The following is a 72,089-nucleotide window of genomic DNA, read 5'->3' on the forward strand; positions in this document are numbered from 1 at the left end:
TTAGTATTGTTTTATCTTTCGTTATTGTTTAATTTATCGTTATGAATAACTAATTCTCTATTTCTAGGATTAGGAGAGCTATGATTGTGAAACAATGATGCTTTAATTAGTTGGGAGGTTTTGTTGTGAGAATTGTTTGATAGCAATATAACTGTAATTATTAGGTTGAATGCATGCAACTGAAGGAATTAAATTGGTTAAATTCAGACCTAGATCGGAAGATTGGAATGAACAGACCTGTTATGAACAATAGACTACCCTAATCAGAGCGGAAGTTATTTAGGAAGAATCTAGGGCGGATAGCGGACCGGAAGGACCTTTCCACTACCCTTCTCGCATCAGACCGACTGACCTTACCTTTAGTTGATATTCGTAATATCATGTTGAACCGACATCCTGGCATCTCTCTCTCTATTTGATCTCAATCTTTTTCACTCTTACCATTTTAATTGTTTTTACTTTTATTGTTTTTTTCAGTTCTTTAGTTTAGTCAAAACAACTCAAACACTCCCACTCTGTGACCATAGACAGACTGAATAACGAGTAGATAATGACCGCCTCCCTGTGGAGTACGATACCCGTCTTGCCTCTGCTGCCTTAGTTAGATCCGGTTGGTTTTATTTTTGATAGGTTTGCGACAGCCGTGTCAACCCTTCTTCATGATCATCTCATAGATAAAAATCATCTACATCGTCAGTAGTGGTAGAAGACGGCAATCCAGAAAAAAAGGAGGCAATTCGTCATCCACTTCATCCACGACTTCCTTACCCACAAACTTCTTCTTACCATGAAGAACAATCAAACCAATTTTCATCCGCTGGATCTTTAATATAAAATATTTGTTTAGCCTGATTAGCCATAATGAATGGCTCCGATTTGTATCCTTCACGTGCTAAATCTACCAATGTGAATCTCATCTCATCTACTCGAACACCCTTATTATGATCAACCCACATACAACGGAAAACAGGTATCCTAAACTGAATATAGTCTAACTCCCAAATTTCATTAATGACCCCAAAATATGCCTGAGCATCATAAGCAGGTGTATTATCTTTAGTACTAGAAACACTCATTGACATGGCCATCAAAGCTATTCCACTATTTTGCATAGTACTTCTATCATCTTGAGCCTTAGTGTAAAATGAATACTCATTGATGTCATAACCTTGATAAGATAAGACGTGCAAACCAGGTCCATGGGCTAACCACCTTACTTCCGCGGATACTTTCCCACGGTCGTTTTCCAGCTCAATATCTGCTTCATTAGTAAACCATTTAAGAAATGATCGATTATGTTCCATTGCTAACCACCTTTCTCCCTTAGAAGGATTTTGTGCACTTAGAATAGTTTGATGCTTCTCTAAATACGGATGTACATCGACCATGTGTTGGAGAATATAGAAGTGTGCCTGATCAAGGGTATCTCGATTAATAGTGACTATGGCTTTTCCCAGCGTACCTTTTCCCTCTATTCTTCCTTCGTGTCGAGATGTCGGCATGCCAATAGATTCAACATCTGACAGGTAGTCAGTTACAAACTCTAGCGCCTCTTCCGCCACATACACCTGAATCATGCACCCTTATGGCCTATTTTGGTTTCTTAAGTAGTCGCCTAAGTGTTTCATATATCGCTCAAATGGATACATATTTCTTAAAAATACCGGTTCACAAATTTTAATTTCTCTCGCCAAATGTACTACTAGATGCTGCATCATATCGAAAAAGGAAGGAGGAAAAAACATCTCAAGTTCACACATAGTTATAATAAGATCTCGTTGTAATGTATTCAAGGTATCTGAGTCAACCACTTTTCTAAATATTGCATTGAAAAAATAGCAGAGTCTAGTAATAGCTCCTCAAACATGATTAGGCAGAACTCCACGAAGCGCTACTGGAAGTAATTGTTGCATTAAAGTGTGACAATCATGTGATTTCAATCCCACCAGTTTTAACTCTTTCAAAGACACAAATTTTTTTATGTTCGATGAATGGCCTTGCGGAACCTTCACCCCATGTAAACATTCACACACATCTTTTTTCTCATTTCGTGACAAAGTAAAAGAAGCTGGGGGTAAATAGGTTCTTGAACCTCTAATTTGTGGTGCTAATTCTGGTCGTGTCTTTTGTGCGACCATATCTTGTCTAGCTTTGACATCATTCTTACTTTTACCAGGGATGTTGAGAAGTGTTCCAATGAGGCTATCACACACATTTTTCTCCACGGGCATGACATCAATACAATGTCTCACGGACAAATGTTTCCAATATGGTAAATCCCAGAATATGGAATTCTTTTTGTGTAAGGTCCCATTACTTGGCTTCTTAAATGGTTTTCCAAAATTATTTTCTATGTTTTTCACTTTTTCATAAACCTCTCTCCCACTTAAAATCTTTGGAGGGTTTCTAAGTTCTTGTTTCCCATTAAAAGGCTTCATTTTGTCTCTATAAGGGTGTGACCAGCGGAGCAATCTTCGATTACAAAGGTACACATTCTTTCCATCATGAACTAAATGATCAGAAATTGTATCCTCCTCACAAATTGGACACGCTTTAGCTCCTTTCACAGTATAACTAGAGAGGTTGCCGTAAGCCGGGAAATCATTAATGGCGCAAAATATCATGGCACGTAAGTTAAAAGTCTCACCATGATAAGCATCATATACCTCTACCCCTTCATCCCATAATAACTTCAAATCATCGATCAATGGTTCTAGGTAAACATCTGTATCATTTCCAGGTTGCTTAGGCCCCGAAATCAGTAGTGACAACATAAGATATTTACGCTTCATGCATAACCAAGGAGGGAGATTATAAATTGTTAGCAAAACCGGCCATGTGCTCCACTGACTACTTAGACTACTAAACGGAGTCATACCATCAGTACAAAGTCCAAGCCTTAAATTTCTAGCCTCGGATCCAAATTCAGGAAACAAATGATCTATTGTTTTCCACTGTGTTGAATCAGCTGGATGACGAATTTTGTCATCTGAAATTCTACCTTCAACGTGCCAAATTATGTTTTTTGCATCTTTTACATTTGCAAAAATTCGTTTAAATCTTGGGATAATGGGAAGATACCACAAGACATTAGCTGGGAGCCCTATATTTTTTTTGGAATTTTTTTCGGCAACTTGTAACGTGAAGCCCCACACTTTGGACATTTGTTTAAATCATTGTAATCTTTTCGATACAAAATGGAATCCTTAGGATATGCATGTATCTATACATAATCAACTCCCATTGGACACAAAATTTTCTTACCATCATAGGTACGCTTAGGGAGTTTATTGCCATCTGGTAAAATATCACTCAACAACTAAAGCAAACTTGTGAAACCATTATCACTCCATCCATTTTTCGCCTTTAAACTATATAATTTTAAAGTTGCAGATAGGCGTGTGAAACTTGAACTTGGTTATAGGGGTTTAATTGAAGGAAAAGTAGATCTATATACTAACATATTCATATATGTTTTAATTTAATTTGTCATAAAATTAATAAGTGATCTTATGCATGAAAACTAATAAACAATATAAAGAAGAAACCATCATCTTACATTGTGATTTTCGGATTTACTGGCACAAGTGAGTTCACCTACTCACTTGTTCTTGAGCTTCCAAATATTGGATGAACAAGGTTCAAATTAGAACCTCTCCCAAAAGCATATACCCAAGGAAACTCATAATAACCAATATTATTTAGATCTAGTAATAATATTGGTTTTACTATAAAATTGACACAAAATAAATTGTATTTTTACTCTTGAAAATCTTGGTCAAGAGGGAGTATTTGTGAGATTTTATTTCTCTAGAAAAATCACATATTGTAGAGATTATACATTTTCTTACACTAGAAAATTCTAAGGTGAAAAGAATGAATAATGTTATGTAAGAGAAAAGCACTTCTCTCTTTTCTTGTGGGATGGCCGAAAAAATGCATTGGGTAGTATGCCCAATGCATTTCATTTTTGCTCTTCACAAGAGGTTAGGCATACAACTCTATGGTTATCATTGTGTTTTGAATAAAATAAATTTAAACAATACAAACCCTTAATGCCCTTCTAATTTTCGGTTACCATATAAAATGGTAGTCCATATTAACTTTGTCATTTGTCAATTTTGTTATGTGTTACATGTTACATGACATGTAACAATGCAATGTATTTTTATCATATTAAAAATCAACATACTCATAAAATATGTCATACAAAATCGACTAGTAATTCATAATTACTTGTGCCAAAAGTGTTCCCGAATTATAAACTACAACATTCTGTATTTATTATAATTTATTCATTTCGTTTCAATTGTTTCTGTAAACAATAATTTCATCTAAGTAATAAAATAATTCGATTACTTAGACCGTGTCTCATTTAATCATATTTACAATAAGATACGTAAATTATACTCACAAAATCATCCGTCAATTTTAAGCAATTTAATTAACTCGTATCGGTATACGATTAATTAAATAATCAATTAAGATTATTTCCCTATAGGTATGACCTAAGGGGATCAACTGATCACCACCGTCGCACGACAGTAATGTCAAACTCTAGTCAGCCAATCATTACCGATATGTGTGGACTAGTTGACTGTAAAATATTACATCCCACATGTATTCTTAAAATGAGATTTAATAATGATATTTAAATCATGTGATCGCACTATTGTTGAGGACACATTTCCCAACAATCTCCCACTTGTCCTCGACAAGTGTGCGTCACCAATTCTCTTGTCCTATTACTATCTCCCACTCAATGCAAGTTGTCTTTCGGGTCGTACTTGCAAGTGATCATATCGAGAGTGGTTTCCTCGATCTGGAGAATAACTGATTGACCGGATTTATCTATCATAGATACCTTCCGAGCGTGGCCACGCATTTCCAATTCATTACTCCTCGAGTGGCCCTGAGATATTGTTTTAACCCTGACAAGGGGGTGGACAATTCCTATCGCACTTATTCCCTTCGACTAGCCACGGCCATCATAACCCAAAATATGCCCATTTGACCCCATTTACGAAGGTCGTAGTAACACAAATCAAAGTTAATCTGAAACTGTGCCATCTTAGGCGAACAGTCTTTAGTCAAAAGAATCGACTCATTAGAATACTATAGCAGCTCTCGCCACGACCAGGCTATATAAATTGCCAGAACTCTATAAGCGATCATAAGGCCCGACAAAGTGTTCCTAAACTCGCCTATGTGATCGACTAGTCATCTCACATGACTCTATGGCACTTGAACTTGCCATCAATCGCATCACACTCTAGTCACTTCGAGACGTCACCTCATACAAGCGACTATAGGCTAATACTATGTTAATCCGGGTTCACTTTAACGGGGTTCAACGTTGTCTCTACAACCTGTTTGGATGTAACAAAGTATAATAAAAGAGTTTTAAAGTAAAACTCGAACGACAAATGCGATTATCACATATAAATAGTCAATGCCTGATTACTATTTCATGTTCTATAATCTAATTTGATCTTGTACGTAGTTGTTCATTTCAATTTAATTGAAATGACATGACTCATCATGTTTACCCTTTTAGAAGGCTTTGGTTAGTAGGTTTTATCAATTTCTTGTACCTTACTCATCCTTACTACATACTCGTTTTCCTTTGTAATGTATACATTTGCATTACAAAACTTTCTGAGTACGTGTCGAGATCCAATCAAGACATAGGCCCTCTAGCCTAAGAATAGCTCCCACTGTTTTCACAGTGTGCGGGACTCATCCTTCTTGCACATCTCATGATTGCAAGTGTACTCAATTTCCGTTATAAATATCTCTCATTGTTCTTTATTGCCTAAAACGATTCTAGAAAATCTACTTCTTAATTAACATTGCCACAATGGTATCTTAACCATCCTAATGTGTTTTGATTATGGTTTTGTCGGAAACCATGCGCAATCTCAATTGTCAATTGTCACTTGTGTAACACCCTTACACAAAATTGCATCATAAACACTCTGCATCATAGCCTTAATGCTTCTGCAAGCACTTAAGGGTAATCTGTATGGCTTACTTGGTAAAGATTACTTAAATTCGATTTTAAAAACAATTCATCATACTCAAAGCATATGAAGTGTTATACATCATTTCTTTTTAATTGATTCGACAGCGGAAGCAAATGAAATCAATCAAATATGTTCAATTTAATTGAACTAGTCATGAATCTTATCAACATAAGACTTCTTACTGACGCTAATATCATGTGGATTTATCTTCATAAATCCGGATATTCAAGATGTATTATAATACTCCAAAAGTCTTAAATCATTCTCAATGATCAATATGTCATCCACATATCGGACTAATTAAAAAATTCCGTAACTCCCACTGAACTCCATGTATAAACACAACTTCTCGACTTATCGAGAAATGTTTTATCACATGATCAAAATGTTGATTCCAACTCATTGATGTCCTACTTAAGATCCTTTTTTAAGTTTCACATTATCTTAGGATTGCAAGAATCTATAAAACTCATGACATGTATTGAATACATTCCTTCTATTGAAGAAGTGGGTTTTAGATTCACTTGCTGTATGCATATCCTCATAATGAAACACAATCCCTAAGAAGATCCAAATAGACTTAATCATTTCAATTAGTGCAAAACCCTTTGCAACCAATCTTGCTTTGAAATATCTCTTTATTAGTGCAAAACCCTTTGTCACTAATCAAGCCCTTTTGTTACGGATTTTCATGGCTCTAAGCCTTGTATTGAGTTGTGACTTAAACACTCTTATGTAAGTCATATGTTCATTACTTTCTAGAAGTAATCAACTTGAATCAAACAATTTATTTTGTAAGTTATAAGCTCTTTACTTTCTTAAAAGTAGCATGAATTCATCATTTTTAACACATGACGAATTTAACCTCCTAGGTTTTGAAGAAACAATGTCTTACACAAAACGTCTCATGTAGCCAAGAAAGACCAGTTTCTTACGACATAACATTCTCTGTGGCTCTTGAATAATTTCTCCCACTCTGTCTTCTAGAAATAAACTTGTATTTTAGAAAGACAGCTTCATGAGCCGCAAACCCGTTGTGCTCGTGATAATTGAAAAGGGAAAAATGAGCATTTGTTTCTTGTGAAAACTTACAACCATGGTACCCTTACCATTTCATATCTCATATGATTCGATTTAGTGGAAAAATAATTTAGATAAAAATGATAAAATCCCCAAAAGGATCAAGTAACTCAAAGTAACTTGATTGAAGTCCAAACCATATCGAATAGCGTTTGATTTCTTATCCATCCACACATTATTTCATAATGCGTGCTAAGAGAGATTAACTTGTGATACTATATCACATTTCCTTTGGCTTATATCAAAGTCTTCACTTTGATAATCCCATCACGACTAAATCGTGATTCCTTGAACTCTTGAACTTCTTCAAAGATTTCTCTATTTACCTTATTAAGTTAACACACTAGTGTCAACTTAAATCGTTGGTAAAAGATGATGATCAACCTATTTTGGATCGATGATTTATAACCTCGATCTCCTTTTCAACCAAAAGGTACGAGATATCTTGCTTTGAATACAAGATACGCATATACCATTAACAATCTAATGGTTTCAAGAGTACTCGATAACTCTTTGCGTTCATCATTCCAAAATTTAAGGTTTAATCTTGGGTTACCAATTTGAGTCTTGCATCATCTTCATGATATATCATTCTAGTTTGGTTTAGAATATAATTACCTTGATGATGGGCTAGCCATACATCAAATCATGGTGTATAGGGTCACAAAAGTGAAACCTCTTTTGTATCTTTAACAAATTGTATTCTTATTTAGAGTTTATGTACTTAATAGTCACAATTAAGTACAACTCCAAACCTGAAAACTAGATTTAGTACACAATGACTCTATCTCTTGACTTCATTGTTGCTAGTCGTCATATTCTAATCATCCTATGTATCAAACATAATGATGAAAACCACCACCGGTTTCTAATATTGACGAAGTAATACTAGCAAAATTTGTGTTTAATCAAATAAACATTTAACGAAGAAGGTCCCATTAGATGTCCCACAACTAATCTTGTTGATTCTTCAATAATTTGGGGTAGTTTCCTTTCTCGTGTCTAACATTTAAGACAATGGAAACTTTATCGGTCGGGATTGATAGGTTTAGTATCGTCATTCTCAACAACTTTACCTTTAACATAACCTTGTATCAATTCCATTCTAATTTTACTTCTTTAACCTCGTCCTCATCTTAACGGTTTAAGAGAATGCTCCCACTCATTTCAATGAGTCTTTACTTAGAGAAGCAAAGGTGAATCTTATAAAGATTACTCTTCAATTTAATCGTATTAGTCTTAAAACTTTCATTGAAGTGGTTGCGTTATTTTGGTCAATTACGAATTCTGACAAAACTAATTACCAAAACAATTTATCTTTCAAGGTACTTAATTCAATTAAGTATATGAAACATAATCCATTGTAAGTAGAAGTGTTAGTCAAGAATCAAAAACCTGTTTGATAATAAATAACTTTAATCTATACTCTTTACAAGAGATCCTTAGCAATGGTTCATTCGAGGTCTTTAGAAGAAAATTCAAATTTTGTCTTTAGATACGATGTTTTAATGGAGTTTTGAATCGAAATGATATCGTATATGAATTGTGGTAAAGAAATAGAACAATATAACAACGGAATAGTGGAAAACTTAACATTTATCGTTTTATTAGTACTTGAAAAACAAGTATAGCATTTACATAGTGACCTCTACCCAACTATGATAAATGATTCCAAGATCCAAATTCATATTAACTTGGGCACGGTAGGGCCGATTCATCCCTTATCAATATAACTCGGTGGATTAACTCTTTAATCGATTCTACTTTTAGAACTCTTGGTCGATAAAATTACATTAACATTTATCTTTAGCCCGGAACACATGCGACTACGGTCACGAATACTTCCGTTGAGCTCAATCCAAATTTCGAATAAATGTGTCCATGAATCCAAATCCACATCAACTTGGGCACGGTAGGGCCGATTCATCCCTTATCAACATGAATTCGGTGGATAGACATTTATCACCCACTTCCCCTACGTAACAAGGTTTGTACCCCGGTAGGGCCGAGTGCACTCCCTCGCGAAATAGGTTTTCATGGTTTATACTATTTGGTAAGGCTAAGTCTCAATTGTTTATTTTAGCGAGAGGTCATGTCAATTTATTATCTATCACGTTTTAAGTGAACTAAAGCGGTGAACTACGATAATTATAATTGACACGGTCGATATACTCGATTAAAAGATGATGCATGTTTTAGTTATGGCGATTTAGCGATGCATGCAACATATAAATAAAATGCAAAGCATAAAAATAAATCCTAGTATGATCTTCCTAAAATAGAAAATCTAATTAACTATTACATATTCGGAAACCAACTCCATTGGTCCCTTGAACTTCGGTTGTGGCACGCATCTCTAGGTAACACCGTCTTCTATGTATCGCCATCTTGAAGAAATCCGTCTTTGGGAACTCCGAAATGAATAAAATTACATAATAAATTACATAATTTCCTATTATACATTTGTAACTATAATAAAATAAATCTATTAAATTAGAAGACGGTGATACGAGATCACAATAAAATTACAACCGAATCGATATTACCATACATTTCGGGTAATACCAATTAAAAACTAAGGCCATACTAAGTAAAAATTACATAATTCAAAATTACATAAATAAAATTATGACAATCATAAAGAAAATGCAGCATTATAATATGTATGAACATGCCCAATTTTATGCTAAATCGCCTTTAATTAGCCAATATCTTATATTACTCGGTTTTTACGGATTTGCGTGATTTCAACATTTTATAATCACAAAAATTACATAAATTCATATTTATGCATAAGTTAATTACCCTAACCTCTTAGGACTCAAAATTTAGTCTTCACTAATTATTTGACCATAATTAACTCATATTTCTAAAATTGTTCATTAATGGACCAAAAATTACAATTAAAATGCTATGAACTTCAAATAAATCACAAAAATTCAAATAAATTTGAAATTTGAAATTTAAACTCATGAACATTCTGGAAAAAAAATACCATGACACTCATAATGTTCAAAAAACTTAGGTTAAAAATTTCGAAATTTTTCCGGAAAAACAATGTTGCGGTTTATCGGTTTTTTAACAAAATAATCATAAAAACATGAGAAAAATTATATTCATCGACTTTTCAATTTTAGATCTGAAAAAGACAATAAAATGCAACATGTGACGTTTTTCCTTAGTCATAGATTATGTTTTATTAATTTTTCCTAATAATGTCACTATTTATGCTATTTTTCATCAAAAATCCATAAATCATGCACAAAGACTTCAATATAACCTATTATTTTACACACATCTTTTAAAATTGCATGTGATAACATACTAAATTTCTATGACCAGATTCGAAATTTATCTCATATTAACCTATTTTTCACTTAAATCCGATTTTTATCATGAAAAATCCATTTTTCGAGCATAAGAACTCATAAAATTATGAAAATTTCCAGATCATCTAAAAATAATATATGTGAAAATATATCCAAAAACCACTGGAAAATTCGAAGTTTAGCTAATTTTCGTCCAAAAATGACATTTTTATCATAAAAATCTAATTTTAATGCCAATATTAAATAAAATGAACAATAAAATCTATAAATTAACCAAAATATCCTAAATACATTTTAGGATCAGAAACTTTAATATGCAAAAAATAATTTTGTGATATATCATAATAACACAAATTATACAAGTTTTATATGTTAATCTTTATAACTCGGAAAAACTTTTAACCGATTTGCATGCAAACAACCAAGGCTCTGATACCAATTGAAGGAAAAGTAGATCTATATACTAACATATTCATATATGTTTTAATTTAATTTGTCATAAAATTAATAAGTGATCTTATGCATGCAAACTAATAAACAATATAATGAAGAAACCATCATCTTACATTGTGATTTTCGGATTTATGGGCACAAGTGAGTTCACCTACTCACTTGTTCTTGAGCTTCCAAATATTGGATGAACAAGGTTCAAATTAGAACCTCTCCCAAAAGCATATACCCAAGGAAACTCATAATGACCAATATTATTTAAATTTAGTAATAATATTGGTTTTACTATAAAATTGACACAAAATAAATTGTATTTTTACTCTTGAAAATCTCGGTCAAGAGGGAGTATTTGTGATATTTTATTCCTCTAGAAAAATCACATATTGTAGAGATTATACATTTTCTTACACTAAAAAATTCTATGGTGAAAAGAATGAATAATGTTATGTAAGAGAAAAGCACTTCTCTCTTTTCTTGTGGGATGGCCGAAAAAATGCATTGGGTAGTATGCCCAGTGCATTTCATTTTTGCTCTTCACAAGAGGCTAGGCATGAAACTCTAGGGTTATCATTGTGTTTTGAATAAAATAAATTTAAACAATACAAACCTTTAATGCCCTTCTAATTTTTTTGATTTTACCATATAAAATGGTAGTCCATATTAACTTTGTCATTTGTCAATTTTGTTATGTGTTACATGTTACATGACATGTAACAATGCAATGTATTTTTATCATATTAAAAATCAACATACTCATAAAATATGTCATTTACAAAATCGACTAGTAATTCATAATTACTTGTGCCAAAAGTGTTCCCTAATTATAAACTAAAACATTCTGTATTTATTATAATTTATTCATTCCATTTCAATTGTTTCTGTAAACAATAATTTCATCTAAGTAATAAAATAATTCGATTACTTAGACCGTGTCTCATTTAATCATATTTACAATAAGATTCCCGTAAATTATACTCACAAAATCATCCGTCAATTTTAAGCAATTTAATTAACTCGTATCGGTATACGATTAATTAAATAATCAATTAAGAGTATTTCCCTATAGGTATGACCTAAGGGGATCAACTGATCACCACCGTCGCACGACAGTAATGTCAAACTCTAGTCAGCCAATCATTACCGATATGTGTGGACCAGTTGACTGTAAAATATTACATCCCACATGTATTCTTAAAATGAGATTTAATAATGATATTTAAATCATGTGATCACACTATTGTTGAGGACACATTTCCCAACAATAATTGCATCACCAACTAGCCTATCAAACATCTCTACTTGTGTTGGGTCTTCAGTGGATTGTTTCAAATCATTAATCAGATCGTCTACTCGATTGAAATTTTCATCAAAATCATCTCCCTCAAAGTCGCTATCATCCTCTAAATTACTACACAAGGTAGGCAACACATCCTCCCCATGCCAAATCCACCTTGCATAACTTTTGTCAATACCATTAGATAAGAGATGACTTTTCAATTCTTCAGAATCAAGATACACATTATACCCACAATTAACACATGGACAATAAATTTCTTCAACATTCTCCGCATTATTAATAGCATGTCTAACAAATTGTTTAACCCCTTTCCTATATCTAGGGTCCAAACGATCAACAAACATCCATTCACGATCCATATTCCCAATCTCCATATATATTCAAGATCCACTGCAATAGTTTATAAGGTTAAAAGGTTATTATTGTAAAGTTCGGAAAGAATAATTCGAAACTCAGGCATTAATCAGCTACATACTTAACATCTACTCCATAATTAACAATCCACTGAAGACCCAACTACATACTGCATACGGTAACAGCTCACCCAAAGCTTGTTCCAATCAAGAATATAACTCAGATTCAAAGCTGAACCTGTAGAAGCGATTTACTGATAATTCCGCTATAGTTTAGCCAACTTATGTGGACTGTCAAAAAGTGCAAATGAAGCGATGTTAGTGATTCCTTCAACCCGGATCTTATTATAAACCACCATCCTCATCTTCATTTCAAATAATTATAGGTATTAGTATAAACCCCCAATTTGATTATCAAAACCCCGATTTTATTAAGCATAAACCCCAATTTTATTATAAACCCATAATTTATTCTTCAATCACAATTAAAAACATATCAAATAAAATGACAAAATCCATAAATGCATGCCGTAAATTAATCAAATTAACCAAAAATTAAGCCTTTAGTAAAAAGATTGAAAAATACCTAATGACGGTGAGGGGTAACAGCGCGAGATGACGTTGCCGACAAGTACCTGGTGGTTGACGAGCACCTGGGGGAGACGATCGCATGGTGGTTTGGTTTTTTGATGTTTGATCGCATGATGATGAAGTAAGAGTGAGGGAGGGTTATTAGCTAGGGTTATAAGATATAATAAGTGATGGTGATGTACATCGGTTATATTATAAGTGATCTTTTTTTTTTGGTACTCGAAATTATAAGTGATCTCGCGGTGAGGCAAATATTTTTCGCGCCTATAATTTTCACTGTAGATGTACATCGGTTACATGTTATATATGATATACTTGACTATTATATAGACATGGATTTTATTAATGTTCCATGTCTATTAAAATCAGAAATAATGGACATATATTTTCTAACACAAATGATGCACATTTAATTATAAATACATCAGTTTTTTGCAAACAACTGATGTGTATAATTTCTACATCAATTTTCTAAATAATCAGATGTCCATAACGAGTTTTGTAGTAGTGTAAGGGCTGCATTGCGTTAATCAGTCTATCAGCGTGCATCCATGTAGAGTCTATGTTGCGTCAAATAATGTGTTTAGAGCCTGTTAAATATGCATACCATACTACAAATGATAAATTTCGACTTTCAAAAGTGCATGTTTTCCCTCACTTGACGTTACGTGCTATTTGGTTACGTGTATGTGTGCTTATATCCTATTTTTCCATAAGACTGCGAATTTGCGTAGCCACTAATCATTCAAATAATTATAAGAATAAAAAATCGCTCCAACTGGAGGTTTCGCTCAAGTGTTCATTTTCCCCAGCAGCAATCTAGTTTCTATCGTCAGATATTCCCCGGCGGTATTGGCATTAATACCCGAAGTCTCCTCCGACGATCAAGATCTTCTGAGTCGTTGATATCCTTCCCTAGCGAGAGTTCGTTGCAGCCACGATGTCAGCATATTGCCCAACAAGAATTCAGAAGCAGTTAACGACCTAAGTATTGAGTCAGCTTCATGTTAAGATTGCCCGAAAGCAGATGGATGGTCCGATTTTAAAAGGTCGAGCTTTCGCCTATCCGAGTTATGCTTGCGACAACATAGGGTAACTCTCCCCATCAGCTACCCGAGATTTCTTACTGGTTTTTTTGTCATCTTTCCTGAAGGAGTTCTCCAAGATGTCCTCTGCAGCTTTATTACTCTTAAGTTCTCCACGGAATTTAACAAAAATATCTCCCAAAGAAACTTGTACCCTAAGGACCTTACCTTGATGACCTTCAGAAGATCCTTCAGTTATATTTAGAAATGCTCTTCAGAATACCCATCAAATACAAAAGTTCCCTTCGGAAATACCCTTTAGAGGTGTCCTCGGATGTATTCCTTTAGAGAGTTATTCTTCAGCTTTCCTTTTAGAGGTAGCTTTCAGAGTTGGCCTTCAGATATGTTGAGAAATTTTTTCAAAAGCCTTATCACCGCCAAATTCCTTGAGACACCAAGTTATCTAAAGACAAAAAAGTTTTTTTTTTTTTTGCCGAAGCGCCTTCAGGAGTCCTATTTCATCTATGGGGTGTTGCAGACTTGCAGGTATGATTTCTTCTTATGGCTGGCAAGCTTCCTTAGTGTAACACCCCTAAATTTCTATTTCGTTATTCGTGTTATTACGAGCTGACTCGTAATGCTAATTGTTTTACAAGCATAAAATTGTTTCATTGTTTTATATTATTTTCATAGGAATGTTCATTAATTTAACTCTCGAGCTCCAATTTTATCTATTTATTTCTTCGAGAGACACTTTAATTATTTTCGAAGGTAACTTAATTAATTTTCGAAGTCGAAATATTTATTTTCTAACTTCGTGATTCTTCACGAATGTTTATTTTAAGCTTCACGAAAAATGTTATATTATTTTCTAAAGATTTTGCGTGGGTCGCATAATTATTTTTCTAACACGATTATTATTTAAATATCTCCCGCGAACTTACTTATTATTTTACGATCTTTTACGATTGACCCATTTATTGAACTTTTGGCTCGAAAACCCGTTTTATATAATTATCTCGAAAATATTTAATTTTTCCGAGGATTCGTACTTTGAAAATATTTATTCTTGTTGAAATAATTTTTTAATATATTTGGTCGAAAAATTATATTATACCTTTCCGAGACATATTTCTACGTACGTAATTTATTTAAGATTGATATGACAAAAATTAGTATTTCCGATTTAAATACTATTTATTTTTCTATCGTTATTTTTTAACAACCATAATTGTTTATGGTCATGATTTATTTGGACCGACATACATTTACGTTTTTACACAAAAACCAATTTAACCGTTTTTAAAGTGTATGCCGTGTAATTCTTTTTACACGGTTGTGTTGTTCTGTTATTTTTTTTTTTTTTTTTTTGCTCTTGAAACTCATCTACATACATTATGTACCTATTCTTGCTCCATTTGACCGTGTATAGGGGGAGTGGGTACACATTTTTTTTTGTTTTATTATGGATGCACAAAAATATTAAGAACAAACTCTCTCATTTCTCCCTCACAAAGCCGTGAAATACTACTCGGTGTATCGTCCTATTTTTTTCGCTCGTCATCATCTTTGCTCCTTCGCTATTCTTGTTCATTTATCGTTACGATCGCAAGGGCTATCAAGAGGATCCCGACGCAGACGAATATTTCGTAGTATCAGATCTTGACGAATAAGGTAACTTCGACGTTACTCGGTATTATACGATGTATCTGTTGTAGTTGCTTGTATTAGGACCTTTTTATACGATGTTGTGACTGTTTTATGCTAGTCGAGACATCCTTGGATGATGGTCTCGTGATTTTTGATCACGTTGTCGTTGTTTTGCTATAAATTGTTTTATGGTAATTAAATAGTATGCTTATGATTAATTTATTTTTACCCTAAAATATTAATATTGGCCGAGACACTAATATTATTATTGCATATTAATTTTTATTTTACTGTTTTCAATATCGTCGCTTGTTAAAATTGCAGTTTTCACTATTTTCCATCCTGTCGAAATGAATGTCGTATTCTTATCAATTTTTGATTAAATTCAAAAATCTAACTTTCCCCATACGTTTATGTCACAAAATTGGTATTTATGTTGAAGAATAATTATATGAGATTTTTCAGAATTTTTGATGGACCGATTTGGTGATGGAATGAAATATTCGATTTACGCGATAAAAGTAGCATTTTTTACTAAAATATTAAATATGCAAAATTTTATGTTGGAAAAGATATTTTTAAGGTTGATTATCTGTTCTTATATGATTTTAAAATTTTCCAAAATTTATAATGCTTTAAACTAAGTTTTGGTTGATTTTATCGCTTTTGAGATAAAACGGGTTTTGCACTAATTTTTCTTGCGAAATGAATCTTAAAAATAGTTAGCTCGTTTTTATCAGAGTTTGACATTCTCAACTTGTTTTAGGATGATTAAATTTTAAATTATGGAACGAAACCATGTGTTTCGAATTTTTGGTTGATTTTAAAGTTTAGAGAAACATTCGTAAATTCTTCCGAATCTGATAGTCTGTTTGCAAAAATTGTTTCGCCTATTCAAATTTCTTATCTTCAAAAATATTGAAAAGAGACTACTATTATTTCTATGTCTAGAATCTACCTTATCTTCAAAAATATTGAAAAGAGACTACTATTATTTCTATGTTTAGAATCTACACAAAAAGTTTCATAAATTTCCACTATACGGTTTGCTATGAAAGAATTGTTTATGAACAGCTCGCCGGTAAACTGCGAATCTGTCGTCAGTCAAAAGAATAATTCATAAACTGACGTTTCCGTATGATCCAATGGCTAATCATTTTCTCACAGAAACTTTATAATGTCTAGTTATGTTTAAAATTTTACATTGCCTTAATATGTTTTCTAAAATTGGATTTATGAACTAAAACATTATGGGTGACGTTTTCTGATAGATTTTAGAAATGAAATTTTAGACCCCTGATAATTTCGTCCTTTGAAGTTGGTTTGAAAATGAAAGTTGTAGCCAAGAGCTACAGGAAACCATGAGAGTTGACCTTGCGTTATTTCAATTTTTTTATATTTAATTATGAATTTTACAGTGTTGTTGTTCTGTTTTAGAAACTGTTTTAGAACTCTGTCTCATTAAGGCCTAAATAATATATCTTTACTAGAGTATTTTAAGTCATTTGATAGTTTTAAGTTTTAATTACAGCAACTTATCAATTTTAAAGTTCTTGAATTACTTTTATACTTTTGAAATTGAAGTCTAAGCTTCATGTTTTGAAGAAATAAAAGTGTAGTTCACTTACGAACCTTTGAAATAATATACATTGAATAAGAGACTATCTTTGAGATATTTTAAGTTTGGAGTAATTAAAGTAAGGGCAAAGAATAATGAACTAAGGCATACGGGTTCTTATACAGCAATAGGATTGGGTATCCTGCGGGCGGTACAGATTATCGTAGAGTCATGTACATGTACTTAGACTAGGACTTCGCACTGCGTGGTAAGACGTGTACTATTATAGCTTGTTGTCTAGTGAGCGAACCTAGAGTTGGTCACCTTTGCGTGACACTGGGTTCCCGAAACTAGTGTAAGATGATGTGGTGCCAAGTAGTATAGCTAAAGTTAAATATCTAGCCTGAACTATATTATTTCCATTCTGTCATTTGAGAAATGTTGCTTTTAAGCATACAACACGTTTGTTTTAAACGTGATCTTGTTTACCCTATTTTGTTACATATTGTTTAAAATGTTTCAAGTAATTTTGATATATTATCTGCTTCTACAATATTTATATCATGTGATATGGCTGGGAGAACGTCGAGTTACTCCCCACTGATTGTGGCTGTTATGTTTATAACATGACAGGTATTTGTTTTGGCTGGGGATATCAATGTGAGCTAGCGAGTAGTTAGAAGATCCTACTCTATTTTTTTTCTACTTTCTTTTGTGGTTTTAGTTTGAACACTTTTGAGGAATTTTATTTTCCCCTTTTTATAATAGTGGCAATTGTTTAGACTTGACCATTTGTTTTTATTCTTGGGAATTTTCACATTCTCGTTATAATAACACTTAGTTTGTTTTATCTTTGTGTATAATAATCCCGACTTCGACAATGTTTCCGCCATTGTTTTGTACTAGATTTTATAGGAGATTGCTCATAGCGCATGTTGTAATCTTCGATTGACATGAGGTCTAAACTTTGACTTTTGCCTTATCTAAGTCTCGTTCAAAGTGGGGGCTTTGTAGACACTTGTGTCTGTACCTCCTAAAAACACACAATGATGATAGGACCGCATGTTTAGCATATGTCGCGATTTTAATACAGTTCATAAATCGGTTAATAAAGGTAACTCATACACTTGTGTCAACCCCTTAGTTGTCATCTAGGTGTCATTACGGTTGTTTTGACAGTAAATTGAGTTAATTCAGAGTCTGGGCAAAACCATCCCCGAAACGAAAAGATCGTAAAATCCTGGGTCAGAATACAATTTACTTGTCCACTAAGGTAGGGATATCGTAAGATGTTAAGATTCTATCTTATATTGAGCCCCATGTCACTTCCTTTCGCTAAACCTATGTTTAAACTACAGAGCATATATATTAGTCTAGCCGAATACACCAACTCGATTTTTTGGCTCATTTTACGATGTGATACCGATATTTTTGGGTCTTGATTATTTGACACAAAGTTTTATATCTTTCTCTTATATTTTCAACGCCACGGACATCATCTTAATCAGAGTCCTATAGAAAAATTTATGTCACATATACGATAAGCTATCAAAAGTAGAGGCACAACTCAACAGGAGATGCGCCTCTTCTAAGGACTGCACAACCTGTTGTGCCTCTTAATATGGGTAGCAAAGTTTTGATGCGGGATACATCGTCCCACATCAACCATAAAACACAAGTTTCCCTCCCTATTTCGCTATAAATAGAGGCCTTCGACCTCGTTATTTCTCACGTGAGTATTAGCCTTTCTCTTATCTCTTCGCATTTTAGACCGTGCTATTGCTCATCGACATCTACATGCTTGATCATTCGACCACGTAAGCTCGATTCTTATCAAGGAACCCGTCAAGTTTTGCATCGACGATACACATTGACCAATTACACGATAATCAATCAATTATATTAATCAATCTAGATCTAAATTCCTTGTTAACACAAGGGCACTTTCACCTTGCATAAATCGAGGCGAGTTACCACTAAAAGCCGATTTATTTAAATCTCGCGCCGATAACTTGAAAGTCTTGGGGTGTAAACAACCCGTTTAATCTATTTTTTGTTATTTTTGTTTTTTCTTTACGTTTTTACATTACATACGCCAAAACATCATGTTAAATCCTCTTATAAAGCCCAAATATAAACGAAACTAAGCATGTAAAGTCTATCTAACACATAGAAGAAACGCATCAATAGATGCGCCCTCTATAAGAAACGCATCACTTGTTGCGGCTTTTTTAAAAGGGTTGCTTTTGTCTGTTGATCGTCTTCCTCTGTCTCAATTTGCGTGCTCGATTGTCGTTTAGGCGAGGATCTTCTCAGATCCGAGAAAGCTTGTTTTTTTAAGATTTTTATTTTAGTTTCCTTTAACAATTTTAATTATTCTTTTTTTTTTAAGTTTAATTTAATTCTTTCTTTAAAAACTTTACCTTTAGTTTGGTTAATTAAATCAAAGATCTCTAATAATTCAATACTTTACTAAATCTCTAATAATCAAACCTTTTGATTTTCAAACTCTAGTAACCAATACAAGAAGGTTTAATATCAATTATTTTGAGTTTTAATACAATTTTTCAAAGATTCAAGTTTATTTCTTTAGATGATTTATTTAGTATCGCTAATAATCAATATTAAACGGTCTCATCCTACACCTAACTGTTGAGATATCGTAAGATATCGAGTCCATATTGTAAAATACCGAGTCCATATCTTGTATTGTATTATGGGTAGTTTCCTTATTCCGTCTAGGGTTTTAGCATGGTCTTATGTATATATACATATGTCTATTGTAAGTTGGCAGCCATATGTGCAATATCAATATACAAAATTTCATATACAATTTCTACATGGTAATCAGAGACAGGTTAGTTCTAGCATCTTATGAGCGATAAAGAAGGCGGCGGCGAAGATTCATCGCTGGTAGATACCAATGTTTCTCACGAAAACTCTGATTCCAAGAGTACTAGCGTTTCTCACAAAGATTCCGATTCTGAATCTAGCGATATGGCTAAAGGTGAGAAGCTCAGTCCATATTTCCTTTCCACCTCCGATAAATCCGGAGATAAGTTGATTGTTGTCGAGTTGAAGGGAGATAATTATGATGAATGGTCTGTTAAGTTGCGGGGTGGCCTGCGTTCCAAGAAAAAGATGGGATTCATCGATGGGACAGTTAAAAAGCCCGCTGATGATTCTGACGACATCGAAGATTGGTACATGGTTAACGCCATGATAGTTAATTGGATTTTCAACACAATAGAACCAGGTCTTGGTTCAACCATCTCGTATGTGAATGAGGCGAAGAAATTAAGGGACGATATTGAACAACGGTTCAGTCTTGGCAACGGACCGAAGGTGCACAGGACAAAGGGTTCTATCATGGCTTGCAAGCAAGGCGAAAAGGAGACGATCACAAAGTATTATATGGTCGTCAGAAGAAGCTTTGGGATGACCTTGACAAGTATCCGACTTGCATCTGTGGTGGTTGTAAGTGTGGTTTGAATAAACAACTCGATAAAAGGCGAGATGAAAGGAAAGTACACGCCTTCCTTTTGGGAATCGATGATTCTTATTCCACTGTTGCTTCAAATTTGTTATTGCAGGAGCCTTTGCCATCTCTCAATCGGGCTTATGCTACCATCATTCAAGAAGAAGGGGTTAAGGGCAAAGCCAAGCACATTGTAGGAGCAAGAACAGGGGAGAACAGAGCAGGCCCTGTTAGTTTTACTGCTCGTTTTTCACCTGCAATGGCGGATGGACGGTCACGGGAAAATACTGACAAGGAGGCAAATTCGCGACCAAACTGCGATAATTGTTACAAGTATGGACATGTGCGAGCATCATGTTTCGATATAATCGGTTACCCGAAAGGCTGGCGAGACATAGGCAGAGGCAACGGAGCTGGTGCTTCTCGTGGAGGCCGTGGAGGCCACGGTGGTCGTGGAGGTTACAACTCTGGCCAAGGAAGGGGCAATTCCGCCGCTAATAGTGCAGGGGCATCTCGTGTTGGTGAAGAGATGAGCGAAAACAAAGAGCAATTTCGCAGCGTACCAAAAGAGCAGTGCGACGCGTATGTTAACCATGCCAAAGCGTCTTCTTCGAAAGTGCGTATGAATGGTAAGACGGATAATATTGTTTTATGGTTGCTTGATTTGGGTGCAACGCATCATATGACAGGCTGTTTTGTGTTTTTACAAGATGTGAAAGATATTGATGCATGTATGGTGGCACTCCCTAATAGGAAATTTTCCAAAGCAACCAAAGAAGGAATCGTTTTACTTGGTGGCAATTTACGATTAAAAGATGTTTTATTTGTCCCAGATTTCAATTGTAATCTTGTGTCCATATATCAGTTGTCAAAAGACCTTGATTGCGAAATTAAATTTACTAACAATACTTGTGTTATACAGGACCGCATATCGAAGAAGACAATTGGCACGGGTGAGCAGAAAGGAAGGCTATATCTTTTGGAAGGAGAGTTAAGGCGAGAAGTTCATGCTGCGAATAAGGACTCAGATAACGTGGAGGTTTGGCATCGTAGACTAGGACACCCTTCGAGAAGAGTAGTGACTTTTTTGCCGTTTATTAATAATAATAAGTGTGATAAGCGAGATAGTGAACTTTGTGATATTTGTTTGCGTGCTTAACAGACAAGAGAAAAATTTATTGTTAGCGAGAATAAAGCTAAGTCAATTTTTGAGCTTATTCATTGTGATTTATGGGGAGATTATCGAACCCCATCTTCTTGTGGTAGTCGATATTTTCTTACTGTGATTGATGATTTCTCTCGTGATGTCTGGGTTTATTTGATTAAAACAAAGGATGAAGTTTCACAATTATTACAAAATTTAATAGTTATGGCAAAGCGACAATTTGATGCCGATGTTAAGATGGTGCGTACTGATAATGGGATGGAATTCACATGTTTAAAACGTTATTTCGACACACATGGTATAATACATCAAACTACTTGTGTCGGTACTTCTCAGCAGAATGGACGGGTTGAGAGAAAACACCGTCACATTCTTAATGTGGCTAGGGCGTTACTTTTTCAAGCAGGTTTACCGGTTGAATTTTGGGGAAAATATGCCTTAACTGCAGGTTATCTTATTAATCGGACACCATCCATGTTGCTTCAGGGTAAAACACCCTATGAGTTATTATTTAACAAATCGCCCACTTACGATAATTTGCATACATTTGGTTGTTTGTGTTATGCTAAACATACTCGTAAGGATGAGGATAAGTTTGCGTCGTGTAGTCGGTGATGTATTTTTGTTGGGTACTCATTCGGTAAGAAGGGATGGGAAGTTTATGATTTGGAGTCTATGGATTTTTTTATATCTCGTGATGTCGTCATTGATGAATATGTTTTTCCGTTCATTGTTAATTCTCGTGATGGGGTCATCACTTCCACTAATGATACGGGTAGAGATGCTGCAGCCGTGTTCTCTGATGGGGCTGTAGTGGGCGAATTTATTCTCCATGATGTAGCGAATGACGAGCCCAGCATACACGCTGAAGCGGTGGATGACGATGGAGTGTTAGAACCCGAATTTATTCTCCATTATGGGTTTACAAGGTTAAATTGCGCGCCGATGGTTCAGTTGAGAGGTTCAAGGCTCGTATCGTTGTACTTGGCAATCGACAAGAAACAGGAATTGATTTTTTTGAGACTTTTGCACCTACTGCTAAAATGGTTACTGTTCGTATTTTTTTAGCCATTGCAGCAGCACGGAATTGGGAATTGCAACAAATGGATGTCCATAATGCTTTTCTTTATGGCGATTTTGAGGAAGAGGTCTATATGCGATTGCCGCTTGGATATTCTGTAGATGAGCCAGGTAAAGTTAGTCGCCTTAAAAAGTCTATATATGGTCTCCGCCAAGCTTCTCGGTGCTGGTTCAAAAAATTATCCGCTTCTCTTCTTGCCTACGGTTTTCAACAATGCATGTCAGATTATTCCCTATTTTCTTATCATGGTTCTGGGGTCGAAGTGTATGTCCTTGTTTATGTGGACGATTTGGTTATTGGAGGTAATAATCCGGATGGTATTCGCCGTGTTAAAGATTATCTCCATACATGTTTTTATATGAAGGATTTGGGTACATTGAAGTATTTCTTGGGTCTTGAAGTATCCAGGAGTTCGTCTGGTATTTTTCTTTTTCAGAGAAAATACGCGCTTATTATTCTTAACGAAACCGGTCTCATTGGTGGTCGTTCGGTTGATGTCCCTATTGAACAAAATCACAAGTTGGGCGTGGCTGACAATGCCTTTCTGACGGACCCGGAAGCCTATCGTCGTTTGGTTGCTCGACTGATTTATTTGACCAATAACCATCCTGATATGTCTTATTGTGTCCATATTTTGTCCACATTCATGCACGCACCGCGGGAGAAACATTGGAATGCTGCATTGCCCGTACTTCGTTACCTTAAAAGTCATCCAGGACAAGGTTTGCTTTTTCTGTCTGGAGCGCCTCTTGTTATGTCTGTTTATTGTGATGCTGATTGGGCTACTTTTCCATTAACGCGTCGTTCTATCACTGCTTATTTGGTTTTGTTGGGGGGTGCACCCGTTTCTTGGAAGACCAAGAAACAGCCCACTGTTTATTTCCCTTTCTTCTACTGAGGCTGAGTACCGAGCTATGCGCGCAGCTACATGTGAAGTGTAATGGTTGAGAGGTATATTGAGTTTCTTTCACGTTCCTATCAGTTCTCCTGCTCGTCTTCATTGTGATAATAGTGCGGCATTACATATTGCCCGTAATCCTATTTTTCATGAGCGTACTAAGCACATTGAGCTCGATTGTCATTTTGTGAGGGATGCGATTCAAGATGGTCTTATTTCTCCGACTTATGTTCATACATCTAATCAAGTTGCGGACATTTTAACTAAGGCGCTGGGTGTGCGTTAGTTTATCCATTTGCTATCCAAGGTGGGCGTTGTTGATCCCCACGCTTCACCTTTAGGGGGGGGGGGGGGTGTTGAGATATCGTAAGATATCGAGTCCATATTGTAAAATACCAAGTCCATATCTTGTATTGTATTATGGGTAGTTTTCTTATTCCGTCTAGGGTTTAAGCATGGCCTTATGTATATATACATATGTCTATTATACGTTGGCAGTCATATGCGCAATATCAATATAAAAATTTTATATACAATTTCTACACAAACTAAGGATCTTTTCTTTTTATTTTAACTGAGATTCTACATCCCTAACGATTGATGTTAGATGATTTTGAATCATTATATCAATTTGATCTTTCCTTTATCATATTATCATTTCTATATTTTTCATCTTTTTTTTAATTACTAAACCGAATCAAATTTCATAAATAAAACAAATGCTTTCATAAGTCAATCAACATAGCATAACAAGGCGAATATGTGTTTCACACACAGAATTCACCTAGGAATGGACGCATCAATTGTTGCACTTCTTCAAAGAAGCGCACCATTAACTCCGCCTATTCGTAGTGGGTGTTGTTCCTGAACTCAGTTTGTTAAAGACGTAGCTATATATAATTAATATTAACCACATGATAGATCGTTTTGTAACAGAATTTCGGTTAAAAATGCCACGTCAGCAGAAAACAGCTGGAAACAAGCTGGCAGTTAGCTGCTAACAACCTTTCCCGCTCAAGTTCTTTGTATAATTAATAGAAGAGAGGATCATAATCATTTTTAGCTTATATTTTACACAAATTCTCTCAAAAATTCTCTCTGTAATCTTTAGCTAAGATCACTGATTAATTCATCTGTAATCTTGTTCTTAAGCTAATACAACTTCAATCTTTCAATCGAATTCCTTTCTTCAATTTAGGATTCCTTTGATTGATTTGCTAATTTTAATACATTCTAGGATTAATTTCCCTAAGTGTGTTACAGTTGGTATCAGAGACTTCGGTCCTGAATATCACGCTACTTCCACCATTAAAATTAGGGTTTGGAGCTTGAAATTCTGGGTTGATTGATTTCTGGGTTGAAATTGGGCATCAAGATTCTGGCTAAAACTATTGAAGTTGGCTCGCCTTACGATTGCTCAATTATCTGCAACAATGGAAGAACGAATGAAGTCAATTGAAGATCAAATGGCGACAATCTTGCAATTGCTTCAGGAAAAAGCTGCAGAAAATCCCCAAATTAATAACACTGCCATTCCAAACGCAGGTATAAACCCTAATCGCAATTTAGGTTTTAATCCTAAAGATGAATTTCCTGTGTTTGATGGTACAAACCCTAGGATGTGGTTAAAGAAATGTGCTCGATACTTTGATTTGTGTAAGATTCCAGACCATCAGAAAATTGATTTAGCATCACTGTATATGACTGAAAAGGCTGAATTCTGGGTGCATAGTTATCTGGTTGTCAAGGGAAATGTTGAATGGGATGACGTTAAAATTAATTTATGTGCTAGATTTCGTGAGGAAATTGATAGTAATGTTGTAGAACAGTTTAATAAACTTCACCAGACTGGTTCAATTGAGGAATATATCAATACTTTTGAACATTTGAGAGGGTTAATGCTTCAAAGAAACCCTTTTCTACCTGACCAACACTTTCTTGATAGTTTTGTTGGGGGATTAAAACCTGTTACTAAGCCATTTGTGAAGGCTTTTAGGCCAGCAACCATAGCACAAGCAGTGGAGATTGCAGGAGGAGGCTATAATTGCTACAAAAGACTTGCATAAACCCATTTTGGAGAAACCCAATCACAGACCATTCCTTTCTTCATCACATTCTTACAATAAAAACCCCAAAATAACAACTACAATAACAACTTCTCAAGAAATACCCCAACTTTTAACAAACACAATACACCAAATTTTGTTCCAAAAGCAAATTTTACACCAAGACACAGACCACCATTACCTTCTGATGTGGAAGAAAGAAGAAGGAAAAATCTGTGTTTTCATTGTGATGAACAATACACACCTGGGCATGTATGCAAAGGCAAATTGTACAAGATTAAGATTATTCCCATTGAAAACAGTGAGGAATGTTGTGAGGAAAGTGAAGGAGGGGAGGAAAATGACTTTCAAGTCGCTAAAGGTGAAGGTGAAGGTGAAGGTGAACTGGAGGAGAGTGTGATGGAGGAGCAACCCTTGATTTCTCTAAATGCTATGGCAGGAAACAACTCTTTCCAAAGCATGAGAGTCACAGGGAGGGTGAGAACACAATCAGTCCATATCCTGATTGACTCAGGAAGCATTCATAACTTTCTGGATGAGGTAGTGGCAAAGAGACTGGGTTGTAGGACTACAAATACTTGTCCTCTATAAGTTTCAGTAGCAAATGGGGAAACTATTGTGACCACCAAGGCTTGTAAAGATTTTAAGTGGCAACTGTTAGGGAATTAATTTAGTGTAGATGTGATGATTGTGACCTTAGGAGTGTGTGAAAGGGTGCTTGGTATACAGTGGCTAGCATCACTTGGCCCTGTAAGTTGGGACTTCCATCAGCTAAGAATGAAGTTCAAGTATAAGGGCAAGAGAGTGGTGTTGAGGGGTATACAAAAAGGAGAATTACAATGGGTTAATGGTAAAAAAATTTTCAAAGGGTGCAGCAAAGGGCAACTATTTGCTCTAAGTGTGACCTCCCCTACTGCACCAGGGAATAAGGAAACCATACAGCAGATTCCAGAGCCCATTGAGCTGGTGTTTCATGACTATAAGGACATATTTGAAGAGCCTAAGTCACTGCCTCTACACAGGACTCATGATCACAGGATACACCTTGCTTCTGGTACTGTCCCAATTAATGTCAGGCCATACAGATATCCTGTCATTTAGAAGGATGCAATTCAGCAAATCACCAAAGAAATGCTGGATAGTGGAGTGGTACATCACAGTCAGTCTCCTTACTCTTCTCATGTAGTGTTGGTTAAAAAAAAAGGATGGTACTTGGAGGCTATGTGTGGATTATAGGGAGCTGAACAAGCACACTGTAAAAGATAAGTTTCCAATTCCAATCATTGATGAACTGTTAGATGAGTTACATGGATCAGTAATTTGTTCAAAAATTGATCTTAGAGCTAGGTATTGGCAAATTAGAATGGCTGACGAGGATGTACAAAAGACAGCCTTCAGAACCCATGAAGGTCATTATGAGTTCTTGGTTATGCCATTTTGCCTCACTAATCCTCCATCAACATTTTCAGAGCCTAATGAACTCCATTTTCAAGACTTATCTCAGAAAATTCATTTTAGTTTTCTTTGATGATATACTCATCTACAGTCCAACATTGGAGGATCATGTGAGTCATCTGAAAATAACACTTGAGATACTAAGGAGACACAAGTTGTTTGCTAAAATGGGCAAATGCTCATTTGGTGTTCCTAAGGTAGATTACCTTGGGCATGTTATTTCCGCTGATGGGGTGGCAACAAATCTTGCTAAAATCAAAGGTATAATGGAATGGCCAATTCCTAAGAACATTAAAGAATTGAGAAGCTTCTTAGGCCTTACAGGCTATTATAGGAAATTTGTCAAAGGTTATGGTATTATTAGCAAACCACTGACAAACCTACTGAAGAAGGATGGATTTATGTGGACTCAAGAAGCCACTGTAGCTTTTATACAACTACAAGAAGCTATGCGTCAATCTCCTGTACTGAGATTACCAGATTTTTCTGAGAACTTTGTTGTGGAAAATGATGCTTCTGGATTGGGAATTGGAGAAGTGTTAACTCAGGGAGGCCACCCAATAGCTTATCTTAGTAAAGCATTATCCATGAAACATCTAGCTTTATCTACTTATGAGAAGGAGTAACTGGCAGTGGTGTTAGCTGTGGAGAAATGGAGACCATACTTAGTGGGAAGGCACTTTATCATCAAAAAAGATCACTTTAGCCTTAAATTTCTCTTGGAGCAGAAAATCACTAGTTCATTCCAAAGTAAGTGTTTACCTAAATTACTTGGACTGGATTATAAAGTAGTTTACCGAAAAGGCAAGGAAAATACTATGGCAGATGCACTCTCAAGGGTGTCTGGAGCAGAACTCATGGCTGCCATGGTGACTCAAGTCAGATCAGACTTGTTACAAAGGGTGCAGATGAGCTGGCAGGACCTTGAATGTGATCAGTTAATTCAGTCCCTGATGACTAATACAGCTACAACTAATAAATACCAATGGAAGTATGATTAACTCACTAGAAAGGGAAGATTGGTTGTGGGCTCTTATGCTACATTAAGGCAAGAGTTGTTGACAACAACGCACTCATCATCTTTTGGGGGTCATTCTGGTGTACATGGAACCTACAAAAGGCTGAATTCTTTGTTCTATTGGAAGCACATGAAGAAAGACATCATAAACCTTATAAGGAAATGTGGGGTTTGTCAGCAGAACAAGCCTTTATTACAGGCTCCATCAGGCTTGTTGCAATCATTGCCCATAACTGAAGCAGTTTGGGTAAACATATCCATGGATTTTGTTGGAGGGCTGCCAAGATCACATGGGAAAGACACAATCTTGGTGGTGGTGGATAGATTGAGCAAATATGCTCATTTCTGTCTCTTATCTCATCCATTTAATGTTGCTACTGTGGCTAAGGTCTACTTTGAACAAGTTTTCAAGTTACATAGGAACCCTCAAACTATCATAAGTGATAGAGATAAGATATTTTTGAGCAAATTTTGGCAGGAGTTATTCAAATTACAGCATGTAGAGCTACTCATGTCTACTGCATACCATCCTCAAACTGATGGGCAGACTGATGTGGTGAATAAATTCTTAGAGACTTATCTCAGATGCATGACTGGTGAGAAACCTAAAGAGTGGGCAAATTGGGTGCCTTTAGCTGAATGGTGGTACAACACCAACTGCCATTCTGCTACTAGATTTACTCCTTATGAAGTGGTATATGGACAATCACCACACCTACATGCACCTTATGTGAATGGTGACAGTCTTGTTGCTGCAGTGGATAGGAGTCTGAAAGCCATGGAAGAATGTATTACTATGCTCAAGTTTCATCTAACACGAGCTCAATCCAGGATGAAGAGTCAGAGTGACAAGCATAGAACTGATAAGGTGTTTGACATTGGTGATTGGGCTTATATCAAACTACAGCCTTACAGACAACAGTCAGTGGTTTATAGGTCATGCAATAAACTTGTTCCCAGGTATTTTGGTCCCTTGGAGATAATAATTGGAAAGATTGGGGAAGTTGCTTACAAACTAGATCTTCTAACTCATTCTAAGATACACCCAGTATTTCACGTATCTCAGCTTAAGAGACATCATGGAGAATTTCCAACCATAGTTTCTCTGCCAGAATTAGATGACAGTGGCCTGATCAGAGCTGAACCAGTGGTAGTGTTGGAAAGGAAGTTGATGAAGAAAGGGAACCAGGCTATTGTGTACTTGCTCATACAGTGGTCCAATGGGTCAAAGGAAGATGCTACCTGGGAACCTTATGATGATATAGAAAAGAGATTTCCTGATTTCCAAATTGCATAAACTTGCGGACAAGTTTCTTGTTAAGGGGAGTGGTTTGTAATAGAATTTTGTTACAAATGTGACGTCTGCAGAAAATACCTGGAAACAAGCTGGCAGTTACCTGGTAACAACCTTTTCCGCTCAAGTTCTTTGTATAAATAATAGAAGAGATGATCATAATCATTTTTAGCTTACATTTTACACAAATTATCTCACAAATTCTCTCTGTAATCTTTAGCTAAGATCACTGATTAATTCATCTATAATCTTGTTCTTAAGCTAATACAACTTCAATATTTCAATCGAATTCATTTCTTCAATTTAGGGTTCCTTTGATTGATTTGCTAATTGTAAGACATTCTCGGATTAATTTTCCTAAGTGTGTTACATGTTTTATCACCCTAATTAGTAGCTAGTAGCTTTATTATTAATATTTAGCATCCTTTTCTAATTTTTTTCTTATTCTTTTCTTCAAATTTCATTTTGGCATTTATGTAGTGTATAACAATAGTATATAACATTGTTTGTATTCATTTGTTGTGCAATTCACATGCAATCAATTTAAGTATTCACTTGGACCTTCTAATTCTAATTGCTAATTTCACTGACATAGTAAATATTCACATGTTAGGATTTAAGACATTGTTTGTTAAATTCATGTATTATAATCGACATAATCAAAGTAAAGAACAATCTCAATCATTAGTAGAGGCCGTTATCGAGGCGAGCGGGATTAGGTGTTCGATTAAAGAACTTTCTAACACATACCCTCACCCCTTACGTGGAATCTCTGTGAACATCCGTGTTCATTGACATTACGAGAGTCATTCTAGACATTGAATGCTAAAGGGGAACAAGTCTTTATCTTTAGTATCTATATCATATTCTACTTTGCGCTAAATATGACACGGCATAAAGTTGATTCGAATGGTTTCCAATTTTCCACAATAATTGGTGGCGTCTCCTCAAATGCAGGCTTGTTCAAACCTTTCATTGGTTTCTGAGCCTCCCAAATCGGTTACGAACCTATGACGTGCTTTGCTTGCAAAATTCCGTGGAAAGATGTGTCGCCGCTTAATCTTCAATGCGTGGGTGCGCGCGGCGCACATTGTGTTGGTCCACGCTCCATAAAAGCTTGGCCGCCACTTTTACCTTCTTTCTACAAAAGGCATAAAATCTTATAGAATAACAAATAGGAAGCTAAAGACTATGAAAATGACTCTAATGAGCACAAATAGCATGTAAAATGGGGTTGATTATGGGGTGAAAAGTGCGTCATTTATAACCGCATCAACGGGACGCACACACGACTGCGCCTCTTTGAAGAGGCGCAGATAGGAAGTAGCGTGCATATGTCCGTTTCCTTGTGTTTTTCACTATAAATAAAGACCTCGGGTCTTCATTCATAGATACACCAAAGGTTTTTTTCCTTCTCGTCTCTTCTCTCTCTTGCATTTCTAAACCGTGTTCCTAGTAAACTGACACTACATGCTTGATCAATCAACCACCTAAACCCAATTCATATCATGGTACCATCATCATCATGCATCTGTAGACCGACCAACTTGACCAACTTCACCGTAATACATACAACTTTAATAAGTCTTCATTTATAAATCCTTGGTTTACCAAGGGAACTATCCACACATAAAGTTCTTGTATTGAATAAAAACTCAACTTTAGTTTCTTCTCGTAACACTATTATGTAATTCTGAGGGTGTTTTAACCCATATTTTTGCATTTTTTTCATTCTTTTTTGTATTTTACATCGTAGATGCATATCACATAGCTTAGTTATAGTCGTTCTAGGTTTATAATCCTAGGATCCGAAGCCTCGTATTAGTCGCACAACACAATGAAAAACCAGAAATATATGTGAAGAGGAAAGAAAGGAATAGAACGTGATTGATTAATCAACAGCCAATTACGATCCTAATTATATACTTGTACTATAGCCTAAAATACAATTTAAGTATAATACATTGCCTATATTAGAATATACACAATAAGATCATATCTCATAATATGGCTATAAGATCGTTAAATATCGTCTAATACTCCCACTCAAGTTGGAGCACTTGGAGTTCTAATGCCCAACTTGGACTGAAGATATTCCAAAGCCTCGCTTCCAAGAGCTTTCGTAAAGATATCGACAATTTGATCCTTGCTCCTTACATACGAAGTAGAAATTGTCTTAGTCACTAGGTGATGTCGAACAAAATGACAATCCATTTCTATGTGTTTAGTCCGATCATGAAAGACGAGATTCTTTGCAATATGCGTTGCGGCTTTGTTGTCACACAAAATTTCCATAGGTTTATTATGATTGATACCCAGGACTGCAAAAAAGACTTCAACCATAATAATTCCTTCGTTACTCCAGCTAAAGCTCAATACTCTGCTTCGGCCGTGGATAGTGCGACAGTGGCTTGCTTTCGTGCTTTCCACGAAATGGGTGAATTTCCTAGAGACACATATTAACCCGTAATAGACCGTCGTGATAATGGGAAACTGGCTTAATCCGAGTCCGAATAACCTCGCAAAGACAATTCACTGTTTCTGCCGAGCACAATTCCCTTTCTCGGGCTGCTTTTGATGTAACGCATAACTCTATTGACAGCATCTAAATGTTCTCGTCTTGGGGCGTGAACAAATTGAGCTAAAATATGAACTGAATACACCAAATCTGTCCTTGTTATCGTCAAATTAATAAGACGACCAACCAATCTTCTATACTTCAACGGATCATGTAAAACTTCACCCTTAGCTAATGCCAACCGATGGTTTGGTTGGATAGGCGTGTGCACGGGTTTACATCCTTCCATTCCTGCTTCCTTCACTAATTCCAAAGCATATTTCCGTTTATTTAGGAAAAGTCCCTTTGTACTCGAGGCTATCTCAATTCCCAAGAAATATTTCAAACGACCAAGGTCTTTTACCCTAAAACTCCGATCAAGGAAGGCTTTAAGTCGATCACTAGCATTTTTGTTATTACTTACAATAATCATATCATCAACATACACCAATAAACAAATAAAAATTCCATCTTTATTGTAAGTAAAAAGAGAGTAATCCGCTAGTGATTGGACAAAACCATACCTTGTTAGAGAACTAGTGGGTTTGGCAAACCAGTTCCGTGATGCTTATTCAAGCCCATACAAGGATTTCAAAAGCTTACATACCTTGCCCGGTCCTTGTCCCTGGATTCCCGGTGGCAATCTCATATAGAATTCTTCGTATAAATCTTCGTGAAGAAAGGCGTTGTTCACATCCAATTGCTCTATTCCCCATCCTTTTGACACCGCTACAGCAAGCAAGCATCTCACACTTGTCATTTTTGCGACTGGTGCAAAAGTTTCATGGAAATCGATCCCTTCAACTTGAGTGTATCCTTGTGCCACTAATTGCGCTTTATAGAGCTCAATAGTTCCGTCTGCTTTCAATTTTATCTTATACACCCAACGACACCCAATTGGTTTCTTACCCTTAGGTAAGTCAACTATTTTCCATGTTTCATTTAATTCAAGCACCTCTATCTTCTTGTTCATAGAATTTCGCCATTCTCACTGTTTGGCCGCATCTTCATAACATTTTGGCTCTTCCATATCATCAACACGAGCCAAATATTTCCTGCGATTAAGGGAAAAACAATTGGTTGTGACATAATTTGCTATAGGATAACGAGTACCTTTCTTTGCGGATAATGACTGGACGGATTGAGCATTTATTATGGGGTCAATAATGCGAGCAGTTTTACACACATAATCCTTCTTTCAGTACGGTTCGAAACGCTGACGAGCTCCACGCCCCTGCTGTCCATCTGCCTTTGCATTAGTTCCGTCATTTCTGGGCTGATCATCAGGTGGTGGGATCGACATGTCTGGGCCTGTATTCGAAGACGCATGTTGTCCCACATAATCATCATTGGTTGTGACTATTTCCCTTGTTTCCCCAGTAACAACTTCTTCCTCTTTTCGGTTTGGACTAGGCGAAACAAAGATAGGGTCTACAACTATTGGTTCATCTATTTTGGGACGCGCACCTTCATCATCTATGCCCATGGAACCATTATCAACAAAAGAAAAAGTGTGTTAATAGAAAATCACATCTCGAGACTCAAAAATTTTCCGACTCTTAATGTCATAAACGCGCCACCCCTTTTTGGAACTTGGGTAACCGATAAAAAAACATATTTTTCCTCGTTCATTAAATTTATCCTTAGGACGGTCTTTATTGTGAGCGTAACAAAGGCTTCCAAAAACACGCAAGTTATATAACACAGGTTGTGTCCCATGTAACACTTCATATGGGGTTAATCCATTTAAGACTCGTGTAGGCGTTCTATTGATCAAATAGGCTGCAGTTGAACTACACTCGCCCCAAAATTCAATGGGTAGATTAGGTTGAAATCGAAGGGCTCTAGCTCGTTCTAAAATATTTCTGTGCTTTCGCTCTACTCTACGATTTTGTTGTGGGGTGTCAACATTGCTACTTTGTAAAATCATGTCATTATCACTATAATACTCCTTTAATGGTCTGGAAAAAAATTCCGTGTCATTATCACTTTGTACTATTTTAACCTTCTTTTCCAATTGGGTTAATGTCATTTTGCAAAAATTCATCATTAAACGACTAACATCTCCCCTATCTCGCATCAATTGAACCCATACATGTCTACTTTTATCATCAACAATCGTCAAAAAATAATGTGACCCCAGAAAACTTGCCTTGTGATATGGTCCACATATGTCACGGTGAGTAAGGTTAAACAATTCATCACTGATTTTATTATTCGCTTTAAAAACGGATCTTGTTTGTTTCGCTCGACAACACGCGTCACATACATCATTATTGTTCCAGCTTAAATTAAAACCAATTAAATTAGCACAATTTGGTAAAACACTGTGAGACGGATGGCCTAGTCTTTTGTGCCAAAGGCGCGCATCTCCCGAGTCATTTATTCGTGATACCCGCACTTGCTCCGTCTTCAAAAAATAGACCCCATCACAGTGCTCACCCCATCCAATCTTCATCCTCGTATATCGGTCCTGTATGGTGCAATGATCAGGAAAAAATGTCACAACGCAATTATTTTCCTCAATCAATTGTTTTACGGAAATTAATTCACAAGTTAATTTTGGAACATATAGAACGTCTTTTAAAACGAAATTATCGCTCAACACAAGTTCTCCATGTTCTCGTGCTATGATTTTCGAACCATCTGACAAAGTCACGGTTGACGATTTTTGTACGCTGATATTAAAAAGCAAGGATTTTTGTCCTGTCATATAGTGTGATGCACCACTTCCCATTAGTCAATTATTAATATCATAATCCATACCTGAATTGGTTTAATTTCCATCCGATTTTGCTCCCAATAAATTGCGTATCTAAATTACCTTTTATGCTGTAAAATTCCGTTCTCCTTCACCTGTCACGGTAACATTGGCTGCCTGGTGGTTTCCGCCTTGTCCTCTGCCACGACGCCCTTGGCCACGTCTGCCACACCGTCCTCTGCCTGGTCTGAGGTCAGGGTACTTGTCCCAACAGTTATCCTCTGCGTGATAGAGTTTATTGCAAGCAGTGCATCAAGGTACTCCTTCCCGTGCTTCTGAATTTCGCACAGTACCATCACGTCCCCTGCTCGCTCCACTGATCAGCCTAGCCGCCATGGCTGCTTCACTGTTTTCCCCTTTTGGCTTAGGGACAGCTCGGTGTCTCTCTTCTCTGAGAACAAGCGCATATGCCCTGTTCAATGATGTTTTCTCATCTTCCATCAAGAGATTGGTGCAGATATTGCCATACAAACTCGTATCTAGTCCCATGAGGAATTGGTGGACTTTTTCTTCTTCCTTTTCCTTGGCCAAATCCGCTGCCGCTCCACAAGTACACTGCGATACACGACTGTAGTTGGCTAACTCGTCCCATATCGTCTTCACATTAGTATAATACTCAATCACTGACTTGTTATTGCTTTGCTTGCACTGATTTAATTCGTGCTTGAGTTGGTGCACTCGTGGTGCGTTGCCAACCGAGTACCGATCCTTCAATTCTTTCCAAATCTCCGTCACGGCTCCGAAAAAACTGATACTTGGGTGCAATTTGGGATCAATTGAGTTCCTAATCAAGGCCTTTACCATGGCGTTACATTGGCGCCATGCCACTGCCTCAAGACTCTCTTCTTCCCCGTCTTTGTCATGCGGCTTCTTTACTTTGCCCTCAACAAAACTAAATTTTTTTTTCGCGTCAAGAGCATTCCTTACCGCATCTGCCCACAAGTCATAGTTTTCCCCGTTGAAAACCGTTGGTGTTAATGACAAAGCCGTACTCTCGGAAGGGTGCAGATACAACAGTGATGACGGAGCAATCTGTTTTGCGAATTTGCTCCCACCACTCTTCTTTCCGTCGCCATCGACCATGATTGAATTATTCTGATTTGAACAATAGCGGAAGGTATGATCAGGATCAGAATTGCTCTGATGCCATGAAAAACCAGAAATATATGTGAAGAGGAAATAAAGGAATTGAACGTGATTGATTAATCAACAACCAATTACGATCCTAATTATATACTTGTGCTATAGCCTAAAATACAAGTTAAGTATAATACATTGCCTAAGTTAGAATATACACAATAAGATCATATCTCATAATATGACAATAAGATCGTTAGATATCGTCTAATACAAAAAGAAGGAACGCAACAACAGTTGCGCCCTATAGAAGGAATGCACCATCTAGTGCGCCTCTTATTAGGGGTTGCTCACCTGTTCGTGTTTTCCTTTATTGTTTTCCATTTCGCTTTACAAGATTACTCACCGTTCGCCAAAGGATTTTAACAAATCTGAAGGCTTATTTATTTGCTAATCTTTTTTCTTACTTTCCAAATCTTTGTAAAGTTTTTATTCTATCTTAATTTTTTTCCAATTTTTTTATCTCTAATTGTTTAAATCTATTTTAGATCTCTAATAATCTAGTATTACAGGGTTTGAAATCATTTAATCAAACTCTTTCTTATTTTTGATCTCTAATAATTGATATTAGAATATTTAATATAAGTTTTATGTCAAATAAAGTTTTCATCTTTATTTCACAATCAATTTCAAATAATTTAATCCTTTTTAATCTAGTCCTAAATAATCCCTCATAGTCAATAGATGGTTTAAGATCGATTTTCAACATTTTGATTTTCTTGGTTTTAATATAATTATCGACTCTAATTTTGTAAGTAAATCATAAACAAAGGCTTTCAAGCATAAATCAACGTAAACAACAATGCGGGTTTGAGCTGTAGTCAGAACCCGATCAGAGGAAACACATCATATGATGCGCCTCTTCAAAGGAGCACAACAGTCACCACGCCTATTCTTAGTGGTTTCTCCCCTGGACTCATCAGTTCTATTGAGGTCGTAGGTTTACCTAGTTGATATTAATCAACTATTATTCTGTATTATCACCATAGTCAGCATCTAATACTCTAATAGCCGTGTCATTAATATTTGGCATTTTCTATTATCATTCATTTGCATTTAATCATTCATTCATTTGTATGTAATGTTTAATATTATAGATTGTTTGTAATAATCATACGCAATCAACTCAAAACTCCTACGTTGACCTTTAAGTTTGTTTGATAAATTTCACCGACTTATATAAATTCTACATGTTAGGGTTAATCTAGTGGATGTTGCATAACATGCATAATATCAAAGACTCGGTCACAAATTCCAAACCACAATCGAATAGAGAGCTTGCAGAATTGGATTGTTCAATTGATGAGCTTCCCAATGCGTACCATCACCCCTTGTTCGGATCTCCTGAATACTGGATATCCGTATTCATTGGCATATGAGAGTCATTTTATACAAGTAACAATAATAATAGTGGAAGTAATGAATGTAATAGTAATTTTAGTGGGGGTAATGGAAGTAATAATAGTAACAGAGGGAATAAACCTGACAAAGTCGACCTGGCATGAATGATCTGACCTGACACCCGAAATGAGGATCTGGGTATTACCCATAACCCGAAGTGATCCGAACGAATATGACCACACCCGGTTGTTTATTGTTATAAACTAACCATAATTGCCGAAGAACTTGATAATAATAATAATAGAGTCAAAAATTATCCTAGCCGGAATAACTCCACTGTCGGCTCTAACCCAATTTTTTTTTGCAGACCTGAAAATGACTCACACTGTTATGCCCCAACCCGAATACCACCTAGTGGTCTCGTTTGCCATGGGTAAGCAGAAGAAGTGATAATAATAGTATTTATAGCGAGGGTAATGAATGTATCTTATAATTTAGTTGATACATTTTTCCTAATCATGATTTTAAGATACCTTATACAAAATATAATATAAATGGTAAATGTATAAATTTGACAAGTTAATGAATGGGTGCAACTATATTTCATACAAAATAACATTTTAAAGGTAAACTAGTATAGATTCCGCGCAATATATTCGCGATATTTATAGAACTTTATTTTTTAGTGTATTAATTAGAGATTTAAAATTGACATTTTATTAATTTTTCAGATACTAATCAAGAGAATTGAGTAAAAGTTACTAAATGTGAATTTTAATGAAAATTTATTTTTTTGCAATAAACAAATGATTTAATTTTATTAATTGTCTTACAATAATTTTAATGATTTTTTTTTTATAAAACTAATCACGTTATTGTTTTGTTTTATAAAGAATATGTGCAAAACATTCTGTAATAAGTAATAATAACACTAATAAACATTTTGAACTTTAAAGTTTGTGGTATATATCATTTTAATTTTAATTTTAGTTAGAAGATAATAATTTATAGTTTAAAGAAAAAAAAAGTTAATGGTTTCATTAAATGATTATGCTTGAATGAAAGGTGCTGAATTTCGGAGTATACATTTTTCCTCATCGGCATCGCAGTACATTTTTGACAATTATACCCCTGTGGACGCGGGCCCACGGGGGTCACTCGGGAGGAAAAGCGAGCAAGCTTTGCATTTGTGGAGTCGCCACCAATTTATTGTGGAAAATTGGAAACCGTTCGAATACCTCGTCTCATGTCAAGACACAAAGTAGTGACATGAACACCAAGAACTCGTTACCCTTTGCATTCTATGTCTAGAATAACTCTTGTGGATGCCAATGAATACGGATGTTCACAGAGATCTGGAGTAAGGGGTGAGGGTACGTATTAGGAAGCTCTTTTGATCGAACACCTAATCCCGCCCGCCTCGATAGCGGCTTCTACTAATGATTACGGAAAATTGTCTATACTCGATATGTTGAAGGTTATATGTATGCAATGCAACATCCATTAGATTAATCCTAGCATGTAATTTAGAATGTTTGACGAAACGAGATTGACTAAGTTAACGTTTAGTGATTGCTCGACTCGAATGTACGACGAAAGTCCCCTCTAAGAGGAAGTTAAACAAGATTCATTAAGTTGATTGATGTGGAGTTGGTCAAATTGGTCGGTCATACAAAACGAGGCTGGTACTCAGAAGGATCCGAGCTTACGTGGTCGAAAGTTCAAGCACGTAGACGCCAAAAAGCAAGAACGTGGTCTTAGAATGCAAAGGGAGAAGAGAAGGGCGGACACTCCACTACTACAAATCCAGGCAACTACAACGCCCCTTTACAAACGCTTATTCACGAAAATTACCATAAGACGTTGTAGAACGGATGGCGAGAATTTTACTAAAATTAATTACAACGGTTATGGTTCCATAACCGTTGTTATAGGTTTTAACAACGGATCAAACATGCACAACCGTTGTTAATAATTTGGCGCAAAGTTAGTGAAAAGTAATTACAACGGTTATTTATAAACCTGTTGTTAATACTTTTTAACAACGGTTTACTATGGACCCGTTGTTAATATATTCTGCAATGATAACGGGTTTTTGTTTAACAACCGTTGTCAATACTTTCCCTACTATAAACCACACAAACACAGATCAGCTACAGCCACAAGACACAAACCTAACACAAACACAAACATACACAAACACAAACACAAACATAAACACAAACACAAACTCACACTTTCTCATCATCTCTTTCTCTCTTTCTCATCGTCGCTTTATCATCTCGCCGTCACTGTTGGTTTCATCGTCTCTTACTTTCTCTAATTATCAGGTAAATATGCATGATTTAATTTAGGTTTATCATCTCAGTCATTATTTTCTTTCTCTAATTATTTCATTTGCATGTGTTTTTATCAATCATTATGTTCTTTCTCTAAGTATTATTCGCTTAATTAGTTTTGTCACTGTTGTTTTTCTGCGTTTATTAGCTTGTAAAACAAATTAAATAAAATAAAACAAAGAAGAAGCAAGATGATAGAGAGGAATGCATGATAAACTTAATTAATTAATTAATTAATATATATATATATATATATATATATATATATATTTATATATATATATATATATATATATATATAATATAAATACATAAATTAAAAAATGAATTACATTGATAAAAATGTAATTCATAGATATGCATAGAGAGTCTTATTCTCTTCTATGATATTCATCCTCTCCTCCTTAGCTATTTGGAGGTTTCGTTCAGCAGTTGCTATATCGTCATATAGCTGCAACAACTACTGCTCTGTCAAGCCATTTTTTTTTTGTGTCCTTGAGTGCGGTCCGAGCGTCCTCAAGGTAGCTCCTGTACCTTCCCTCGTTGTCCAGCAACCGGCGGATGAAACTCTTCTTGTACTCGGTCATAATGCATGTATTACGGATGGTATCATTCATTGTTGAAGGAAGTTTGGAGATTGTTTGAAAGATTTAGGGTTTGGAGTTTGTTTTAGCAGTTAGGGTTTGAAGATAGTGAGATAATGGAATGGTGGTTGAGATAATGCATGTATTTATACTAAGTAATGTGTCGTTTGAGTTGTTTTTTAATTAATATATGTTTAGGAAGTTGTGCCATCATATCTCTGCTTCAAATCTTATAACCCTTCACATTCCATATATTGTCCATTCATATGCAGGGATTGACACTAATAATGCATGCGGCCATAATAATGCATAGTAATATTTAAATTAATTTTTTTTTTTAAAATAAACAACGGTTATTTAAAAAAAAACCGTTGTCTTTAGTTATAACAACGGTTTTTTATACTGTAACCGTTGTTAAAACCTACTACAACTGACGCTTTAACAACGTCCGCTTTTTTATACAGCAAGGGTTTTTAACCGTTGTTATAGCCTGTATCTGTAGTAGTGCTCGCGTAAGAAATATGAGGAACGAATATCCCTATTTATACTAATCACACGGAGGCCTTAGGGTTTCGGAGAAACTTTGGAAGTGAATCTCGAAAATATTTGAAAATACGCAGAAAGGAACTGGGGAAGAGGCACAGAAGCCACTGCGTCTCTTGGAAGAGGCGCAACACCTGCTGCGTCCTTTCCCAAGTGGTTTCCTCCTGCAGAAGATAGATTTCCGCGTTTCTATTATGGAATTGCGGTTTGATCTCAATTTCCTTCATATTTTATATAATATTTCCGGGATATAATTTGCCAAAGAGATTAAAAGATTGAAAATATAGAATAAAAGTATCCGGAACATTCCAGAATATTCTGACTCGGCATTTTAAAACGGTTATTAGAAAATGAAGACGGTTTTTGACCCGGACTCCAAATGTACTCTAATTACTGTCAAAATGACCGTATCGGTGCGTAGATGACAACTATGAGGTAGACACAAGTGTTTGAGCTATCACTTGACGATAAACTTACAAACTGTCATAAATCGTTCCGTCTACCAAACATGCGGCCCAATCATCACCGGGTGGTTTGCGGGAGGTGCAGAAATGAGGTATCTACAATGCCCCCACTTTGACTGAGGCTTGGACAAGGCAAAAGTCAAAGTATAGCCATCAGGTCAATCGAACATTACAACCTGACGACTATGACGACGCGAGGCGGCTCAAGGGGTCTGAGCCAAGGACCTGTCGTCGGGAACATTTTAGAGTCTGTCGACTATCAGGGAGGGTCGTTTAAAGTCCATTAGACTACGTAAGGAGGCTCGCTAGCCATAAGAAGAGACCATACCTGAGATTCCTTGAGACTCCAAAGGAAGGCACAACGTGAAATCGAAGACGCAGAAGGACGTCGGCAGGAACTGCTGGGGAAATCTGCTCGGGTCGGTTTTCAAACAAACTTCGGCAAAACATGAGGTTGATGTTGATCTCCACGTGTTGAGAGGGACAGTTGGCTGTCTTGAACTCTCGTTGGGGGAACATAATCGAGACTAACCTCCGCGTCTGGAGAGGGACAATTGTCTGTCCAGAACTCTCGCTGGGGGAACAGAATAGAGGTGTGTCGAAACACCTGTCAAAGGGTACTCGCTTGTTGTGGCAAGCAAGGTATTGATAGCGTACCACAACAGCTTGTAGTTGGCTTGAAAATGCGGGTCCGGGCGAAGAATAAACATCAAACGGACCAAATATATGGTATATGGTATCGAGGAAGAGGCGCACAAAAAATGGGCCCATAAATAACGAACTTATAACGAATCTTCAAAAATTAATTTCGAGGGAAACTAAGGAAGAGGCGCAACAAGAGCTGCGTCTCTTGGAAGAGGTGCAACACCTACTGCGTCTTTTCCTGGATGTGGCTTTGCCTGAGTAAAAACCCGATAAAAGTCGTGTTTTATTCATAATTTCGAAACATAAATCCTCATAATACTCTCTCAAATTCCAACCATTTCTCGCCAAAATTTGATCAAAAGCTTGCATTTGCCATGACTAATCAAGGTATGTGTATTATCTTTGCATCAATCTTCCATATTTGATCAATTTGGATCGAGAAATTAGGGTTTCCAACCCTAAAAATGTCGAAAATTTGGGGCTTTTCCCCCAAACGATTTTGCCTTGCAAAATTGACTTGGTAGATGGATAATTGGCAATATAAGGATCATAACCATATGTTCATTTCGAATTTTAATTGAGTTTTCAGCATTTGAGTAAAATTGAGACGGTCTCACAGCTGAACACTAAATTGCTTCGAAAATAGCCTTAGGATTGCTCATTTGTGATGAAACTTGATATTTAGAATCCTTGTATGATGGGTAAACTTCCTACCATTTCGGACGGCTTTTTTAGGACACTTTTCTAGGGCATAATCATCGTTATAACTGAATGCTGTCGAAATTCTGACTCGAACCCATGACTAGGCTTCAATTTAGACTTGACCTGACCCATATTACCACATGACCGGTCGGGTTTTTGGGAAAATGGCCAAAGATGGCGAGAAAAGAGCTATTTCGTAGCTTTGAAACTCGAAAATCCCTTAACTAAGGCTTGTCGTCATTTGACGCGGCCTAAATTCACTTTAAATTTGCAGGTGACGAGGCTTCTACATCAGGGAGGGGTCCCATGGATGTGGACACGGCTCTTAACCCTTCTCGTTCGCTTGAGGAGGTGTTAGAGCGGGCTTTTACTGCTGCAGTGGCAGCTGCTGAGGACGAGGTCGTCGAGGAGGAGGAGGCCCCGAGGTGGGCCAACGTCGGACGAGGTGGTCATTAGCTGAGGGGAGCACCCGAGTGGGCTGAGAGTTGGGACAGCGGACACCTCATCTGGGCTGCGGAGGGTCACTTGTCCTAGAGGACGGTGAAGAGCTTGGTAATTTGAACTCATCAATCTTTCATTTATCTTCTTTTATTCTTATTCGCTATTCCTTTTTTCTTTCATTCGAGCTAAAGATAGCTCTTGCTTCGAATCAAAATAGAAGGCCGGGAACATCAGGTCCTTCTCAGGCTACACGACGATGATGGAGTTTTACGGGAGGTTGTCGCTGGAGGAGCGGACCATCATCGAGCGGGGAGCGTTTGGTGCCTTGGTACGAGCTTGGAGGGACATCAAGGGAAGGAAGATTCAGGCTAACCTTAGCCTGGTTCGGGCTTTCCTTGATCGGTTTTGGGACACGACCTCTACCTTTCACATGCCTTTTGGTGAGGTTGGGGTCACGTTGGAGGATTACGGCATGATTTCTGGCTTGCCGTGCGGGACCGAGGTTGTGGTGTGGCCGGAGACAGCCATAAGGGTGGACTCGGCCTAGGCTAGGAGCTTGATTGGTTGGAACCTGATGCCAAAGGATGCTGCGGTTCCCGCTTTAGTACCGAGTTCATACGTCTGAAATTACTTCGCTGGGAAGAGACCGACGATGGTGGTGATCGACAGGAGGGAGACGGCTCCTCCTCCTTGCACCATAGAGCAGAGAGCTCGTTTGTGGCTCTGGTGGTTCTTGTCTTCGATCTACCTCGGAGACAAGGGAGAGAGGCTGTCGACGAAGTTTCTTCCCTTCCTTTCTGACCTGAGTGGCCTAGGTCGTTGGGACTGAGTCACTGCTGGTTTTGCGGTCCTCATTCGCCATATGAGGGCCATGGTTCGTCCGGAGCTGATAAAGAAGGGAACTTCTCCTGCCACTGTTGGCCCTGGACTGTTGCTGGAGGTATGAACCTTCATTTCGTATATCATGAAAGATCATTTCCTTTTCTTATCGGATCACGAAAGATCGTTATTGATTATCTTGTCTTGCAGGCGTGGGTGTACTCTTACTTTCCGAGTCTCGCGCCTAAGAGGACGGAGCCAGTGGAGAGATCCTATCCCGTTGTGAGGGATTAGGTGATGTGTCGCACGAAGAACCAACGTTAATTTCACGACGTCTGTCGACGGGACGTGAACGCTCTGTAGTTGGAGGGTGTGAGTACCTTCGACTCTCCCTTATTTGTTTGCTTCTTCATTACTTTCTTTTAGAACTGATCATAAGAATGACCTCTTGTTTGCTTTTCATAGTGGGTGCCCCGGCCTTGGGCGGACTACACTGGCGTCCCTCCTTTTGTGGCTGAGGTCCTTCGACCCAGGATCTTGAGCCGGTTGCTGCCGAGGACGTCGATGGGCCCCGTGTGGTACTTGGGTGAGCGTTTGACTTTTCAGTGCTCTCGTGATGTCCTGACGGTCCCCATCAATCCTCCTCAGAAGATGTTCAGGGAGCCTTCCGATGCTGAGAGGGAGGAAGACTTGGCAGACGTCGGTGGCGACGCCCTCCTTCTTCCGGGTGAGGACTACTCGGCGTTCCTTTACCGGAGGTTGACGTACTGGCCAGTTGTGGTAAGTGCTTTATTCTTCTTTCGATTGTCTTGAAAACATGTTGAATGATCATCAATTAATGGAAACCATTTGAATTTTGCAGGAGGTTGAGGTGGCGGGCATCGAGCCCCCAGTGTACCGCGAGACCCTCGATTACACCGATGCGACGGGGATGACGACGATCTCCGAGCTTCGCGACTTTGACGCGGCGGTGAGAGATGCCGGCCTGGACGAGTGGCAGCATCTGATTCGGAGGGTATGTTCCCCAATTTGTTTAATTTTTGTATAAGAACACATTTGTTTAAACTTATCCAATCATTGAGAATCCTTGTTTATTGAAATGTAGGTTGCGCCATCCCGGTTCGTGGCTTTGTGGAGGGTAGCCAACCGGCTACGGGCTACTGCCATCGAGGCACTTGCTGGCGGTCGAGGAAGTCAGGTATAAACCTTCTGTTTACTTCATTTTTGAATTTTCTAACTTTCTTTATGTTTGAAATGATTGACACGAGCCAATTCTTATCGTTTGCAGAGGGAGCGTGACTTGGAACGAGAGCTAGCCCAGTCCCGAGAGGAGACGGCTCGCTTGCTGAGGGAGCTAGAGGTCCGCGACGCCGAGATCGCTGCTCTCGAGGCGAGAGTTACCGAGTTGGGTGGCGACCAGCAGTAGTTTGTTGCTTTTTGTTGTTTTTGTTGTTGGTTGTACTTCACACACTTTTGTACATTTTAGGACCTTCATTTATCACTTTACACACTTTGTTTCGGGCTCGAGCCCCCAGTTTGGTGTACATATTCCTTTTGGTTGTATATATGATGGCCTGAGTGCCTTTGCTGTTGGGTTATATGTTTGTACCTGCAGGTTAGCTTTGAACAGGTTTGGTGGATAACGGTTTATGTCGTCATGCTACCGACATTTACACAGAAATTGCACATAAAGCACATATTTGTACACATGGCCTAAATTAGCGCAAGACAAAGACTCGAGAAAATGCAAACAATTTATCGAAAATGACCGGACGATAGGGAGGGTTACCCCCTAAAAAAAGATGAAAACAGAAACATGTAAGTTTGAAATGAAACGAGAGTGAAATGATTCCCCAAAAAAGAAAAAATAAAAAGAAACGGGTAAGTTTGAAAACAAGTAAATAAATTGGTGAAATGATTCCCCAAAAAAGAAAATTAAAAAGAAATGGATAAGTGGCTGCAATGACGAGAATGCCGATGTCGCCTCGAAATGCGTGCCCGTAAGATTAGGAAACTCGAAATATAGTAATTCGACGGAATTACCAAAAATAATAACCCATGCGAATAGGAAATTATGCTTTAAGGAATTAGGAAATATCCAATGCGGAAAATCACAGAAATACAGCTGAGGAAGAGGCGCAGCAGGAGCTGCGTCTCTTTGAAGAAGCACAGCAAGTGCTGCGCCCTTTCCTAAGTGTGTCCGTCCTGACAGATTTTAGGAAGCAGCGTTTAGTATAAATATAGACGTCGATGGAGGTTTTATTCACATAATTCTTCCGTCTTTCTCCGTCTTATTACAGAAAAATCTCTAATTAATCATACATCATGAATACTTTAGAAATCTGTCTCAAAGAATGGACAAACGAGTTCTCAAATGTACAGAAACATGATATGGGTGCCTACAACTTTGGATCAATTTTGAGCTTAAAGTTAATCAAGGTTGTCAAACCGTTCTTGGATGCTTGTCTTGAGTATTGGGACCTGAACTATCACGTATTTGCCTTTCCTGGAGGCGATACCTGCCCATTTCCTGAAGAAATTGCAGCAATTGGTGGTTGGGACCTGGAACATTTACCTGTTATACCCTCTACTTGTCAAGGGTATAGAAACAAATTTAGGGATTTGCTTGGATTAACAAGAGCTGAGGTTGACCGTCTTGTGACCTCAAAAGGAGTCCGAATGTTGGATTTCATTGATCGATTCATAAATTGGGCAGATCCTACTATCTCCTATGTTGCAAGGCGTAGGGCATTCGAGTTTTGCCTATTGCATGTCTATGTCCTTCAAGGGCATGTTGATGAGGATATGAGAGCTGACCCTCGCTATTTGAGCCTAGTTGAGCAGATGGAGATGCGCAAGAACCCAGCTTGCCTATGTTTAGAAGAGATCCTGTTGGGGTTAGATAACAGGAAAGCCAACCGCGACCTTCTTTATTTGGGAAGTCCCATCATTTTGCAGGTAAAAGAACACAACTTTTTTTTTTTTCGTTGGTTTTTTTTTCGGATACTAATACCTGCTTTTGGTAGTTTTGGCTTATGGAGCGCTTACGATTGATCGAGCCCCCAGTTAATGTTCCTGCTTATCATGCTCGCTCAATTACAATGAGGACTAGGCTTTACATGGTGGACTTTACTCGAGTCTGCAACTACAGGGAGAACAAGCTGAAGAGCGAGGATGGTCGCTTGATTAGATGGATCGTACCATGGTGGCATCTCAAGTCTGTTACTGGAGTATCATCCATGGATCCTACCCGATCGGTGCGCATTCTTGGCTTGGAATTCATGATATGCATCTTCCCAGAGAGGCTGATGAGGCAGGTTGGATTGAAGCAGACGATTCCAAAGCTTGATACTGTTCCTCAGACAGCCATGGCGCTTACTACTGAGAGCGGAGGAGAGTGGGCCATCAAATGGGCTCAAAGAAACATGTGGTTCCTGAACTCTTCTGTTAGTGCACTATGGGTATCCTGTTCCTACTTGCAGTGGAGGAAAGATACTACTCCTGAGGAGCGCGAGAGACTAAGGAAACGCGAGCCTGTTGACTACAAGGTTCGTGATGTAGAGAAGGAGAAAGAGAAGCACTTGACCGAGCGAGAGGAAGAAGCCGGATTTTGAATTGTTTATCCATCGAAGAAACCAAAGACTTCTCCTGCCATGGAAAAGGTGGTTGATAAGAATGGTAAGGCGAGACCACGAGAGAGACCGTTGGTGATTAGGTCTGAGATAGCGCAGGAGCACCCGACTCGTGGTCGAGACAAGAAATATGATAAAAATGACAAAGGCAAAGGAAAAATGGAAGAATAGCCTAAGTCTTTGATATTATTTATTATTATTATTATTATTAGTGATAAGACGGCGGGGTTTTTAGAATCCTAGCCTATTTATTTTAGCATTTATTTTATTATGTAGCGTATTATTATTATTATGGAAAGAAATGAAATAAAAAGGTTAATTAGTTATGAAACCGTTGTGATTTTTCCATTATTGATCTTGTCGAATTCCAAATGCATATGCAAATGTCCTTCTATTTACATTTTAAAAAATAATGGGTTGTATCCTGTGAAGGATTGCCTACGTATTCATTTAAAAAATAAAATCAAACCCTTGCGCGTAGTTCAAGTAAATGTAAAAGAATAATTGTTCTAAGCAAGAGCTTGTAATGAACTAGAAAATAAGCATGAGCTTTACTTACTCTTAAAGCACAATTTAGTTTATTTGATGATATGAGGATGACGATTTGTCAAAATGCAAGTGCAAGGTGACATTAGCTTTATTTCAGCTGGCTAGGGGCCGTTTATATTCCGTGCCATAGGAGCGACATGTGAGGTTACGCGAGGCGCGTTTTATTCCTATTCTAGGCGTAGAAACGTTTCAGTTGGTCGAGGTTTGTTGGGTTAGAAACATCATTCCCATCTAAGTCCGTGATCCTAACCGCACCCCCCGGGAGTATGGATTTAACCAGAAACGGTCCGGCCCAGTTGGGTTTAAACTTTCCTCGCGGATCGACAGGTAAAAGAGCTCTAACTAATTTGAGAACCAAGTCTCCTTCTTTGATGTTTCTTGGCTTAACCCTTTTGTTGAAGGCTCATTTGATATGTGCCTGATACGTTTACATATTATGCAACGCGCGCAATCTACGTTCATCCAGGAGGATGAGTTCTTCATACCAATCCCTTTTCCAATCGGCTTTTGGGATTTGACTTTCGAGTAAAATACGCAGGGATGGTATTTCGAGCTCGACTGGTTGCACGACTTCCATGCCGTAGGTCAAATAGAAATAGGTGGCCCCAGTGGGAGTCCTAACAGATGTACGATATCCCCATAAGGCATATGGTATCTCGCTTGGCCAATTTCGATAGTTCTCAATCATTTTCTTGACGATTGTAACAACGTTTTTGTTTGCTGCCTCTACTACACCATTAGTTTGCGGTCTATATAGCGAGGAATGGTGATGCTTGATTTTGTACTTGGCTAGCAATTGCTCGGTTTCATCTTGGAAATGGGATCCATTGTCACTGATGATCTCATGTGGGCAACCGTATCGATAGATGATATTTGTTTGTATGAATTTTACCACATTCTTGGCTGTGAGACTAGTATAAGAAGCCGCTTCTACCCATTTGGTGAAATAGTCGATAGCCACCAAAATGAAACAGTGACCTCCTATTCCGGCTGAGGTGATCTTTTCGATGATGTTGAATCCCCAAGCAGAAAATGCCCAAGGAGCTGTCATGGTGTAGAGTAATGAAGGAGGCTCATGTTGCACATTCCCAAAGATTTGGCAGTTATGACAATATCTGACATACTTGATGCAATCGGATTCCATTGTGGTCCAATAATATCCCAAATGCGTGATTTTCTTTGCTATCATTGGTCCACTTATGCGAGGGCCACATTCTCCATCATGGACTTCTTCCATCACTTTCCGTGCCTGTGAATGATCAAGGTAACGCAGGATTACGCCAAGAGGCGTTCTTTTATATAATTCTCCTTATATAAGGACATATTGGGAAGTTAGTAGGCGTATAGCACGTTGTACCCTCTTGTCTATATCCGGTGGATAGGTGCCGTTGAGTTTGAAGTTCAGGATCGCTTGGAACCAAGGTTCCTCTGGGTTTTCTTCTTCATCTGTAATTTGGTGCACATAAGCCGGTTCTGACCGTCGTTCGATGCATAAAGGCATTTCTACCATATTATCCGGCATATTAATCAAAGATGCAAGTTTTGCAAGAACATCTGCAAATTGATTCTCTTCTCGAGGTAGCTGTAGGTAGGTTACTTGATCGAAGATTTGGGCAACTTGGTCTATCCTGGCTTGATATGGTGCTAGGCTTTCACTTCGAATTTTCCAAGATCCCGTAATTTGGTTGATGATCAAAGATGAATCTCCATGTACCCGAAGATTCTTGATGCCTAAACCTACTGGTTCTTGTAGTCCAATGAGGCAAGCCTCATATTCTGCCGCATTATTTTTCACGTCGAAGTCGAGTTTGACAGAGAGTGGTGTATGCTCGCCTTCAGGAGAAATGAGCAACACTCTTATTCCGAATCCTCTTAAGTTTGATGCTCCATCAAAATAGAGGTCCCAGGAGTCTATATCTGTTTGGAGTATATCCTCGTCTGGAAAAGACAAGGTGTCTATTGTTTTGTGAACAATGGGCCACGGGGGCGCTTGGGAGAGAGAACAAGCGTTTGCATTTTGTGTAGTCGCCACCAATTTTTATGGGAAATTGGAACCGTTCGAATACCTCGTGTCATGTCAAGACACAAAGTAGAGACCTGAACACCGAGCAATCGTTACCCTTAGCATTCTATGTCAAGAATGACTCTCGTGGATGCCAATGAACACGGATGTTCACAGAGATCTGGAGAAAGGGGTGAGGGTACGTATTAGGAAGCTCTTTTGATCGAACACCTAATCCCGCCCGCCTCGATAGCGGCCTCTACTAATGATTAGGGACGTCATCTATACTCGATATATCGTCGATTATATGCATGCAATGCAACATCCAAATTTTAATCCTAGCATGTGAAGATTTAACTAAGTCGGTTGACACGTAATTTAGCATACAATTGGGTCGAAGTTGGGATTAAGGTTCAATTACATGTGAAGGCATACAAATGATACAAGAAATATGATAAATATAAATAATGAAAATTACAATAATTACATCGGGTTCATTGATCTATGTCGAAAACACCTTTAAAACGAATAGTTTGAGAAAAAGAATAAAAGAAGAATTAACGAACAGATCAGTGGGTGATAATAGGATTAATAGTCAATTATACATAAACTAATAAACTAGGTCAAGCAACAACGGAGTTCAGAGGCAGAACTCAACTTGGAACAGGCGCATCAGGACTGCGCCCTTTGGAAGAGGCGCAGCAGTTGCTGCGTCCTGTTCCAAGGGCGAGTTCTGGCTGTGAAGCCGGAACTGCAAATCGTTAATTGTAAATTGATGATTTTAATGGTTAATTAATATACTTACTCGGATGGAAGTGATTAATAGGTTATTTACATGTGATTAACGGTCATAAAAGCAATAAAACATGGATGAGACGGATTAAAGACGGATTATTTACATGGATGAACGATTGATTAGTGACATAAGTGAACTAATTAGGTTAGACATAACGAATTAACGACAAAAACGACAAAAAGGCAGATGAAAATATATCAAAGATCGAATTCCAGAAACCCGATATGAACAAATCGAATTCCTACAACCCGGATTGAGTTTAATGACGAAAACCCGCAAATATGAGATTATAAGGGATTTAAGTTGGATTTAATGATGAATTGAACGTGTTAATGAATGAACAATAATATACAGATGAAATTATTATGCTATTGTATCAAAGAATTAAAGAAAACAAACGAAAACAAACAAAGATTGACGAATTACAGAGGACGAAGGAAGAAGAAAGGAAGCAGAGGCTGGCGGCCTCATTTAAGAGGCGCAAAGAAGAATCGCGCTCCTTCGAAGAGGCGCAGCAGTTGCTGCGTCCTTTCTCGATGGTTTTTCTTCTGGAAATCCGTAAAAAGGGTTTTGAAGTACGGTTTTAGAAATAGGTTTTAACAAGGTGTTTTCGACATAAACCTTACATTAATGATTACAAAAAGATAAAAAACAATAAATAAAAGAGAGAGATTTACACCCTCAGACTTACATGTTTGACGAAACGAGATGAACTAAGTTATCGATTAGTGATGCTCGACTCGAATGTAGACGAAAGTGCCCTCGTAAGAGGAAAACGATTAGATTAATTAAGTTGATTATTGTGGAGTTGGTCAAATTGGTCGGTCATGCAAACGAGGCTGGTACTCAGAAGGATCCGAGCTTACGTGGTCAAATGTTCAAGCACGTAGACGCCAAAAAGTAAGAACAAAGGTCTAGAATGCAAAGGGAGAAGAGAAGGGCGGACACTCGCGTAAGAAATATGAGGAGCGAGGGCTCCTATTTATACTAATCACGTGAACGAATAGGGTTTTCAGAGAGACTTTGGAAGTGAATCTCGGAAAGATATGAAAAAGATACGAGAAATACGCAGAAAAGGACCTGGGAAGAGGCGCAGCAGTCACTGCGTCTCTTGGAAGAGGCGCGACACGTCTTTGCGTCTGTTTCCCAAGTGGTTTCCTCCTGCGGAAGAAAGATTTCCGTGTTTAAGTTGTGGAATAACGGGATAATTTGGTTTTCCTTAATATTTTGTATGAATATTACGGGAAATTGTTTACCAAAGAATAAAGATTATGAAATATTTATAAAATATGGAATAGAAATATCCGGAACATTCCCGAACATTCCGACTCGGGATTTAACGGTTGTCAGAAAAAGGAGACGGTTTTAGCACCGGACTCCAAATGTACTCTAATTACTGTCAAAATGACCGTATCGGCACGTAGATGACAACTAAGAGGTAGACATTAGTGTTTGAGCAATCACTTGACGATGAACTTACGAACTGTCACAAATCGTTCAGTGTACCAAACATGCGGCCCAATCATCACCGGGTGGTTGTCGAAAGGTGCAGAAATGAGGTATCTACAGAGCCCCCACTTGACTGAGGCTTGGACAAGGCGAAAGTCAAGATATAGCCATCAGGTCAATCGAAGATTACAACCTGACGACTATGGCGACGCAAGGCGCCTCAAGGGGTCTGAACCAAGGACATGTCGTCGGGAACATTTTAGAGTCTGTCGACTATCGGGGAGGGTCGTTTAAAGTCCATTAGACTACGTATGGAGGCTCGCCAGCCATAAGAAGAGACCATACCTGAGACTTCTGGACGAAACGGGACTGAAGACGCTTCGGCGAAACTCTTTGGGGTCTGAAGATAATTTGGTGTCTAAAGTAATGAAGTTATATCCTGAAAAGGGGTATCTGAAGGATATGAAGGAAACAATGATTTTGAGGAAAGACAGCAGGACACAGTCTGGAACTGCTGGGAGAAATCTGTTCGTGTTCAGCTTCAAACAAACTTCGAAAGAATTCGGGGTCGATGTTGATCTCCATGTCTCGAGAGGAAGTGACTAACGGCCGTGAACTCTCGTTGGGGAACATAATCGGGAACTTATCTCCATGTCTCGAGAGGGATAGTCTATCCGCTTACTCTCGCTGGGCAATATAATGAAGGCGTGTCGAAACACCTGTGAGGAAATACCTGCTCGTTGTGACAAGAAACGTCTTGGAAGAGATAAATAACGTATAATAGTCTGCTGTTGGCTTAGAAATACGGGTCTGAACGAAAGATAATCGTCAAACGGACAAAAAAAAGATAAAATGGTGTCGAGGAAGAGGCGCACCAATGATGGGCCCACAAATAACGAACTCATAACGAATTTTCGAAAACTCGTATGGAGGGAACACCAGTAAGTGGCGCAGCAAGAGCTGCGTCTCTTGGAATAGGCGCAGCACCTGCTGCGTCTGTTCCCAAGGGTGTCTTTTCTGCGTAAAAAACGCGATAAACAGAGGGTTTAAGTTCATTTGTTCGAAACAAAATCCCTCAATTTCTCTCTCAAATCTTAACCATTTCTGCCAAAATTTGATTCAAGAGCTTGCATTCATCATGACTAATCGAGGTATGTATATCATTCTTGCATTAATCTTCTATAAAGGATGAATTTGGATCGAAAAATTAGGGTTTTCAACCCAATTGATTCGAAAATTTGGGGCTTTTCCCCCAAATGCATTTGCCTTGTAAAATTTGTACTAGAAACGGATAATTGGTAGTATAAGGATCGTAACCATGTATTTGTTTCGAGTTTTCGTTGAGTTTTGAGCATTTGAGTGAAATTGAGACGGTTTCACAGCTAAACCGTAAATTGCTTCGAAAATAGCCTTAGGATTGCCCGTTTGCGATGAAACATGATATTTGGGACCCTTGGATGATGGGTAAACTTCCTAGAATCTCGGAATTTTGGTTTGTGACGGCTTTTTCAGGACACTTTTCTAGGGCATAATCGCCGTTATAACGAAATGCTGCCGAAATTTCGACTCGAACCCATGACTAGGCTTCAACTTAGGCTTGACGTGACCCTAACTACCACATGAGTGATCGGGATTGTGAGAATGCGGCCAAAGATGGCGAGAAAAGAGCGATTTCGGGGCTTTCGAAGGCTCGAAAATCCCTTAATTAAGGCTCGTCGTCACGTGACGCGGCCTAAATTTGCTTTAATGTTGCAGGTGATGAGGCTTCTACTTCTGGGAGAGCTCCCATAGAGATAGACGCTGTTGTGGACCCTTCTCGTACCATCGAGGAGGCTTTGGAGGAGGCTTTCACCGCCGCGGTGATGGCTGCTGAGGACGAGGTCCGCGAGGAGGAGGCTGTTGAGGAGGAGGAGGCCCCGAGGAGGGCCAACGTTAGACGAGGAGGTCGTCAGCTGAGGGGAGCACCCGCGTGAGCTGAGACCTGGGACAACAGGCACTCACTTTGGGCTGCAGAGGGTCACCTCTCCTACAGGACGGTGAAGAGCTTGGTAATCTTGAATTCATTACTCATCACTCATCTTCTTTCATTTCATTTATGCCAATTTCCTTTCCAATTTTCACTCAAAACTAAAGATAACTTTTGTTTCAAATCACAATAGAAGGCTGGGAACATCAGGTCGTTCTCGGGTTACACGACAGCGATGGAGTGCTACGAGCGGCTATCAGCGGAGGAGCGCGCCATGATCGATCGTGGAGCATTTGGTGCCTTGGTGCAGGCTTGGAGGGATATCGCGAAGAGGAAGCTGCGGGCTAACCTTAGCCTGGTCCGCGCTTTCTTGGACCGATTCTGGGACACGACTTCCACTTTTCACATGCCTTTCGGTGAGGTGGGAGTCACTCTGGAGGACTACGATATGATTTCTGGTCTGCCGTGTGGGACTGAGGCTGTGGAGTGGCCGGAGACTGCCATGAGGGTTGACTCGGCCGAGGCTAGGAGGCTGATCGGCTAGAACTTGTCGCCGAAAGCTATTACAGTGCTTGGTTTGGTGCCCAGTTCCTATGTCCGAGACTACTTTGCGGGGAAGACCTCGGCGCTAGTGACGATTGACGGGAGTGAGACGACTCTTCCTCCTTGTACAGCTGAGCAGAGGGCCCGTTTGTGGCTTTGGTGGTTTCTGTCTCCGATCTACCACGGAGACAAGGGAGAGAGGCTGTCGACGAAGCTTCTTCCCTTCCTTTCTGACCTGAGCTCCCTAGGGCGTTGGGACTGGGTCACTGCTGGTTTTGCGGTCCTCATCCGCTTCATGAGGGCCATGATTCGTCCGGAGTTGATGGAGAAGTGGACTTCTCCTGGTGCTGTCGGACCTGGACTGCTGTTGGAGGTATGAACCTTCATTTAGACTAAAATCAATTCTTTTCTTTATCAACTTACGAAAGATCGTCATTGACTAGCTTGCTTCACAGGCGTGGGTGTACTCCTACTTTCCGAGCCTCTCACCCATGAGGACGGAGCCGCTGGAGAGGGCCTATACTGTCGTGAGGGATTGGGTGATGTGCAGGACGAGGAGTAAGCGTTCCTCTCACGGCGTTTACCGGCGGGACGTTAACGCTCTTCAGCTGGACAGCGTGAGCATCTCACTTATATTCGTTTGCTTTTATATTGCCTTTAATCGATCATAAGAATGATTCCTTGTTTGTCTTGTCTCAGTGGGTGCCCAGGCCTTGGGCGGAGTACGCTGGAGCGCCTCCTTTTGTGGCTGAGGTCCTTCGTCCTAGGAGCTCGAGCCGGCTACTGTTCAGGACGTCGATGGGTCATGTGTGGTACTTGGGCGAGCGCTTGGCTCATCAGTGCTCTCGGGATGTATTGACGGTTCCCATCGATCCTCCTAGGACGATGTTCAGGGAGCCTTCGGAGGCTGAGAGGGAGTCTGGCTTGGCTGGCGTTGGTGGTGACGCCCTCCTTCTTCCTGGCGAGGACTACTCGGCGTTCCTCTATGGGAGGTTGGCGTACTGGCCGGTTGTGGTAAGCATCTTTTACTCTCCTTTATTTGATTTTTGAGAATAAGATGAAATATCATCGATTAATGAGAAACATTTGACTTTGCAGGAGGTTGAGGCGGCGGGCATCGAGCCCCCAGAGTACCCCGAGACCCTCGAGTACACTGACGCGACCGGGAGGACGACGATCTCTGAGCTGCGTGACTTTGATGTGGCTGTGACGGATGCTGGCCTGGACGATTGGCAGCATCTGATTCGGAGGGTGAGCCTCTAATTTGCATAATTTTTGTCTTAGAACACATTTGATTGAACTTATTCAAATATTGAGAATTTTCTTTTGAAAATGCAGGTAGCGCCGTCTCGGTTCGTGACGTTATTGTAATACTACGGATTTTTATAAGCTAAGTACTCGACCGAGTAGAGCCTACTCGGCCGAGTAGTGTCAAGAGTGTAGTCTGTTTGGGTTCTGCCGAGGAATACTCGGCCGAGTATAGTGAATACTCCACCGAGTAGAGGATACTCGGCCGAGTATACACTTTACTCGACCGAGTATCCGGTCTGGCGAGTAATATTTCCGCGGTTGATGCGGGAGTGTTTAGGGTTATTTAATATTGAAAGTCAGTTTCTAAACGTCATTTACAACCCTAAACATTTTACGATTTCTCTAATCACTCTCTAATCCTCCACTGTGTGGGCAATCATCGTAGTCCTTGCGTTCAATCTTTCATTCTTTCGCCGGTAAGTCTTTATCCCTATGTTGTTGATGATTAATTCTAGGGTTTGTCTTTATTCTTTGAATTGGGGGAAATGGGGTTTTGCAGTTAGTGATTAGATTTATATGATTGTTGTTATAGGTGACGATGTGGTAATTGTTATGCATTTGTATGGTTGATTGTAGCGTAAGCGGATTGCGAAAAAGGTAGGGTTTCCCTACTCAGTTACTGTTAATTGATTTAAGACTGTGCTTGTGTTATGATTGTTGTTATCTGCTGATCATCGGAGTATGGGTGTTGTGATGACGGTGCTGATGTGGTTGTGTTGTGACGGTTGTGGTGTTGTGACAGCTGTGATGCTGTGGTGTTGTGTGATTGTGGTGGAGTCACTTGCGGAAGTGGCTTCACACCCTAGTTCGCACTCCGTGGAACCCGTCACGGGAGGGGATGTGCACATTAAGGGACAGGGATTGTTAGTCGCTCGTTGATGAGCTGGACTTGGTGGGGATGGGCTGCGGTCACCCCTTTGGCGGAGTGGATTACATTGCGATGGGTAATGCGCGGGGCTACACACTTCGGTGTGTAGTCGGTTACTATGGAGGATAATCAATCGGTTACATTATTTGTTTGTCTTGCATTGATTGAATGGTACTGACCCCGTTGTTGTTGTTTTGTAAAACCTGCGGTGATCCATTCGGGGATGGTGAGCAGACTTGACAGGTATTGCATTTGGTGAGCTTGGGCGATCATGGGGAAGTTGTCATCACCAGTTGTAGTATCACTGTCACGAGTCTTAGCTATGATTTTGTAGTTGTCCTCAGTTGTATTCACTTTATTGGTGTTGGTTTGGATTTGGATTGTTGTAAACATTAATACTTTACTGTACTTCTAATAAATTTGTTTAGGACTGACGCTTTTGATATATACTAACCTCGGGCAACCGAGATGGTAACAGCCTTTCATGCTTGGGTAGTCCTGGTAAGGTACCTTGGTATGAGGGGGTGTTACAAAGTGGTATCAGAGCCGAAGATTCTGGCACCTAAAACTAATGAACCTAATAAACTTAGGGAGTCTAAATAAAATGAACCCAGAGAGAGTTGTTTGGAGCTACCGCAAAGACTTGGGAGACGTCCCGAAGTCGCACTATGGCCCTCATAATCTCAAGCCGGTCACCAGGGGGAATTTGTTGTGAGTCTTTTCGATACGTGTGTGTGGTATGTGGAACTTGAATGGTTGAATCATGTGAAAGGAAGTGAGATGTGTGGAAACATGTGTAAGACACGGTGAAACTTGTTGAAACGGATTTGGTATGAAATATGTTGGCATGTTAAGTGTTTATTGTGTGGCTTTCAAAAGAGTAGTGGAACATGCGTACATAATCATGATGATGTTAATGTTTGGTTGTTGGTAGTAGCATGTGATTAAGGTCATGCGTCTAAGCATATGAATGTCGTATTTAATTTCCATGTGGATATGATAAAAGTTCACCCATGTACTAGTTTTTAGAAGTATTGGATCGTCATTGTTTGTTTTATGCATGTTTAAGTTGTTTTGTTAAGAAATTTTGATTTGTATACAAACCGATTTTGGAAGGGTTGTCTTAAAACTGTCATAAGTCGAGTTCTGGAAATGATATTGCTGTGATTCCAAGTTGAGGTGCTAACTTGTCCTCTTACTATTCTAACGATAGGTCACACGCCCAAAATGACCAAGTAACGAGTGAGATATGACTGTTTTACGAAACCTGGACAGTCTTGAGCTGGCGATACTCGACCGAGTAGTCCCTACTCGGCCGAGTATCTTTTATACTCGACCGAGTATTCCATATTCGGCCGAGTAATCTCTCTGTGATGATACTGTTTAGCCCCTGGAGTCGTGAACTCGGCCGAGTAGTCTCATACTCGACCGAGTAAGGTCTACTCGGCCGAGTATTCCCAATACTCGACCGAGTAATCCTTCTGCGACAATTGAGTTTGCTTCTGGAGTCGAAAACTCGACCGAGTAATATAGTTACTCGACCGAGTACCTTGTACTCGACCTAGTATGTTATGTACTCGACCGAGTACCTCATTGGGCGGCCACTTTGAGTCGGTGGCTATGTTCTTACTTTTGTTTTGAGTCGGTGGCTAAGTTCTTACTTTTGTTTTGAGTCGGTGGCTATGTTCTTACTTTTGTTTTGAGTCGGTGGCTATGTTCTTACTTTTGTTTTGAGCCGGTGGCTATGTTTTTACATTGTTTTGAGTCGTAGGGTATCTACACATGTATGTTTAAAGTCTTAACGCATTCTTTTATATGTGAGACGGTCTTGATACGTAAGTTACCAAATGCTATGATAGGGAGAATGCCGGCTTATGAGGGACATGTGTTGGATAAGGAAGACATGTGAGAGATAGTGGAAAAAGAAAAGGGAAGAATGTGAGGTAATTGAGGCAAATAGCATGTTTTGTGAGATATGGTGAGTGATATAGTCGTGTGTTGAGTAATATAAAAGTAAGTATATATGAGCAAGGGTGATGTGGGTGTAAAGAAACATGAGAAAGAAAAGATTGAGATGAGGGATATGAATAGTGATATAGTGGTATGTGTAAGGATTTATGGAGGGAGATGGTTAGGATTGTGTTGGTTAAGAATATATGTGGGAAAAGGCCGTTATAGAGGGATGAAAACAAATGGTGTATAGTGAGATCGAGTTATGCCGCGATGGGTAGATAGTGGTCGAATTTGGGAATTGGTGTTATCAAGAGGTGAAACTAATGTGTGATTCCCTTGGGCAATTAACGGTATAAAATAATTTTTGATTTCTAGAGATGTAAAAAGGGAGATGCAATTGTTTGAACAAATAAACGTTGATTCTATGGATGGATTGGTGACAAGGGTGAGTGATAGCATAACAAGAGAATATTTATGGTAAGAAAGAGTTAGATGATATCGATATGAAATAATGAAATGTGAGTTTTGGAGCAATGAGAAGGTAACCGAAGCATTAAAGAGTTAGGTAAGAAGTAATAAGGAGTTGAGTGGTTAATTGCTTTTGTCGAGTGTAAAAAGAAAAGAATGAGGGGAGTAAAACTAAGAAAATGTTCACCGGAGTTACGTGATATAAAGTAAGGAATCGTCGAGATGTATGATACTAGCATGAGGATTTGAGTTAATGGTTATATAGGAGTTTCAGAACAACATGATTAGTCAGGAGTTTCGAGGAATTAAGTAAAGTAAAAGTTGGGTAGAGAATTTTCACGATATGAAATCTTGGTGGTGAGTTGGGTAATAATACAATTAAGAATAGTATTGGGAAGAACGTTGAGGTAATTTTATTGATGGATTTGATGTTCGTTATTAGGGATGTTAACCAAAGTTAGGAAAGAAATTGTGATGTTTAGAGATCAGTGTAAGAGGTTGATGTCCGGACAATGGTAGTGTTATCGTTTGTGACTAGTGGTTAAGGGTGATGGTATATTAGAAAGGTAGCAATTCTAAAGAGATTGATTTTGTAGCGACCAGGTTGATATGTATAGTTGTGAGAGAGCATAAGATGTGGTTATATGAGGCGGTTGTTAGTAGTTGAGTATTAATGGTATGGTTACATTTGGCATGGGGTGATGGATATGCGAATGGGAGAATGTGTTATGAGGGGCATACGAGTTAAACTCAAGCGAGAGGTAACCTTTATCGGGGGTAACTTACGTGATCAGGATTGACTAGTTGGATGTGATTACGGGTCTATGATATGTGTAAATGTTTGTGTGAGGTTCTGACCTCACAAGAAGTGGTATGGTGTGATAATTATAAAGTTGTTATATGAATGTTTTGTAATTTATGTTTGGTACGGTATACTAATAGAATGAGGTTCAAAAGGTAATAATTTGATTGATCTGGCATGGATAGTTAAAATTGTATGTGTATTGATGATACATGTTTATTCCGTGAAATGGTAAGGATGATGTTCATGATATTCTTGTCAGTTTCTCCCGTATAATATGTTGTGTTATAATCTAGTAAAACGGTTTTGAATGAGTTTTCTTGTTCGAAATGTCATATTGAGTCAGTGTTTATGGGAATTATATGTGATTGTGATGTTTATCGATGTGGTTGTTTTGCCTCGAGTGGTGATCCGGGCATGGTACTTCATGTCGTGGTGCGGGCATTTTCGCACTGCGGTGCGGCTGTTGGTGGCAGTGTTGCGATGCCGTCACCAGTTGTGGTGGAGTAGGCGGGATGATTATGATTCGAGTTTCAACAGTACATACCAGTTATACATAGATTGTTGTTTTGTTTGATGTTGCTCCCTGCGAGTTTCAGTTTGTGCAGATAGACAGTTGTCTTGTTTATTGATGTTTTCTTTACCAGGTTAAGTTTGGGAATGAGGGTAGAGTATGATATGAAATATAGTTGTATATGTTTTCGTTGTTGTCATGGTATAGTGATATTCTGTTGATGGAACACGGTTGTGAGAGGTTGTTACAGTAATTTTGATCTTGTTCTAGATAAGGCTTTAGGAGACATGGTAATGGCAAGTGATTCGTAAAACATGTGTGGTAATGATCTGAAAGATGCAGGTGGTTCATAATCCTTTGTTGAGACAGTGAGTGTAGGGTGTTGGGGAATTAGTGTCATGTTAAGTTATGTATGAGTTTTGCGGTAATGAAGGAAAGAATTTGAGTATCTAGTGTGAGTGTACGTAACGAGTGTGGATCATGAGTTATGCTTTCGGGAGACAGGTGCTTTACATAGAGAGGTATGTTGTTTTGCAGTAATAATGGAGAGTTAGTATGGTGATTTTGCTACGAGTTTTATGGTATAGGTTAGGTGGTGTGCCAAACGAGTTGAGGTTTGAGAAATATTTAAGTAAGAGAGCCTTGGATATATACATGACGAGTGTTTAGATTATAGGTGGTTATCTTTTACATGCGGTGGTGATGAGGATAATGAGATGATATAGCTAGGATTTAGTATTAGTGAGTTACGAGGACGTAACACTTATCTTAAGAGGAGTAGGATGCGATAAAAGAGATTTTGGATGGTAGTGCATATGGTAGTATAATTGGAAGTAGAGTGTTGGTGTAGCATAAAGGACGGGTATTTGTTTTGATTGATTTTATTAAAGGTCATAACCGTGCTTGTAGTAGTTCGATGTTTAGGAATGGGAGAATTTTTCAATAGTGTTGACAGTTGGATGATGATGTTATGCGTGTGAGTAAACTTCGAGGACGAAGTTCCTTTTTAGGGTGGTAGAATGTAACATTCCGTTTCGATGGTTGATCTTGTTTTGTGGATTGTCCTTGTATTGAGTTGCTAGTGAGTGTTATGGAAGTGAGACAAGGTTGGCAACGTTATATTGTGGTTATTCGATAATATTATGGAGTCAATGTCGAGAGGATATGTTAACTAGTAAGCGTGGTTGGTGGAGTTAATGTTAGGTGTCCATGTTTTATAGGTTGGGTTGGAACTTCAGGGACGAAGTTCTTTTTAAGGGGGGGGAAGACTGTAATACTACGGATTTTTATAAGCTAAGTACTCGACCGAGTAGAGCCTACTCGGCCGAGTAGTGTCAAGAGTGTAGTCTGTTTGGGTTCTGCCAAGGAATACTCGGCCGAGTATAGTGAATACTCGACCGAGTAGAGGATACTCGGCCGAGTATACACTTTACTCGACCAAGTATCCGATCTGGCGAGTAATATTTCAACGGTTGATGCGGGAGTGTTTAGGGTTATTTAATATTGAAAGTCAGTTTCTAAACGTCATTTACAACCCTAAACATTTTACGATTTCTCTAATCACTCCCTAATCCTCCACTGTGTGGGCAATCATCGTAGTCCTTGCGTTCAATCTTTCATTTTTTCGCCGGTAAGTCTTTATCCCTATGTTGTTGATGATTAATTCTAGGGTTTGTCTTTATTCTTTGAATTGGGGGAAATGGGGTTTTGCAGTTAGTGATTAGAATTATATGATTGTTGTTGTAGGTGACGATGTGGTAATTGTTATGCATTTGTATGGTTGATTGCAGCGTAAGCGGATTGCGAAAAAGGTAGGGTTTCCTACCTCGATTCTTGTTAATTGATTTAAGACTGTACTTGTGTTGTGATTGTTGTTATCTGCTGATCATCGGAGTATCGGTGTTGTGATGACGGTGGTGATGTGGTTGTGTTGTGACGGTTGTGGTGTTGTGACATGTTGTGTGATCTTTGTGTTGTTGTGTGATTGTGGTGGAGTCACTTGCGGGAGTGGCTTCACACCCTAGTTCGCCCTCCGTGGAACCCGTCACGGGAGGGGATGTGCACATTAAGGGACAAGGATTGTTAGTCGCTCGTTGATGAGCTGGACTTGGTGGGGATGGGCTGCGGTCACCCACTGGCGGAGTGGATTACCTGTTGCGATGGGTAATCTGGCAGGGCTACACACTTCGGTGTGTAGTCGGTTATTATGGTGGATAATCAGTCGGTTACAATGTTTGTTTGTCTTGCATTGATTGAATGGTACTGACCCCGTTGTTGTTGTTTTGTAAAACCTGCGGTGATCCATTCGGGAATGGTGAGCAGACTTGACAGGTATTGCATTTGGTGAGCTTGGGCGGTCATGGGGAAGTCGTCATCACCAGTTGTAGTATCACAGTCACGAGTCTTAGCTATGATTTTGTAGTTGTCCTCAGTTGTATTCACTTTATTGGTGTTGGTTTGGATTTGGATTGCTGCAAACATTAATACTTTACAGTACTTCTGATAAATGTGTTTAGGACGGACACTTTTGCTATATACTAACCTCGGGCAACCGAGATGGTAACAGCCTTTCATGCTTGGGTAGTCTTGGTAAGGTACCTTGGTATGAGGGGGTGTTACAGTTATGGAGGGTGGCCAACCGGCTGCGAGCTACTGCCGTTGAGGCACTTGTCGGCGGTCGAGGTCGTCAGGTATGAACTTTGTATCTATTTCATTTTGAATTTTGATTTTCTAATTTCTCTTGTAATTGCTTGAAATGATTGACATGAGCCAATTTTGTTATTTACAGGGGGACCGTGAGCTGGAGCGGGAGTTGGCCCAGTCTCGGGAGGAGACGACTCGCTTGTTGAGGGAGCTCGAGGTTCGAGACGCCGAGGTTGCTGCTCTCGCGGCAAGAGTTGCGGAGCTAGAGGGCGACCGGCAATAGTTTTGTTTTGTTTTTGTTTGTATTTTGCACATTTGTACATTTCGGACCTTCATTTTGGACATTTCGGACTTTGCTGGGGGCTCGAGCCCCCAGTTTGCTGTACATTTCTCTTTTTTTGGTTGTATATATGATGGCCTGAGGGCCTTTGCTGCTGGGTTGTGTTGCTGGTATCTGCTGGTTAGCTTTGAACAGGTTTGGTAGATGACGGTTTATGCCATCATGCTGCCGAAATTTACATAGAAATCACGTAGATCATACATTTGTATATACACACGGCCTAAATTAGCGCAAAACGAATGACTCAAAGGAATGCAAAGAATGCAAGAGAAAATGCAAAAATGCAAAAAATTTGCCGGAAATGACCGGATGGTAGGGAGGGTTACCCCTAAAAAAAGAAAAAAATTGAAACCTATAAGTTAGAAATGAAATGAGAAAAAGAAATATATATAAGTGAAATAAATATATGAATTTTGAAAATGAATTAAATTACAAATGAAAATTATTTCCTAAAATAAAAATATATTAAAGTGAAAATTATTTCCCAAAATGAAAATATACAAGTGTGGTAAAATGACGAAAATGTTGATATCGTCTCGAAACGCGTGCCCGCGGAATCAGGAAACATGAAATATGGCAACTTCCACGTATTACCAAAATAATAATCCGTAGGAATAGGAAATTATTCGTCATGGAATTTAGGAAAGATCCAACGCGGAAAATCACATAAACCTAGCTGAGGAAGAGGCGCAGCATGAGCTGCGTCCCATTGAAGAGGCGCAGCAAGTGCTGCGCCTGTTCCCAGGTTTGTCTGCTCTGACAGATTTTAGGAAACAGAATTTAGTATTAATAGAGACGTCGATAGAGCTTTTATTCACACAATTCTTCCGTCTCTGCTTCGTCTTATTACATAAAATTCTTAATATAAGCACTCATCATGAATACTTTGGAGATTCGCCTAAAAGAGTGGACTAATGAGTTTTCCAACATGGAGAAACACGATATGGGCGCCTATAATCTTGGATCATTGTTGAGTTTGAAGCTCATCAAGGTTGTCAAACCGTTATTTGATGCTTGTCTTGATTATTGGGACCCGAATTATTATGTTTTTGCTTTCCCCGGAGGCGACATTTGCCCATTTCCTGAAGAAATTGCTGCGATCGGTGGGTGGGACCCGGAACACTTGCCCGCCATTCCTTCTACTTCGCAAGGGTATAAGAGCAAATTTAGAGACTTGCTTGGATTGACTAGAATTGAGGTGGACCGTTTAGTGACCTCAAAGGGAGTGCGAATGTTGGACTTCATTGACCGTTTCATTAATAGGGCTGACCCGACCGTTTTTTATGTTGCTAGGCGAAGGGCATTTGGATTTTGCTTGTTGCATGTGTATGTCTTCCAACGGCATGTTGATGAAGACTTCAGAGGTGATCCCCGTCTCCTGGGCCTAGCTGAGCAAATGGAGCTGCGCAGGAGCCCAACTTGTTTATGCTTAGGAGAGATCATGTTGGGCTTGGATAATAGGAAAGCCAACGGTGACCTACCGTACTTGGGAAGTCCCGTTATTCTGCAGGGAAAAGAACTTTTTCTCTCTTTTTTTTCTTTTTTTTTTCTTTTTTTTTTGTGTCTTTTTTTTTCGTTTTTTTTTTTTTTTTTTTTTTTTTTTTTTTTTTTTTGATGTCTAATACCTGCTTTTGGTAGGTTTGGCTTATGGAGCGTCTTCGATTGATCGAACCCCCAGTTCATGTTCCTTCTTATCATGCTCGTTCGATTGCGATGACGACTAGGCTGTACATGGTGGACTTCACTCGAGTCTGCAATTATTGGGAGAACAAACTGAAGAGTGATGATGGCCCCTTGATTAGGTGGATTGTACCATGGTGGCACCTCAAATCTGTCACTGGAGTATCTTCCCTGGATCCTACTCGATCTGCGCGCATTCCTGGCTTGGAATTAATGGTGTGCATCTTCCCGGAAAGGTTGATGAGACAGGTTGGACTAAAGCAGACGATCCCGAAGCTTGATACCGTCCCGCAGACTGCCGTGACGCTTACTACTGAGAGTCGAAGGGAGTGGGCCATTAAATGGGCCCTAAGAAACATGTGGTTCTTGAACTCCTCTGCTAATGCCTTATGGGTGTCGGATTCTTATCTGCGATGGAGGAAAGCTACTACTCCGGAAGAGCGCGAGAGATTGAGGAAGCGCGAGCCCGTTGACTACAAGGTGCGCGAGGTGGAAAAAGAGAAAGAGAAGCATTTGACTGAGGGAGAGGAAGAAGCCGGGTTCCGAGTCGTTCATCCTTCAAAGAAACCAAGGACCTCTCCTGCCGTGGATAAAGTGATTGACAAGAGAGGGAAGTCTAGGCCTCGAGAAAGACCGTTGGTGATTAGGTCCGAAGTGGCGCAAGAGCGTCCGGCTCGAGGTCGTGACAAGAAGTATGACAAGAATGACAAGGGCAAAGGGAAGATGGAGGAATAGCCCAAGTCTTTATTATTATTTATTATTATTATTATTGTTGTAATAAAAAAGGTGGGGTTTTTAGAATCCTAGCCTATTATTCATTTTTTATTATTATGTAGCGTATTATTATTAGAAAATGAATGAAATAAAAAAGGTTAATTGGTTATGAAACCGTTGTGATTTTCTATTTATTATTCTTGTCGAATTCCAAATGCAATGCAAATGTCCTTCTATTTACATTTTTCTTTTTAAAATAATGGGTTGTATCCTGTGAAGGATTGCCTACGTATTCATTAAAAAAATGAAATCAAACCCTTGTGCGTAGTTCGAGTAAATGTAAAAGAATAACTGTTCTAAGCAAGAGCTTGTGATGAACTTTAGAAAATAAGCATGAGCTTTTTTCTTACTCTTAAGGTGCAAATTTAGTTTATTTGATGATATGAGGATGACAAATTTGTCAAAATGCAAGAGCAGAGTGACATTAGCTTATTTCAGCTTGGCCAGGGGCCGTTTATTTAGTGCCACAAGAGCAACACGTGGGGTTACGCGAGGCGCGTTTTTGTTCCTATTCTACGCATAATACCGCTTTAGTTGGTCGAGGTTTGTCGGGTTGGAAAACTCATTCCCATTTAGGTCTGTGATTCTAACCGCACTCCCTGGAACTATTGATTTGACTAGAAATGGCCCGGCCCAAGGTTTGAATTTTCCCCGTGGATCGACTGGTAAAAGAGCTCTAACCGACTTGAGTACTAAGTCTCCTTCTTTGATGTTCCTTGGCTTAACCCTTTTGTTGAAAGCTCGTTTGATTCGTGCTTGATATGTTTGGACATTGTGCAAGGCGCGTAGCCTACGTTCATCCATGAGGATGAGTTCTTCATATCTATCCCTCTTCCAGTCGGCTTCCGGGATTTGACTTTCAAGTAAGATACGCAAGGATGGTATTTCTAACTCGACTGGTTGTACAGCTTCCATGCCGTAAGTCAAATAGAAAGAGGTGGCCCCAGTGGGCGTCTTAACAGATGTGCGATATCCCCACAAAGCAAAGGGTATCTTGCTTGGCCAATCTCGATAGTTGTCAATCATTTTCTTGAGAATTGTGACAACGTTCTTGTTTGCTGCCTCTACCGCGCCATTAGTCTGTGGTCTATAGGGCGAAGAGTGGTGATGCCTAATTTTGTAATTGGCTAGAAATTGCTCCGTCTCAGCTTGGAAATGTGATACATTATCACTAATGATCTTATGTGGGCAACCGTATCGACAGATGATGTTGTTTTGTATGAACTTTGCCATGTTTTTAGCCGTGAGACTAGTGTAGGAAGCCGCTTCTACCCATTTGGTGAAATAGTCAATTGCCACTAGGATGAAACAGTGACCTCCTGTTCCGGCCTGGGTTATCTTCCCGATTATGTCAATTCCCCAGGCAGAAAATGGCCAAGGAGATGTCATCGTGTAGAGCAATGAAGGAGGGATATGTTGTACATTCCCGAAGATTTGGCAATTGTGGCAATGTCGTACGTATTTGATGCAATCGGATTCCATTGTGGTCCAATAATACCCCAAACGTGTGATTTTCTTTGCCATCATGGGCCCACTCATATGAGGACTGCATTTTCCATCGTGAACTTCTTCCATCACTTTCCGCGCCTGTGAATGATCAAGGCAACGTAGGATTACACCAAGAGGTGTTCTTTTGTACAATTCTCCTTGCATGAGAACGTATTGGGAAGCTAGCAGGCGTATAGCACGCTGTGCCCTCTTGTCCATATCCGGTGGATAGGTGCCGTTGAACTTGAAATTTAGGATTGCTTGGAACCAGGGTTCCTGTGCGATTTCCTCTTCATCGGTGATTTGATGGACATAGGCCGGCTCTGACCGTCGTTCGATACATAAAGGCATTTCTACCATGTTATTTGGCATATTAATCAAAGATGCAAGTTTTGCAAGAGCATCTGCAAATTGATTTTCTTCCCGACGTAGGTGTAGATATGTCACGTGATCAAAGAATTGGGCAACTTGGTCTATTCTGGCTTGATAAGGTGCTAGGGTTTCGCTTCGGATTTTCCAAGATCCCGTAACTTGATTGATGATCAGGGATGGGTCCCCATGTACTAGGAGGTTTTTTAATGCCTAAGCTTAGTGCCGCTTGTAGTCCAATGAGATAAATTTCGTATTCTGCAGCGTTATTTGTCACCTCGAAGTCGAGTTTGACAGAGATTGGTGTATGCTCACCTTCAGGAGAAATGAGCAACACTCCTATTCCAAATCCTATTATGTTTGATGCTCCATCAAAGTAAAGGTCCCAGGAGTCTACATCAGTTTGGAGTATATCCTCGTCTGGAAATGACCAAGTGTCTATTGTTTATGCATCATTGATGGGATTCTCTGCAAAGAATTCGGCAACGACGCGCCCTTTTATAACTTTCAGGGGCATGTACTTGAGATCGAACTCTGAGAGCATCAAAGTCCATCTTGCTAGACGTCCGTTGAGGACGGGTTTCTCGAAGAGGTATTTGACTGGATCCATTTTTGAGTATATTTTGACGGAGTAGCTAAGCATGTAATGGCGTAGCTTCTTCGTTGCCCACACAAGAGCGAGGCATGTCTTTTCGAGTTGTGAGTATTTGCACTCGTACTACAAGAACTTTTTAATAAGGTAGTAGATAGCCCTTTCTTCTTTTCCTATGGTCCGAGCTAGCATGGCACCCATGGCTGTTTCGGTTACTGTGAGATATAAACCAAGAGGTTGATCTCGTTGAGGGGGCATGAGCACTGGCGGTTTAGCCAATATCTCCTTGATTCGGTCAAATGCCCTTTGACAATCATCATCCCACATGGTGTGGTGTGTTTTCTTGAGCTTCTTGAAGATTGGCTCACAAATCATGGTGAGTTTCGATATGAATCGACTTATATATTGCACTTTTCGCAGAAATCCTCTGACTTCTTTTTCAGTTTGAGGTTGTGGCATTTCGATCAAGGCTTTGATTTTGGAAGGGTCTATTTCTATACCTCGTTGGCTAACGACGTATCCCAGGAGTTTGCCAGATGTTACTCCGAATGCGCACTTCTGAGGATTGAGCTTCATGTTGTACTTTCGTAGCCTTGCGAAAAATTTGCGAAGGTTCGCAATATGCCCCTCTCTATCCTTGGACTTGACAATCATGTCGTCTACGTATACCTCAACTTCTTTGTGCATCATGTCATGTAAGAGTGTAGCTGCGGTGCGTTGATATGTAGCTTCGGCGTTGATTAACCCAAACGGCATTACCGTATAGCAATAGGTTCCCCATTGAGTGACAAAAGCGGTCTTATGCATGTCTTCTATGGCCATTTTGATTTGGTTATAACCTGCATACCCATCCATGAAGGATAGTAATGCGTGGTCTGCAGTATTGTCCACCAATATGTCAATATGTGGTAGAGGGAAGTCATCTTTAGGACTTGCTTTGTTTAAGTCCCTGAAATCAACACAAACACGGATTCTCCCATCCTTTTTGGGTACAGGTACTATGTTGGCTACCCAGTCAGAATACTCGTAAACTTTGATGAACCCGGCTTTGAATTGCTTATCGACTTCTTCCTTAATCTTGAGAGCCCATTCTGTTCTCATTCGACGAAGCTTCTGTTTTACAGGTTTGAAACCTGGCTTAATCGGAATTCTATGTTCGGCGATATCCCTATCGATCCCTGGCATGTCTTTGTAGGACCACGCGAAAACATCTTTGAACTCGTGTAGGAGATCTATGAAGTCGGCCCTTTCGGTAGAACTTAAGGTAGTCCCTATCCTAAGTTCTTGGGGTTCTAGTTCGGTTCCTACATTGATGGGTTCGGTATTCTCTATTATTGGTCCCCTTTCCCCTTCCTGTAGTATTTCTTTGGCTACGTAGGGAGGTATTTCAATTGAGTCTGGGTCTTGGTCATCCTCAGTATCATCGTAAACAGAATTGCACTCAAGATAACACAAAGACTAAGCAGAACCTGATTTATTTATATTAATGTTTGAGAAAAGTTGAAACAAAGAAGCCATCTGATCTGTGGTCAGTGGCGGTAAAGGGACAGTGGTTGGGACATTTCCCGAACTACTGTTACTACTTGAGGCTAAGCTAGAAGAAAAGAAGGGAATGGGGATGACGACAGGAGGAGACTCCCTAGTGACTTCTCTAGACTCTGACTCTGACTCCGACTCCGACTTTGACTCGAATTCATCGTCTTTTGGTTCTCCTTTGAACATCTCTCCTTCTCCAGTGGTGAGCTTGAAGAGTTTTCCTTGATTGTTGGTCCACTTGATTGATTTTCTCCATCCTTTCTGCTTATTCGCGTTTGTTTCTGTGATTAACGCGGTAGCGTTGAAGTGATCGTCTTGAAGTATCATGGTAATGATCTCATCCTGCGCGGCTCTAACAAATCGATCTTCTCCAAACAATAGACTAACAGCTTGTTCGTCTAAGCAAGGTGCTTGACGGGCTTTGACGGTAGGAATCGTTTCTGGAGGAATGAAGTAGCAATCGTGAAAGATCTCGATTCCGGCTAGCATCCTCTCGAGATAGCGCCAAGGTTCGGGAAATCCGTGAAAGAGTTCTGGACTTCCTTCCTTAACGAAGTATCCGTTTAGGGTAGGGAGATAGGGTCGCATTTGGACTCCCACGTACTTACGGTTTTGAACTTGAGCAAGCATCTCGAGAACTTCCTCTTTGGTGGGTTTGTACCCTAGTCCAAGTGGTATTCTTTTTGAGTTGCCATCCTTGTAGGGTGCGAAGGTGTTTCTTCGGATAGGGTTTAAAGGCATTCCAGGGAAGTATCCCTGGGATTTGAGTATGTGGTTGACCACCAAGTTGGAGTAGGGATCGTAGTATAAGGGTACCAATTCATTTTCTATGACGCTTATGCTTTGGAAGCCCCCAAGCTCATATACTGGATCTGCAAGGACTTGATTGTTCGACTTCTTTTCGATTATTGCCTTGATGGGTGACGAAGTGATCGTCACCACTTTGCCATTTAGTGGGATCTTGATCTTTTGATGTAGGGTGGAGGTCACCGTTTTGGAAGCATGAATCCAAGGCCTTCCTAGAAGTATGTTGAAGGAAGCTTCAATGTCCACTATTTGGAAATTAACCTTTCGCTCAATCGGCCATGTGGCTATGGTTACGTTAACGAGTTCTACTACCTTTCGTCGTGTACCATCATATGCGCGAACACCTTGATTGGCAGGGGTCTAATCCGACTCTTTCATGCCTAGTTTGTATGCCGTTTTGAGGGGTATGACGTTGACCGCGGAGCCATCATCTACCAAGGTCATTGGCACATTTTTCTTTAGACAAATGACAGTGATGTAAAGAGCCAAGTTGTGACTAGCGCCAAAAGGGGGCAAATCTTCGTCTGAGAAAGTAATAGGATTACTTAGCTTTGGTGACTCTTGGAAGACCAAGTTGACTACATCTTCGGGCGTGGAGTTATGTGCTACACTTAGCTTGGCCAAAGCTTGCAGTAAAGCTTGGCGATGTGGGAAAGAGCTTGCTACTAGTTGCCAGACTGAAAGATCAGCCTTTGTCTTCTGTAATTGCTTGAGCAAGTGATCAGTGGAGTCATCTTCGTTATCATTTGGTGTGACAACGTTGGTTAGACCATTTTGAGTAGTATTTTGATATGGACGGCCCGAACGAGTTCGGTGGTCCACATCTTGGTCTTCACCATTTTGGACTATTTCTTTGACTA

The 72,089-nt window shown here is 39.0% G+C and overlaps 3 protein-coding genes across 3 annotated transcripts; 2 read left to right on the forward strand and 1 right to left on the reverse strand.

Moving 5' to 3' along the window:
- Positions 1–1,859: 1,859 nt before the first annotated feature.
- On the reverse strand, positions 1,860–12,556 carry LOC141618840 (uncharacterized). Its single transcript, XM_074435907.1, has 2 exons — positions 12,160–12,556; positions 1,860–3,031 (listed from the first exon to the last, which is right to left on the reverse strand). The coding sequence occupies exons 1-2, from the start codon at positions 12,554–12,556 to the stop codon at positions 1,860–1,862; spliced, it is 1,569 nt and encodes a 522-aa protein (XP_074292008.1).
- A 7,677-nt stretch (positions 12,557–20,233) lies between these two features.
- On the forward strand, positions 20,234–22,617 carry LOC141618841 (uncharacterized). Its single transcript, XM_074435908.1, has 3 exons — positions 20,234–20,836; positions 20,953–21,876; positions 22,000–22,617. The coding sequence occupies exons 1-3, from the start codon at positions 20,234–20,236 to the stop codon at positions 22,615–22,617; spliced, it is 2,145 nt and encodes a 714-aa protein (XP_074292009.1).
- Positions 22,618–27,669: 5,052 nt separating this feature from the next.
- LOC141618842 (putative mitochondrial protein AtMg00860) lies at positions 27,670–28,128 on the forward strand. The gene has a single exon (XM_074435909.1). The coding sequence runs from the start codon at positions 27,670–27,672 to the stop codon at positions 28,126–28,128; it is 459 nt and encodes a 152-aa protein (XP_074292010.1).
- The last annotated feature ends 43,961 nt before the right edge of the window (positions 28,129–72,089 follow it).

This window comes from Silene latifolia, chromosome X, assembly GCF_048544455.1.
Source record: "Silene latifolia isolate original U9 population chromosome X, ASM4854445v1, whole genome shotgun sequence".
In the NCBI taxonomy this organism is placed as follows: Eukaryota; Viridiplantae; Streptophyta; class Magnoliopsida; order Caryophyllales; family Caryophyllaceae; genus Silene; species Silene latifolia.

Excerpts from the sequence above, each read along its gene's own strand:
- LOC141618840 (XM_074435907.1), bottom strand. The coding sequence starts at position 12,556 with ATGGAGATTGGGAATATGGATCGTGAATGGATGTTTGTTGATCGTTTG. Across the intron at positions 3,032-12,159 it reads GATGTTTGATAGGCTAGTTG|ATGCAAAAAACATAATTTGG; the intron begins GTGATGCAATTA and ends CAAATGTAAAAG.
- LOC141618841 (XM_074435908.1), top strand. The coding sequence starts at position 20,234 with ATGAGCGATAAAGAAGGCGGCGGCGAAGATTCATCGCTGGTAGATACC. Across the intron at positions 20,837-20,952 it reads GACTTGCATCTGTGGTGGTT|GAGCCTTTGCCATCTCTCAA; the intron begins GTAAGTGTGGTT and ends TTGTTATTGCAG. Across the intron at positions 21,877-21,999 it reads AGGACTCAGATAACGTGGAG|ACAAGAGAAAAATTTATTGT; the intron begins GTTTGGCATCGT and ends CGTGCTTAACAG.
- LOC141618842 (XM_074435909.1), top strand. The coding sequence starts at position 27,670 with ATGGGCAAATGCTCATTTGGTGTTCCTAAGGTAGATTACCTTGGGCAT.